The sequence below is a fragment of the Camelina sativa genome, chromosome 15 (genome assembly GCF_000633955.1).
Source record: "Camelina sativa cultivar DH55 chromosome 15, Cs, whole genome shotgun sequence".
Classification (NCBI taxonomy): Eukaryota; Viridiplantae; Streptophyta; class Magnoliopsida; order Brassicales; family Brassicaceae; genus Camelina; species Camelina sativa.
In genome coordinates this window covers 14,309,872-14,381,122 of record NC_025699.1, presented here as the reverse complement: position 1 = coordinate 14,381,122, position 71,251 = coordinate 14,309,872, and the positions used below count along the sequence as shown (strand labels likewise).

Genomic DNA, 71,251 nt, shown 5'->3' with positions numbered 1-71,251 from the left:
AATCTGCTTGTTGATATTATCTTGCAGGTAGCTGTGTGTTGTGTGTAAATCGAAGAGATGGATGAGTCTGATGGTAAAAAAGTTAGGAACATATGTATATTAGCACATGTAGACCACGGTAAGACGACCCTAGCTGACCACCTGATTGCTTCATCTGGTGGCGGTGTACTTCATCCGAGACTAGCCGGTAAGCTTAGGTTCATGGACTATCTTGATGAAGAACAGAGGCGTGCAATCACGATGAAGAGCTCTTCGATTTCTCTTCGTTATAAAGACTATTCGTTGAACCTGATTGATTCCCCTGGGCATATGGATTTTTGTAGTGAAGTCTCAACAGCTGCTAGGTTGAGTGACGGTGCTTTGGTTTTGGTTGATGCTGTTGAAGGTGTTCATATTCAGACTCATGCTGTGTTGCGTCAAGCTTGGATTGAGAAATTGACACCTTGTTTGGTGCTTAATAAGATTGATAGGTTGATTTGTGAGTTGAGGTTGAGTCCCATGGAAGCTTATACACGTTTGATTAGGATTGTTCATGAGGTTAATGGGATTGTGAGTGCTTATAAGTCAGAGAAGTATTTGTCTGATGTTGACTCTATACTTGCTAGTCCTTCTGGTGAGCTTTCTGCTGAGAGTCTTGAGTTGTTGGAGGATGATGAAGAAGTTACTTTTCAGCCTCAAAAGGGTAATGTGGTCTTTGTGTGTGCTTTGGACGGGTGGGGTTTTGGGATCGCTGAGTTTGCCAGTTTCTATGCCTCTAAGCTTGGAGCTAGTGCGACTGCGTTGCAGAAATCATTGTGGGGTCCTCGTTATTATGTACCTAAGACTAAGATGATTGTAGGGAAGAAGTCTTTAAGTGCAGGAAGCAAGGCAAAACCAATGTTTGTGCAGTTTGTGCTTGAGCCTTTGTGGCAGGTTTACGAGGCTGCACTAGATCCCGGTGGGGATAGAGCCGTTCTTGAGAAAGTTATTAAATCTTTCAATTTGTCTATTCCACCACGCGAACTTCAGAACAAGGATCCTAAAAACGTTCTTCAATCAGTTATGAGCCGTTGGCTTCCTTTGTCTGATGCAGTCTTGTCTATGGCTGTGAAACATTTGCCAGACCCCATCGCAGCACAGGGATATAGAATCCCGCGCTTGGTTCCAGAAAGGAAAATTATTGGTGGTGACGATGTTGATTCAAGTGTCCTTGCAGAAGCAGAGCTTGTTAGAAAATCAATTGAGGCTTGTGATTCTAGCCATGACAGCCCTTGTGTTGTGTTTGTGTCGAAAATGTTTGCTATCCCCATGAAAATGATTCCTCAAGATGGAAATCACAGGGAGAGGATGAATGGTTTAAATGATGAGGACAGTAAAAGCGAGTCGGATGAGTGCTTCCTTGCATTTGCTAGGATCTTTAGCGGGGTTCTTCGAGCCGGGCAAAGGGTCTTTGTAATTACCGCTCTATATGATCCCCTCAAAGGCGAATCGTCTCAAAAGTACATTCAGGAAGCAGAACTGCATTCCCTATATCTTATGATGGGGCAAGGGTTAACACCAGTAACCGAGGTGAAAGCCGGAAATGTAGTGGCAATAAGAGGTCTTGGACCATATATATCAAAAAGCGCAACACTTTCATCGACTAGAAACTGCTGGCCCTTAGCCAGCATGGAGTTTCAGGTTTCTCCTACTCTTAGAGTGGCGATTGAACCATCGGATCCTGCAGATATGACTGCTCTGATGAAAGGTCTAAGACTTCTGAACCGAGCAGATCCATTTGTGGAGATTACGGTGTCTGCTAGAGGAGAACACGTTCTTGCTGCTGCGGGAGAGGTTCATTTAGAAAGATGTGTCAAAGATTTGAAAGAGAGATTTGCCAAAGTGAATCTTGAAGTCTCCCCGCCTCTCGTTTCATACAGGGAGACCATTGAAGGTGATGGATCTAATCTTTTGGAAAGTTTGAGATCTCTAAGCTTGAATACTTCTGATTACATTGAGAAGAGAACTCCAAATGGCAGATGCATTATCAGAGTACACGTCATGAAACTACCACACGCTCTAACTAAGCTGCTGGATGAGAACACTGAATTGCTTGGTGACATAATTGGAGGTAAAGGCAGTCATAGCGTTAAGATACTAGAATCTCAAAATCCAAGTCTCGGAGAGAATGTGGATCACATCGAAGAATTGAAGAAACAGTTAACTGAAGCTGGCGTTTCATCAAGTTCTGAAACCGAAAAGGATCGCGAAAAATGTAAAACCGAATGGTCGAAACTGCTCAAGAGGATTTGGGCGCTTGGTCCACGAGAGAAAGGTCCAAACATATTGTTCGCTCCAGATGGTAAAAGAATCGCCGAGGATGGATCAATGCTCGTAAGAGGCTCTCCTCATGTCTCTCAAAGACTTGGCTTCACTAGAGAATCTACTGAGATACCATCAGAGGCATCTGAAACAGCACTGTACAGCGAAGCTCTGACTCTCGAGAGCAGCATTGTCTCAGGTTTTCAGCTAGCAACAGCATCAGGACCTCTATGCGATGAACCAATGTGGGGATTAGCTTTCACTGTTGAGTCTCATCTCGCCTCCGCGGAAGATTTTGAAACAGATAAACCCGAACACTTTGGCATTTTCACAGGACAAGTCATGACAGCTGTCAAAGACGCCTGTAGAGCCGCCGTGCTTCAGAAAAATCCAAGGATTGTTGAAGCAATGTACTTCTGCGAACTGAACACTGCACCTGAGTATCTTGGTCCAATGTATGCGGTTCTAAGCAGAAGACGAGCTAAAGTGCTCAAGGAAGAAATGCAAGAAGGTTCGTCTCTGTTCACAGTCCATGCGTACGTGCCTGTTTCCGAAAGCTTTGGTTTTGCGGACGAGCTGAGGAAAGGAACGTCTGGTGGTGCGAGTGCTCTGATGGTTCTTAGCCATTGGGAAATGCTCGAGGAAGACCCATTCTTTGTTCCCAAAACCGAAGAAGAGATCGAGGAGTTTGGTGACGGAGCAAGCGTGCTCCCGAACACTGCGAGGAAGCTCATCAACGCCGTACGACGCAGGAAAGGATTACACGTTGAGGAGAAAGTGGTTCAACACGCCACTAAACAAAGAACCTTGGCTCGTAAAGTTTGAGTTTATTATATTTGTTGTTTCTTCCTTTTTGATTGGGCTTCGAGTTGGGCTTGTGCTCACATTGGTACATGTTAGAGAAACTATAAAGTGAAGAAAGAACATAGTTGTTTTGAAAAATTGATATGAACTACAATTAAAGTACACCTACAACTACTTCATTTTTCTTTTTCTAGCTTTTATTGTCCTATATTTCTCAACAACTTAAATGTGTGTATTAATATAGAGTTTGACATTTCAATTTATGTATATGGTTTCTAATGGATAGCCTCTGATGACAACCATTTATGTATATTCAATTTCGTAAATGAACAATAGTAGGGTGGAGTTTAAATTGCTTCGAATTGGACTTTGGTTCTATGCCTCTCTTTGTACAAGTTGGGGAAATTATATATAAACCTATTTTTATAGGTCAGCATAAAAAAAGGAACTTATTTTTCATTTTCTTCATAAATGAATATGATGAACCAAATTAAAAGTGCACTACAACAAACAACTACGAGATATTTTTATTGATACCTAGTAGTAGTAGAGAATCCTGACTTCATTTTTTCTTGTAGCTTTTATTATCCTATATTTTCTAAACAAACAATCAATGTGTGTATTAAATAGTATCATACGATATTTTTTATATTCAGTTTTCTGTAAATAGGTTTCTAATGAATGTTTGACAAAAAAAAAAAAAAAAGTTTGACAAAAAAAAAAGGTTTCTAATGAATAACCTCTGAGTAACCATTAAGGAGTGTCATCACTCTTCTCCCTCTAGCTGTCAGTGCTTTTGCTTCTAGAATCAGATAACACAGTTCAACAGATTAGAGAAGTTAATGAAGCTTCTCTTTGGAAACAAAACCTACCTTCAATTTTACTTTTTCGTTTTAATTGTTATATTGTTCATACTATAGTTATAGTTTGCAAGCTGTCTGATATTTTTTGGATCTGATTAATTAGTTAAGTTTTAGTTTAAAGATCTACACAATAAGAGAGAATCAATTACAAGTCTGAGAATTCAGATTTGATCATATGATAATATTTTTAATCGTATTTGTTGCCTCCTAAAGCAATGATACATTGTTTATATATGTTTTTAATAGCTTTGGTTCTTGGATTTATGTAAATCATTATGATCTTAACAGATAATAGTTCAGAAAGGTGTAATAAATATATATTCATAAGTTGTCCATAGTTATCCATAAACCCGACAAGGGGGTGAAGTTCTTTTACTTAGTTTGTACCCAACCCACTTTATATTGTTTTCAAAATAGTGATCATATATTGTTTTATTTTGTAAGGACTTCAATGACTATTATGATTGTTGATCTAGAATTCAAGCTATTGAGTTTTGAAGATACAAATGCTAGTAGTTTGATGAATAGCTTGATTTCTTCACTTAAATATTGCCTAAGAGAAACTTGTTTATTGTGTGGGTTAGTATATATATGTTTAGAGTTATAAATTTTTACATACTTGTTGTGCCTGATATATAATTATTCGCATTTTGATGGATGTTGTGGTTTAAAATTTATTTTTTACACAAATATTTATAAATTTTGAGTTTTTAATTTTTTTTTGTCAACATGCATTAATTATAAATTATGCATACAAAACTTAACTATCTACAATTAAACAGAGATATTTATAATTTATATACAAATAATTATTATAATATATCAATCCAACTTAAATAAACAATATGAAAACAAGAAGCATCAATTTATTATTTAAAATCAATAGAATCCAAATTTTTAATTTCACAATCTAATATAAAATTATTTTCCCCTAATATAAAATAAAATTTCAGAGTGTTCAGTTCAGAAAACCCAGTCTTATATAAATAAAACCTAACTGGATAATATATCCAAAAATAAATTATATTATAATGGTCTAATTAGAGTCATTATTTTTACATCAAAAGAAAAAAGAATGCAAAGTTTTAACTTACTTCAAATGATCTAAGATCTAAACTTATTTAAAAGTTAAAGATATTTAATTGAAATTCAAATGCGAACAGAAAAATAAAAAACAAGTCGTATTAGATTGCGTTTCACTTTTAATACTGGTTACCTATAAACCAAAAATCTTAAGATCCAAAAAAACTCAAACCCAAATTAAATTGAAACAAACTCTGGATTATAACACCATTGGTAAAAAAAAAATTAGTTCTATTGGTATCTTTAGAAATCAGTATTTATTATGGGACATCATCTTGTAATAATAGACATCAGGGAAAGATAGAACCAAGAAATGTTACAATGCAAGTGAGACCAAATCAGGATGATGAATGAAATTGAGTAGTTCTTTTATCTTAATAAAAAAAAAATGGATGAGAGTGAGGAGAGGAATCACATGTTGTCACCTAATATTCCAAGTCTTATGTCAAAGTGGATAAGTCTCTCTTCACATCTCCTCCGTGTCTCTTTGCTTTTCTCTTCTTTTTTTTCTTTCTTATAAATCTCATATTCGTTGACAACAAACAAAATAAATATCTACTATTCAGTTACACGTATAGGGAAAAATGTCATAAAAATCTCCAATTTTCAAATTTAAGACGTTTTAATCACCAGCTTTCAAGATACCATTTTAATCACAAACTTTTCGTTGACTTAGTCATAAAATAGCAAAGTTTTGTTGACCAAGTCGTTTTAGGCATATCGTTTATTCTCTGTTAAAGATCTCAAAAACAGAGTAAAATTATATGTCCATGTTATCTGCTACCGTTTTGCATAAACGACCATGTTTTTGACGCTAAAAACAACATCTTTTACTAAATTAAAGAAACTAAATCCCCAAATCAATTCCAATTTCACAAATCCATAACCCTAGAAAGAAACCCTAAATGCTCTCTACACATCGATGTCACACCACACTCACCGACACAACCAGATGTGTCAAAACTTGAACTTGAACTCATCGGAACAGAGAGATTGCATAAGAAGTTTTGATATTATAGAGAGAATTTGGAGGTTTTTTCTAGGGTTAGGGATTTAATAAACGTCGTGCCTAAAACGGCGTAGTCAACAAAACTTTGTTATTTTATGATCAAGTCAACATAAAATTTGTGATTAAAATAGCATCCTGAAAATTGGTGATTAAAACATCCCAAATTTGAAAATTGGGAATTTTTATGACATTTTTCCCAATTTATATATCTAGTAAACCTAATATATTAAGGCATTATGATGGATCTTAACATATTCTCACAACAACTTAACTCTTCCTAGCCATCTATATCTACAAGTATCACGTTATATAAACATAAGAAGCTTGAAGAAAGAAAAAAGGTATAATTTGACAAAATGTGTTAAAAGAAGACATGTAAATTCCAAAAGTTAAAGAGAGAGATGGGAGAAGAAAAAAAACGGACAAGAGAGTATGTAGTAAGTTTTCAATTTTCAATATTGGAGAAAAGCACTTTAAAAATGTCTAAAGATCAATGTTGGCTTATAAAAAGATGCCTCTTTAGTCTTTATCCTGTTCTCCTCTCTCTCTCTCTATACATAGACAACCCCTTATAATATAAACAAATCATTGTAACGTTCATGTGGGGGTTTCAACAAAAATAATAATTTGCAACAATATAACAAGTTGGTTGTGCAAATAACCTTTAAAATTAATAAAAACCATTTTGTCTATCTCTTTCTTTAGTGCAGCAGAAACCTTGATTGTCTCATTAACCAAAGCTCATGTGAAAAAAAAGAATTAACAAAGTTAGATAATCTCTAAAAACTATATAAATGAGTGGGTGGAGAGTCGTTTTCTATAGACATTAAATCTAACCCCATGGTTTATTATTACTTTCTCTTTTTCCCATTGGTAACAAAGAGAAACGTACCAAAAAGATAATGAGATATTGATAATAAATAGTATAGGGATATTTAAATGTAAGATTTAATTTTTTCTACCCGTGCAAATAATGTCAAATCCAGAAAAAAAAAATTAAAAAAGGTGGATGGTAATAAGAAAAGGGAAATAAGACCCCACAGCTTGTGAAATTGTTGTAACCGACCCTACCCTATTGTCAAATAATTCGAAATATACAAATACGTTTGATATGTGACATATAAAATAATAACAACAATGATAATAAATACTATAGTTATGGATGAATTGACTTGTGCCCCCACATCAATGATTGTGATGCATTTCACATATAAAATTATATGTATGTGTTTTATAAAGGAAAAAACATACTTAACCTTACATTTATATTTGGAACACAGTTAGGTTAGGTCCATGTAAATAATACTTGGTTTAGGCTTTTGACAGAAATGGAGGAAAAGAAAGAAGACCTTCTTTAACTGTTTCCAAACATTCAATTTTTATTTTAAAAAAGTTCTGACAAGAAATGGCAATTAAGTGACCTGATGCAGAAAAAGTAGATTTAACAATAACACTAATATTATAGATTCTTTGCTATGTTCACTAATTTTCTATATATGTACAAATTTTAAGCGAAGATCATGTGTCCTTGGGATCCCATTAACAAGAAGAAAAAACTGAAACGTATGTAATAGGATATCAAATTTTCCAAACATCTGTTCATGACGACCGGCTAAAACCATTCTAGCTATCTATTGATTTGTTTTTAGATCCACAACAAATGTAGCGGGATCTTATATATATATATATATATATATATTGATTCCATCAAATTCGTGAAATGACCTAGGTTAATCTTTAGAAATTATGTAATATTTTTTGGAAGGAACAAAACAATGTTTACATTTGTATCTTTGTACTTGTAGTGACAATTCTAAATTGAAATATCAAAGAAAAATGGAAAATCATCACGTATTCGTATTCCACATCAAAACCTCATTTGACTAGGGAAGCGTATTTCCTTGATTTATGATGAAAAAGTACATCGGTATATACAAGTACATGAAGAGATAAGATTGAGATCTAAACGAACTATATATATTTGTGTCTATTTCTTTTATATGTTTTCAAGATGGTCCACGGTTTGCAAAACCAATCTTGATTAAAACTAAATTAAAATTACTATAAAGGTTTCGTGAGAACATCAACTAATAGATTCGTTGAAGACATTGAGAGACTCGAGGGATATTAGATTGAACTTAAATCACATATGATTTAGTAGTTAAGCATGATGTGTTTCATGGGCATGCAAAGATTAGTTGCGGCAATATATCGTAATATATATCGGTCTAAAGTCGTATTTGTGTACGTCATCTTAATATCATTTTCCTAAAACTTGAGAAATATCACATATTCCTCCACATAATTGTTATATATGATAGTGAATGATCTAGAAACTAGGAGTACTGACCACTGAGTCCATGATCCTATGTTACTTATAGGATCAAATCTATAAAAAAATATAGAAGCGATGATCCAATATAGTAAAACTTCTACGTATGATCAATCTTAGTTCTGTTGATCATTGCTTGTGTAGTTAACCAACCCCATGGGGCTTGAATTAACGTTAACCACATAATTTTATTGTTGTATCAACAAGTCTACTGTCTACGTATTAACCTTAGCCACACAAACAAATTAATAATGATCAAGTAAACCAAGTCGCCTTGGTCCAGTGATAAAAGGAGAAAAGTCCAGCCACCTGGGTTCGAATAGCATTGGCCACGGGGGTTCGAAATTTAACATGGTTTCTTCCAGCTCCAGAAAATTAATCTTTGGACTTAAAAAATCTTTAGGATCACTCCTGAATTATCAAAAAAAAATAATAATAATAATGATCAAGTAAACAGTGATTCATCAATATTGGCAAACAAAAATTGAAATTTATCAGTTTAAATATCAAAAAAATTATCGCGTAAAAACGAAATAAAAATAATTAGAAGTTTCTCACTGTATTTTATGTTGAATAATAAATTCTTTTGTATCATAAATAAAATTTAAACTTTTTATAATTATGTATGATTTATTTCTTTAATACTAAAACGTTGATTGATTTATAATTTAATATTATTATATTGATTATTGGTTATAGATTGATATACTATAATAATCATACACAAACAATGTAACATCAATTCAACCAAAAAATAAATACTTTTTAAATATTGAAAGGTGCCCTTTTATCGATTGAATATTTTATAGCTTGATAAGAAGGAAAAAAACTGATTTATTGTGTTCAAGAAGAGTCACAATTGCGATTTCTCTATTCCTGCAATATACATACCTACACCGATGGGTACTGCATGAACAAATATCTAACACGTTTTACAAGCACGAACCACTGAAATTCTTTTTTTTATTTTTTATCCTTTGAATTGAATGAAATGCAAAATGACAAATACATAAATCAAAAAAATCATTCATCCAAAATTTATTGATCTCTTAGAAACAAAACATCAATCCAGTTATAACATTGGAACCACATAAATACATAAAAACCTCTCTCATACGTTGTTGCGAGGTCCATCGTAATAGTTAAAACTTGAAAGTGAATTATAATTATTAATCTAAATTATAATCTACAATCTCCGTAATTTTGGACCTCGCATACTTTCAAGTTTTAACTATTAAATTATAAATTAATTTGTAATAAATTATAAATTAATTTGTAATAAATTAATTATAAATTAATTATAATTTAATAATTTTAACTATTAAACTTGAAAGTAAATTATAACCTCTCTCATACATATTACAAATTAATCTAAATTATAATTTACAATCTCCGTAATTTTAGTTGATTTTATTTTGTAATTTCAGTCGATTTTGATTTATAGTCCCTATCCATGATCTAAGTTGATTACTCAACATTTATATTATTTTCCTTCATTACATAAAGATAAATGTTTAGTATTTTATATATAATTATTTTATAAGATTCTCCTATCATATTAGAGTTATAAAAATAACTAAAATTACTAGTATTTATTATTTAGTTTTAAAATTCTATTTTATGAAATGTAGATATAAAGAGTCAATTTTCATTATCCATATTATTCTTTTATAAATCCACGTAAGTTATTTTTTTCAGACTAAAAACAAGAACAAAAAAATCCACCTAAGCTATATGGTTTTATTAGTTAGTTGGACAGCCAATTTGTTAAAAAAAAAATGGACCAAGTTTTAACGTGTCAAGATTTTGGGAAATGTCTAAAGTTGTTCAAATAAAGAAATAAAATGAGATTACCGAAACAAAAAAAATCATTAAACTAAAACAATTAAGGCAAAAAAAAACTTACTTATATATATAAAAAAAAAGTTAATTCCAAAGCAAAAGAGAATAAGAGACGTTGTTCAAGAACAGCTCTGGCACTCCATACAAGTATCGAGAGCCCACGAGCTTCTCTCTTCTCTCAATGCTGTCGTCATTTTTAACCAAAACTTAATAAAAAAGGATGAGTAGTAAACAAAATTAGTAGTAACGCTTAACGTTTAATTAATCAAAGGTTTCATGAAAAGATGAGAAACTTAAAAAAAAAAAATTAAAAAGATCGTGTCATACTCTTATGTTCCCTTATCTGCTTACATATATTAAACGGTATCGTCTTAAGATTACACAAAAAATAAATTTTTTAAACATATTTATATTCCACTGCACGATTTCTCAGGTGTTTCTTTTGAGTTTCGGAAGTACTAAATTTTAGGGATAACATTTTTATTTATTCTGGGAAATAAGTAAATTATTTATTTGTTTTCACCGTGGACGGTACTAAGTACAAAGTGGTAAAAAAACCCCTTGTAAAGAAAAAACAAGAGAGGTCAAAACAACTACAGAAAAAGGTAAAAGAAAGAAAAAGCGAATATATAATATGGTAATGTTATATATTTTTTTAATATATTTTTTTTTTTTTTTACCATCAAAATTAAGGAAAATTAGAAAAGAAAGAAAAAAAAAAACTTCCAAAATTTGTTTTTTTATTATTATTCAGGGCTTTTCCTTAAAGAGTGAAGCTAATCCGGTAACAGCCTTCACTTCTCTCTCCACCGCCACGTCATCATCGCCGCCGTCGTTTGGAGAGGAGGAAGAAGAAGAATTAATATTCTTCACTCTCGGAGTCGGAGATAAACATTTCTCCTCAAAAACCAGCTCATCAATCTCTACACTATCCGTCACCTCCTTCTCATCCACCGCCGCAACCCCCACCGTAACATCCGTCTCCGGCGGCTGCTCATCGGCGTTCCCTCCAGCTCGTCGGGTATAAGAAGAAAGCCATTTAGATCGCATGTACTCAGCTTTCCTCCAAGGAGGAAAATGCATCCCTCTCTTCTTCAAGCTCTGTTTCGCGGCTTCCGATATCAAAAACACGATCTGACTCAACCGATCAGATTTTCCGACGAAGATGAACGGTAGAGATTGGAGCAAAGACTTGTAACCACTCGTCTGTCTCGCAATATCGAACTCTGATCGGAAATCTACATCGATTATTAACCTTTCTTCTCCGATTATCACATCTATGTACTCATATTCACCTGTCAAAATTATATAATAAATTCAATTAGTCAGTCACACAAACTTGATGTTCATAAAAAGTTGGTTGTTAAAAGAAGATGAAGAAGAAGATCTTTATTTATACCAGCTGGGAAGGAAGGAGATTTATCCCATTTAGATTTGCAGATTGAAGAATCGTAGTTTAGAGATAAGAGTCCTTCGTTGACGATCTTCTTCATATCGTCTTTTCGTTTCACCGATTTGTTCTTATCTACAATCTTCCCTGCGTCGGCTAACAGATTCCTCTCCGCGACGGTTGTGCACGGGATCAAACTCTGAATTCATAATCCATAAATTCCTAATTCAGCTTTCGGTTAATCAAAAAAAAAAAAAAAAAATCGAAGAACAAGGGATAGATTTGTTTGTTTGTTTGTTTACCTTGAGATGATCAGAAGCGTCGCAACCGTCGATTGAACCACCGAACAGATCTAATTCATCATCGGAGGAGCTATCGTTGTTGCCGTTGAAGCAATTGCAGCGATTACGTCCACATTTAGCTTGTTTCTCGTTGTTGTTTTCTTCTATGAAGTTCTGAACCATCTTCGCTAAGCAAACAGAACTTGGCTCGAACTCCGCCGTCACTCCTCCTCCTCCTCCTCCGTTCTGTTGAACTTCAACACCGGTGATTACGAATGGTTTCTCGGTGACTAGAAATGGTTTCTCGGTGGTTGTTGTTGTTGCGGTGTTTCTCAATACGTTTGTGAAGGGCCGATCGAACAAACGTTTGAGACGAGATTTGAGCACCGGTTTGTTGTTGCCAGGTACTACTACGGCTGGAGGAGAAGAATCGATATCAATCGGTTGGATCTTCATCGTAAATGGCATAGCTCTCACAAAGACGAAGATCTATAACTTTCTTCTTTCACAAGAGTCCCCAACAAGTCAAATTCAAAATTCAAAAGAAGTTTTTCACAGATTTGAATTTCATATACACTATCTCAGATCTCTCTTCAACAGAAACTTAAAAACAAAACTTCCAAAATTGGATTCAAAAACCAGAGAATAAGAAGAAGAAGAAGAATCTAACAAAACCTCTCAGCTAAAAACCAGAAGGAAACTTCTGAAATCAGCGGATCATCTTCTTAACAAAAAAACGAAGCAAAGAATAATAATAACAAAAACGAAAAAAACAAAAAGTCTCTTAAAGAGAAGGATCAGTTCAGCTCCGAGGATTTTTCACGGAAGACATGACGGCGATGGTAAGAGACGACGGCGTTACTAGTTACAGATACAGATATCATAACCGGAATATTCATTTTCCCGGCGAGATTCATCGCCGGATGAATTTCAAAAGGTAAGCGACAAATCTTAGAGAGAGAAATTATTATATAAGAAGAAAACGTATTTTTGTGATGAATTTGTTAATTTTTTTTTTCTTATTTGTGTGTGTGTGTGTGTGTGGATGGTGTGGGTAAAGAGAGGTTGGCTTAATCTTATAAAGGAGTAGTAAGAGAGAGATCCCGAAGTTGAAGAGGCTCTCTCAAATGGTGACTAGGCACTGTAATGCCACGTCGGATAATATTTTATTTTTACCGTTTCACCTTTTACTTTTTTGTCGTTTTCATTTTAGCGTAGTGGTGAATCCTTTTTACAGGAGACGTGTCAGTAATTGTGGTAACTGTACAATTACTTTTTTGTCCTCCACTACCGTGGAATATCGGGCATATCCGAAAACGGGTTATTCCTTTTTTGTTTATTTTTATTTAAAGGTATAGTGGAAACTGACTTTAATCCAATATTGACTCAACACGTGTCTTAAGTAAATCTGTTACTCTGGGTTAAAAACAAAACTAGATTTTTTTTTTTTTTTTAGTAATACAGTATTGGTATGATCAGCTTATTTGAGTAATAATAATATAATGTCAGTAAAATAAGGGGAAAATAATATACAGTATTAGGCTGACCACTAAAGGACAAAAGAGGAAAAAAAGGCTGACGACAATTTTTTTAAAATAAAAGAAAAAGTAAAAGTTAATAGTAATAATCTGAATGTTGAAATGATAACACTACTCCTATTAAAAGAGTATTTAAAAAAGATATACCCATGCTGTAATTATGAGACTTTAAGCTTTGCTTTATTAAAACCCACATTAAAATCACAAAACCATTAACTCAAAATTACTAAAAATCATGCAAAAAGACAGGGGCCCCAAATATTTGACCGTTTGGTCTATTCATATAAAGAAGAAAAGTAAAAGTAAACAAAAGGAAAAAAAAAAATGAATGGAGTAAAAAAAAAAAGTGGAATCGAGAATTTAAAGAAATGTACGGGTTAAAAACAAAAAAACGAATACTACAGTAGTACTATAAAAAGAAGAAGATGACTCTTCCTTTGTACGCATGTATGCAATTATCCTAGCTGCTGGTAAATTAGAGGACAATGGAAACAAATATACATTATGAGTTTCCAATAGTGACTACTCAGGTTCGTATTTTTATACCTACCTATATCATCTACTGTTTGTATTGGATTTGGTTTGGTCACCCCCATGCTACATCAGTATGAGATATATATCGTTTTGATTTTTCTATTCTTAAATTTTGTTTCTTACTGTTATCTTGTATATTTACTTTGTATCGTTTTTAATCATTTTGTTTTTGTTCATAATTTTTTCTGTTGGTTAAAAAATTTGTACCTCTTTGTATAATTAATCAGACCTATTATAATACATCTGTACAATTTTTCTAAATTGTATCATGCATCTAAATTAATATCTTTTCTAAAATAATACTATATTATGATGTTTGTACTAGAACATATTTTTTCTTTTGTCAAGATATTAAACTTATTGGTATTGTACATATTTCGCTCATTTTAACATTTGCAAAATGTTCAACTACAAACATTTGAAATCATGCGTATTCAAACTTTAAAAGAAAAATAAAATCATAAACTTTATTCTATATTGGGTGATTTGTTGCATAACACTATTTAATACTAGTAGTTATTCTGTTGAATAAAGCAAATACTCGATTATTTTTGTGTTAAAAATCTTTGAATTTATATGACCAAGATTTTTTAAGCGTTTATCATTTATGTGGAGTGAAGTCGGATCAACTATGAACGAGCTGTTTTTGTAACTATGTAAAATTAGACGTGAATTCGAGATTTTTGTCATTTCTTTTCAATTTGCTGATGCCACAACTTAACATTTTGATTATATCAAAAATATGTTTTCAGTGGTACATGCATTGCCTTTAGACATGTACTCATATGTATGTGGTCTATCATAATTAGTCTCATTTCTAGTAGAAACACTTCACTACTAGAACTAGAACCACACTTAATATGAGAGAAAGTCTTAAAACTTATGTGTTTACTTGGTTGTATTCTAAATTACTTATCGGTTGTTTTGTAAATAATTTTCTAAGTGTTTTATGATATTTATGTTGACTATTTTTTATTTGTATTTTTTCTTGATAATTTAAATATGAAAACTGATAAAATTTAAGTTGGTCTAAGAAAAAAAGAGAAAAATATTATAAACAAATTATTCTTGTGCGTGTGTGTGATATATACATTAATGCTATATAGCTATATCAATGTACAAATGTAATTTAAAACAAAGAAAAAGAAAAGTGTGGGATTCTTCTCCCCAAAACGAAAAGCTGATGATACTTTCCCTCTACAGCAATCAAGTTATCAAAACCCTTTTCTATCACTTTATTTCCCCTTTTTCCCCTGTGCGTGGCAATATATATAGACATGTAGTATATAACTTAAGTGGACTATGTCGGTTTTTAAAAATAAATACAAATTTTGTTTAGTTTCACAATACTATATGAAAATACCTAAAATAAAATCATAAGATGTATATTAAATTTAAAACAGTATAAATTATATTGTTTAACTAAATTGAATGTATTTGCTAATCACTAGTATATGATATGTATATCTAAATAGGATTTTTTGAAAACAATAGTATGCATCAAAGTAGCGGACAAATACCTATAAGCGTGAAATATCCAAGCAAAAATAACTCGTACTTTTTGCCATTCCTAAAACCAACTTATGATTGATATCACATCTTAAGGCAATAGAAACGACACCATTACAATTTACAATAACCTATCGAGCATGTTTGTTCGGATGATATGTGATAATTAGGAGTAATAATCTCTTATGGTTCTTTTAACTTCAGTGTTGAAGTATTTCGTAAGGAACTCATCGATATCCCAAATAATTTTTATTGTATCATTTGTAGTACGTACATTACTTACAATAATCATCATCCCGGTTAGAATAATCAAGAAATGCAAAAAAAAAAAAAAAAAAAANTAATCAAATTTCACCACGAATAAGTATTTGAAACTATTATGTTTTTTATAAATTAAGTTTTTGTGAAATTATTTGACCAAAAAAAAAAAAATTTAAAGGAGAAGTAAATGACTAAAAAAAACATGGCATGAATTATATGAATTGATCTTTACGACACATCTTTAGTAGATATTAAGATGCCATACTTTACCATCATATTGATTCAACAGTACTCCATAAGTACTCTTACCTAGCTAAAACAAACACTAAAATAAGCAAATACTACTGCTTAAGCATATCCTTTTATACACTTCAACTCCAACTCTAAAAGATAGTACTAGTTTATAAATTAAACCCTTATTCTAGAGGTACATTTAAAGTACCACTGCACGGTTCATTCGCTATAATATAGTAGTAATTACATATTCTAATAAGGTTTCAGCTACGTGTAATGTATTTGACTGTACTGCATACTATTATTCTCAAATCTGAAGAAGCTCTTAGGCATATTAATTTACAAGTCATGAGTTGTTTATTCACATGAATTTTTTTTTCACTTTTGACACAATAATAATGGGTTTCAAATCCCAGCATTTATGTACAAATATGTTTTGTTTAAAAATTAAAACTTAATAAAATCACCTAGTTTTTTGTTTCTTACCTTTATTGTTTCTTAGATTCCCAAATAAATTAAAGTTTAATTAAGGGGGAAACAGTAATACATCTCTGGGACCTGACAACACTAATTATTTCCACTCCCATTTTACCTTTTTTATCCTCTTCCTTTTGGCTTTTTCTTTATAATTTATTTAATTCCTTAATCATGGTTTTTAGGCAATTAAATTAGTATACTCAACCTTTGGTTTCAAAATCAACCACTTTGTCTTGCCTTAACCCAACCACCATATCGAAATTTCCCAGATGACGTATCTCTTTTACCAATAAAATACAACCACTGGTAATTCATACTGTATTTTCTTTTCTTTTTTTGTTAATGGATTTGGTACTTTTATAATCCTAATACTATTACTCCCTCTGTATCATAATAGATGATGTTTTAGGATTTTTACATAAATCAAGAAAAACATTTATTATTTAATAATAAGTGTATTATTATTTTCTAATAATATATTTTTATAATTATTAACCAATAATATTTCATCAAACTCTTAAATTTTCATTTAATGATTCTTGAACTTTGCAATTTCTTAGCATTAATTGATAAAAGTATATAGAAAATCATCTATTCTGATACAAAATAAAATCCTACAACATCATCTATTCTGATACAGAGGGAGTANACATTTAAAGTACCACTGCACGGTTCATTCGCTATAATATAGTAGTAATTACATATTCTAATAAGGTTTCAGCTACGTGTAATGTATTTGACTGTACTGCATACTATTATTCTCAAATCTGAAGAAGCTCTTAGGCATATTAATTTACAAGTCATGAGTTGTTTATTCACATGAATTTTTTTTTCACTTTTGACACAATAATAATGGGTTTCAAATCCCAGCATTTATGTACAAATATGTTTTGTTTAAAAATTAAAACTTAATAAAATCACCTAGTTTTTTGTTTCTTACCTTTATTGTTTCTTAGATTCCCAAATAAATTAAAGTTTAATTAAGGGGGAAACAGTAATACATCTCTGGGACCTGACAACACTAATTATTTCCACTCCCATTTTACCTTTTTTATCCTCTTCCTTTTGGCTTTTTCTTTATAATTTATTTAATTCCTTAATCATGGTTTTTAGGCAATTAAATTAGTATACTCAACCTTTGGTTTCAAAATCAACCACTTTGTCTTGCCTTAACCCAACCACCATATCGAAATTTCCCAGATGACGTATCTCTTTTACCAATAAAATACAACCACTGGTAATTCATACTGTATTTTCTTTTCTTTTTTTGTTAATGGATTTGGTACTTTTATAATCCTAATACTATTACTCCCTCTGTATCATAATAGATGATGTTTTAGGATTTTTACATAAATCAAGAAAAACATTTATTATTTAATAATAAGTGTATTATTATTTTCTAATAATATATTTTTATAATTATTAACCAATAATATTTCATCAAACTCTTAAATTTTCATTTAATGATTCTTGAACTTTGCAATTTCTTAGCATTAATTGATAAAAGTATATAGAAAATCATCTATTCTGATACAAAATAAAATCCTACAACATCATATATTCTGATACAGAGGGAGTATTATTTTGTGAAAAGCATAGTGAATGCTTCCGCTTTAGAGAACTTCTTTTATAAACCGCAATTATTCTATACTGAAATCCATCATTAAGTTTCCCTCTCTCTAAATTTTCATAAGTTGATTAAATTAAAAAAAAAAGTGTTTTACTTTAACAAAGTCATGATTATAATCCGTATAATACATTCTCTATTCAGATGTCTAATTGTTATTATTTTTGGTAGATAATTTGATGGTATGATTAAAATTTATGATTTTATAAACTCATCTAACTATGTGATTACATGATTCAGAAGTGGATTTACTAGAAAATGGCAAATGCTAATTTATGAACCGTATATCTTGCTAAGAACATTGGGAGAAAAACATAGCCACATTTGAACTGATTTGGAGATTAGCTGTTTTAAAGACTCATATCATCATCATAATTAGCACTTTTAATTTTTCAATGAATTTAGGAAAGTTACAGCCTTTGATATATAAGTACTTTTTTTTTTCTTTTGCTTGATAGGCTCTGGGGAATAACCAAGTTAAGGCCCTACCTTTTGATGAATTTCATGAGCTTGTCCATATTTTTTCCCATACTATTCATTTGCTAACCACATTAATAAAGCAGTCTATTTTAACTACTCCTTGTAGTTTGTTTTCACTAACTAGGCAATTCATAATACTATAAAATTTTCAAATATTATTGATGTATAAAATGGACTTTCTATTATCATGTCTTGAAATATAGTTCTAAATTGTACTCCCTTTGTTTCACAAAGAGTGTCATTCTGACACATTGCACACAAATTAAGAAAAGTTTGAATTATACAATTTTGCCCCTATTTAATTAGTAATTAATGTTTAAATTCAGTGAAAATAGCTTTGGGTTTAGGGGTAAAAAAGAAAATATAGCATTAAAAAGCACATTAGAAATGTAGAATGACACTCTTTGTGTAACAAATTTTTTTCTCCAAAATGACACTTTTTGTGAAACAGAGGGAATATATAAGAGTGAATGTATTTATCATCAATTCTTATGATTTAATTAATTTTAAGACCTGATAATTAGAAAGTGTACCCTATTTTTCTAAGTGAAATAATGTTGACAGTAACGACACTTTTCCTTTCCACAAAAATTAAAGAGATTTTTTTTTTTTCTGTTAAGAAGTTGTGGATTTGTGGTCCATGATTTTTATTGAATAATAATATGTTATATATAAATTAGTGGATATATACTATTTGATTACATATATTTGAGATATGGTTTTAGTCTGAAATGGATTTGGTTTTTCTTTTCTTTAATCAGTATCAGTATCCCTACTGTTTGACTCCAAATGTCACGACATCTCCATACCATTTTTCTTCAAAATGAATGATACATATTTGTTGAGAACAACCATATCTATATTACTATATATAGAAATATATATAGTTATATTCGATAATTTAATTAGAAATTGCACAAAGGTATTTTAAATATTAACTAAACCATGTAGTTTTGTAATTTTGATTAAGACAAAACTAAGTTGGATATTTTTAATTAATGAAAACACTACGAAATAAAACTTCTGAGTTATTGCTAAATTCATTTTTAAATGCATAATTTCATTGTCAAATAAATAAAATTCCATAGACCACAAACCGTGTTTATTGTAATAAAATGATTTGTTATAGATTTCAATATATAATAATATAGAGAACTTTTCTTTAATTTTGATTAGATTGTTAAAAGCCTCAAGTATTTGTTTTTCGAAACTTAAACCCTCAGTTATGTTTCACTTACAAAATCACAATTATGTTTACAATGCATGTTAGAAAAATTGATTCGCTTGACATATTGTATACGGTTTTTTTTTTTTTTTTTTTTTTTTTTTTTTTTTTTTTTTTTTTTNAAGTTTTGCAAAGAAAAAGCCAAATGAATTTATCTTCAGTTGTGACTATAAATCAGATCAATCAAATGGGCAGCTAAAATGATATTATATGCTCCTAGTTAAACTGCCAATATATATTCAAATTTCTGATGAGGAATTTTTACAGATTAACAATTTAATTGGCATGAATGTATTACATCTTAATGGATACTTTTGTAATCCATCTATCTAAAGATTTCAAAGAAATTTTGAATGTAAAAAAATTTTATTTTAACATATTGTAAATGCATGGATGATTTTGCATAGTTTTTTTTTGGTCAACCATTAGGTCACAACTGGCCGACCAATTAGCCAAATTCCTACATTCGTAGGAAGCGAGACTCGATGTTTGATATGATGGTGCCTTCTACAATTAAATTTACTTCCTGTCACTATACTAAGGTCACTTCACGATTTTGCATAGTTATCAACTTATCATGTAGAAATATATAATTTGTTTTTTTTTTTCATAAATGCTTTAAACTGAATTTGTTTAATTTATTGGGCAACGACAGTAACACGAGAAAGCGAAGGTTTAGACAATATCTAGAATATCTCTCTGATACGATTTGCTTATATAAAATAGACTTGATAGATTATAGAACTGGAATTACAAAAGGGACTGAGGATTTTATTAATGGAGCTCCTCCCACTCCCCCTAAAAGACCTCACCAAATACTCGATAATCCTCTCTTACTCTCTCAGACCCTATATATAGCCATAGACTCAAGAAATAACCTAAACTAACCATGGTTAAGTCTCACAACTAACCATGGTTAAGTTACTTATTATTATGCATTTTCACTGCTTCTATCAATACCCCTGCCTTTGAAAACAACCTTGTCCTCAAGGTTGAAATGAGCAAGCTGTTTAGCCAACTCCTCTTTTGAGCTCCCAAGGATATCCATATTCTGGCCGCACGTCCCACTTCACCAACAACTCTTCATGCCCTGTTTTCAGATTGTACCTGGCCTCCAAATCCAAATTCAGTTCTGATCCGACTTTGAGATTTTCCTTTAGCTGCGCCAACATTACGTCTCTTGCTTGGATCAGAGTGTCACACGTCAACATGTCTTCAATATCATCATGTCTAATATTCTCTGCAAACGAGGACACTGAACTAGGCAATAGGATTATCTGTTTGGCCGTGACAACATCCGGTGGAAACATTATTTCTATCTCCCAAGGTTTTTGCTCCATATAACAAATTTCCCACGCCATGCCATTCTTTTCTTTTTCCCGTTCAACCACCATGTTTAGATAGACAACCAGAAAACCCATCTCCATCAGCTTTACTTCCCTTTCTCGTCTAACAGCAGCCACTCTGATTTTCAGCATTGTTTGAAATTTATCAGCAGTAGTGAAGGCTAATGAGACTGTATGCTTCTGTTTTGTTGAGACCTCCATTGCAGCAATAATATTAAGAGAAGAATGATCGCCCATTATTTTTAACTTGCGCATGAAATCTGCAGTAAGAACCAGTGCAACTATCCCCAAGCTAACACCATCCAACTAAGGTTTTCACGGCCACCTCAATTAGTTTCTCAATACCTAGCATTGACCATTGTATCTTTTTCTTAACACCCTTCCAACATTTAACCCGTCTGATCTTGGTACCATTAAATGCAATTCTATCCCATGGACTCTTCTTAAGACAAAGAAAGAAATTAACCCTCGGTGTAACTTTTAGCAGCCACATCTTACGGATCACATGACAGTTAGGGTGCATACCATCCTCCGTCTTATAAAGCCCCTCACCTTGCATTTCTTTATATATCACACAGGTCTCTCTTTCATGGTGCTTCTTTCTAAACTTAGCTCTCATTCCGCTNCGCACGTCCCACTTCACCAACAACTCTTCATGCCCTGTTTTCAGATTGTACCTGGCCTCCAAATCCAAATTCAGTTCTGATCCGACTTTGAGATTTTCCTTTAGCTGCGCCAACATTACGTCTCTTGCTTGGATCAGAGTGTCACACGTCAACATGTCTTCAATATCATCATGTCTAATATTCTCTGCAAACGAGGACACTGAACTAGGCAATAGGATTATCTGTTTGGCCGTGACAACATCCGGTGGAAACATTATTTCTATCTCCCAAGGTTTTTGCTCCATATAACAAATTTCCCACGCCATGCCATTCTTTTCTTTTTCCCGTTCAACCACCATGTTTAGATAGACAACCAGAAAACCCATCTCCATCAGCTTTACTTCCCTTTCTCGTCTAACAGCAGCCACTCTGATTTTCAGCATTGTTTGAAATTTATCAGCAGTAGTGAAGGCTAATGAGACTGTATGCTTCTGTTTTGTTGAGACCTCCATTGCAGCAATAATATTAAGAGAAGAATGATCGCCCATTATTTTTAACTTGCGCATGAAATCTGCAGTAAGAACCAGTGCAACTATCCCCAAGCTAACACCATCCAACTAAGGTTTTCACGGCCACCTCAATTAGTTTCTCAATACCTAGCATTGACCATTGTATCTTTTTCTTAACACCCTTCCAACATTTAACCCGTCTGATCTTGGTACCATTAAATGCAATTCTATCCCATGGACTCTTCTTAAGACAAAGAAAGAAATTAACCCTCGGTGTAACTTTTAGCAGCCACATCTTACGGATCACATGACAGTTAGGGTGCATACCATCCTCCGTCTTATAAAGCCCCTCACCTTGCATTTCTTTATATATCACACAGGTCTCTCTTTCATGGTGCTTCTTTCTAAACTTAGCTCTCATTCCGCTTGTCAATGACTGCTTCCTTTTAGCTGTGATGAATCGCCATAGTAGCTTTACATAGATCAATACTTGGAAGCTATTGTTAAGCTTCATAAATTTTCTGCCAAGCTTCTTCCTTGCCCTCTTCTTCATTATGAAAACCTGCTCAACAAGAGCTCTCTTTGTGTGAAAGGTTAAGAACTGCATTACCTTCTTCTTGTGCTTATGTCGAAATTTGCGTCTCTTTCTAGCAGTCCAGAACCTCTTCTCCTTAGCTATTTTAACTCCCATTATCAGCATAGTACTGCACACTTGTTGACTCTGGTTGTTCCAATCTCTACTCAGCAGCTTATCATTACGCACTAGATAACAATTTACTTTGTTCCCAAATTGTGACCTCTTTTTCTTCACTTTAAATTCCCATAGTAGCAGCTTATCAAGCACAACACAACTACACTTCACTCTTTCACATCCTTTCAATCTCCTTGTTATTTGAATTTTGAAATCGTTCTTCATGGGAGACTGAAATCTGGGTTGGTCTGCGCTCCCTGGTTTGAACTTGCATCTCTTTAACTTCCCATTCACCATATTTTTCCTTCTTAGCACTCTTTGACCTTTCCATGGCCTCTCAAGAATCATTAGATGGGCGTTTTTACTCACTTTGGTTCCTGGGCTCGCTGCTTCTGTCTTCGTTTTACCTTTGGTGTTATTCTTTCGCATTTGAACTGGCTTCTTCGTCTTTTTCTGTCTCTTTTTCTTCTTGATCATTTCCTCGAACACTTGGTGGGCGTCTAGAGACATTGTGATATCTGTCTTCTTTGGCTCAGCAGATTGTACCTTAAGGCCCAGCTTTCCCTCAAACACTTGTGGCGAATAGAAGTTCATGTGTTCATCTTTCCTCTTTGTCAACAGCTTCGCAAAATCTGTATCCCCTTTGAGTTTGAAACTACGTTCAAACCCATCAATCTTTGAAAGTGCTTTCCATCTCTTCTTTTTTTTCTTCTTCGAGTTCACTTTTCTTCCCAGAGGCATTTGATCGAACACTTGGCAGACAGGTTCACTATTCTCAATATCTGACATTTTTTGCACACCCGTTTGTTCTTTTTGGAAGAGATTATCCAATGATACAGACACATCTTCTTCTTCTGCTACTCTTTGACATACCACCACTTCTGTTGCTGCAGTCTTCTTCTTCTCTTCAGCACTTGGTTTTTCATAACACTCCTCAATCTCTAGGAGATATTTCTCTAGCTTGTCCAAATAGCTCGTCCATCTGCTCATCTTAGAGTCAAATCCATCACTCTGCGTTAGATCAGCCACAACTCTCTCTTTTCCTTTGCTGAATCGTTGAAGCAGACCGATCTTGATCTCATTCCAGCTGGTGAACGCAGCATGTGACTCTTGAAACCACAACAGAGCAACACCTTCCATAAATCCATATGCAAAAGAAATCTTCGTCTCTTCCGTGAATCCATGGTCAATGAAGTAATCTTCAACCCATGAAATCCACATCGCTGGATCTTCATCGCCATAGTAAACAGGAACCTCCACAGAACCATCACCATATCCCATTGGAACGAACCTGGCTCTGATACCAATTTGATACGATTTGCTTATATAAAATAGACTTGATAGATTATAGAACTGGAATTACAAAAGGGACTGAGGATTTTATTAATGGAGCTCCTCCCACTCCCCCTAAAAGACCTCACCAAATACTCGATAATCCTCTCTTACTCTCTCAGACCCTATATATAGCCATAAACTCAAGAAATAACCTAAACTAACCATGGTTAAGTCTCACAACTAACCATGGTTAAGTTACTTATTATTATGCATTTTCACTGCTTCTATCACTCTCCTTGCACAAGTATGAGCTGCTACTTTGATGAGCATCAGCTCTCGCTCCGCAAATGGCATGTTGGTAATATTTAGGACCTAGAAAGCTCATTCAAAGAGAAACGTTACTAGACCTAGACCTAGCTAAAATATGAATAGCCAACTACTACTGAACCATTTGCTCACCCGTGAAGATCAATCAACATCTGAAGCTGCCTAACCAATTTGTCTATATGATCATCAGTTCCGGGGATAACTGTCGTAATCCGACATAAGCCTTCTTTCTCAGCAGGACCAACAGCTAGACTCTAGAGCAATAAAATTGACAATTTTCAAATACTCTTGGCAGAAAAGAGAAGAGCATGTATGTATTCACATAACTAACTATAAGCAAGCATAATAACCTGGATGTTATAACCCCTCCTAGAGATAGCTCCGGTTATTAGGTTAAGAACTCTGGGTACGTTCGTTACAAGTATCGATAACGTGTGAGACCGGTTTCCTCTCGACTGCATGCAATAAGTTAAAAACAGTTTTATCCTTCATTTTTTGTCATCCCAATTTTCTGAATCAACAAGAAAATTATATAAAACGTACGAACGCAGTAACCAAGAAATGTATCTTACATCTTCGTCGTATACCATTCCCCAATGAGCGTCAAGGACCGGTTTGAAATCATCATAGGGTTCCACTGGATAAACGTCACCCTAAAAATAAATTAGTTAGCTCATCTTGATCAGTCGACTGGTGCTTAGATATGTACAGCATGGAGAAATAAATTAGCTAATTTAATTTATCCTATACCCCCGATGATGCATGGCCATTTCCAGTCAATGCTAGCTTTGTTTTCTCTGCAACAGTCTCATGAGACGGTTCCTTTAAATGAACTAGTGAGCATGACGCCGCTGCAAATCTCCAAAACGGAGCGGTTTCTCCCATCTTTTCCCGTCTCAGAGCAATCTAGAGGTAAACAGTAGTATACAACAACAGTTATATATAGGAATGAAAAAAAGAAATATTCCTGAATTAGCAGTTATAGGAATGTAGCAAATAGTGACTCTATACCTTCCCTGTTCTCGCGATTTCTTTTATTCCAAACTTCTCTAAGTTTCTCTCAAGTGCAACTAATTTTCCTGAGTCTCCAGTTCCCTAATAAGGAATGAAAAACTTGACCTTATTAGAATCATATTGAGCATATGATCTGAGTACCTATAAAATGAAGAAAAAGGTTTTACCTCAATCATTAGAGAGTGCTCAGAGGTATCCACTATTTTTGCTCTAAAGATATCCACCAACCACATGATCTGTAGTACATGGAAATTTTATTAGAGACCTTTTTTTAATATCCAATAATCATAAAGACTGAAAGCTTCCTTTCATCCATATCCTTAGCGTTTTTCAGTGTGACTGCATTTATATAGTATACCCAAGAAAACCAACTTTGACCATCCACCCAATTTTTAATACTAAGTTGGAGTGTAGTTCCTTCTTGCAAAACTATTCTTTACCTCTGAACGGGTGCTTGGATCAGCATTAAGTTTAATGAGCATTAGTTCACGTTCTACATGCGGCTCCTTAGATAGATCTTCCACCTGAAGCAAACCATAATGAGTGCAAGATTAGAGTCACAACTTGAGAACAACATGAAAACGCTAATGAGCCGAGTTAACAGAGAAAACCTTGATGACATTGTCGAGTTTGTTAAGCTGTTCTACAACTTGTTGGAGGACTTTGTCTGTCCCAAGAACAACTATAGTAAACAGAGCCTTGTCTTCATTCAACCCCATGGCAAGAGACTCAGTATTATATCCCCTACTAGCAAACACACCAGCTATCCGGTTTATCATACCCCTCTCATCACCCACAAACACCGAGATTGTATGCCTCCTTACTCTGAAAATAAAAAGTTCAAGCCATGATATTGAGAAAAAACTATCTGATCGACTGATCCACAACTAATTTACTACAATCTTTTGAGGATTTTAGTGGTCAAGTAAGTATCAAATGAAAGAAAAAAAAATATATTTTAATTTCACTATTCATGGAGAAGTAGAAAGACGAAAGAATATGCTTTGATGTTGACCGAACATTTTCAAACTACACTAATACTGAAAAATCATAGCTTGAAATTTTTTATCATCCAACATTACTACTATTCATGCCATGCCAACATTACTACTATTCGCGGAGAGAGCAGTGGCATTCCTCGTTCTCCTCCCATCGATGATCTGAGTTACTTGGACTGAGTTGGGGGTTTTTTCCGAAAAGCCACAACCCTTGTTCTGGTTCTGGAAGTGGACACGTGATGGGTACAATGAAGCAGCTGTCACAGTCGCCGCCATTGCTGGGGAGAGTAAGAGTGCTGAGAGGCGGAAAACAGAGAGAAGAAGAGAGAAAATGTAAATTTGGGTGTAAAAAGAAAAAACCTTTGTGAAGTGACCTTAGTACAGATCTAAGTCTATTTGTAGAAGACACCATTATATTCTAGTCCCGTTCCTACGAATATAAGAATTTGGCGGTGTTAGGACATAATATTTAAACGTTTTTTGGTAATCTTAATATTTACTTTTTTTTTTTGGTTTAAATATATTTACTAGGTTTGGTTTTTTTTGTCGTGTGGTAGTTTTTGTTTATTAAGCACGTTTTGTTTGTGCTAGTCTCTGTTTTACTGTCGGATACAATTCTATATTTGGAAATTTGGTCTTTTGTCGTCTAGTAGTCTTTGGTTATTATGCACGTTTTGTTTGTGCTAGTCTTTGTTTTACTGATTAAATAATCGGATACAATTCCAATATTGGAAATTTGGTCTTTTGAATAATATTTACTGGTATAAGGGTTAAGAGCAAATGAATGAATATAATTACTGTTTTTCTTTAAATTTTGGCAGCAACAAGTTGTGTCTTTTATACCTAGTTACCTACTTACTTATGCCATATCATCGATCACATAGTTTACGGGTGTGATTGGTAACAAAAACAAAGCGGTACAAGTGGTACCGTTTTGACTTTTACCAATCATAAAAACTTTACTAAAAACTTTATTAAAAGTTTTACTCTTAGCTTTTTTGTATATTTTTCATGTACAGCTCTTTCTTACAGCTTTACACTATTCCGTAAAAGCTTACAACTCCAGTTTATAGCTCCAGCTTACAACTCCAGTTTATAGCTCCAGCTTACAACTCCAGCTTACAACTTTTCTGTACATCTTTGGATACGTTACCAATCAGACCCTACATGAATCATAATAGTCTCAGGTATCCATCAATAATGTCAACACAACAGAAACAATTGTTTGCCACATAAAAACCGTATAAGAAAATTCAAAACTTATTAGTAAATTTTTATCGAGTTTGGTATACTAGTATTTTTCATTTCTAATGTACCTCGAGCTATTACACAAGTTTTTACATTGTGTTTATACTGGTTACTCAAAATTTCAAAACTTACTTTTTTTTTGCATTGAATTCAATACACATAGGAGTAAGAAATGTTTCTCCTATTATTTCAATACACTTAGTGTTTTCTCATTGAATTCAAGACACATAATTATGTTAAATTGTAGGATGTTTATGTGTTTTCAAAACTCTCTTAAAAATTAATTAAATTTTTGAAGACATTAAATTCAATTTATGGGTTCCAGTTCTTGAGTTTGAATCTTATATAGGCTTTGAGTGGAGAGTGGAATAAACCCGGTTCAGCCGTCAGATGAAACGTTCCGTAATTAACAAGCCATTCACGTGTGTAAGTAAAAAAAGTGGTTCTTCCATTTTTAAAATATTTTGAACCACTACAATATATGCAGGAGAATTTTATGAAGAAACATGCATGATCTGCCTACACAGTAAAACCACTATTTTATTGCTGTCTTCTGCTATGTTTCGCTCACTATTTCATTTTTTTCAATTTTATTAATTATTTTTTAACAATTTTAGTGGGATGTACGCAATTCAACACATACACTGTTGTGTATTATCAACACACATCTCAATACATACACTGTTATTATCAACACACATTTCAAAACACATACACTTTATCAAACACACTTCCTTGTGTCTATATAATAGGAAAACTAAAATCTAAACAAACTTCATACCCACACCTAAAAGTATATCCTCTACATTTTCTTTGGTTGAAAACTTTGCTTTCTCTATATTTTTTTGGTTGAAAACTTTGCTCTTTTTATATTTTCTGTTAATTGAAAATTCTGATCTTCTCATCTAATTTGCTCTTTCAATTAAAGGTACAATATATTTTTTTTATAGCATATATATACGTATCATGAATATTTTATTATAATCTCATAGATATAAATTAACTTTAAAAAGAGAAACTATAGTCATATAGATATTTATAGTTATAATTCAAAGTATTTGTATAAAATAATTAGAAATATTCATAAAAAAACTTTTATATTTGAAAGTTTAATATAAGAATTTTCATTAGTTATAATTCAAAGTATATGTAAAATATATTTTAGTAATATTCATTAAAAGTGTTTATATTCATGATTTTAATTTATGAATTTATTATGATTTTTTTACGATATAGATGTAATGTAGACGTTCAATGAAATGCGTAAAATTTTTTTATGTATAGTTGTTATCATTTATAAAGTACAAAATTTAATAAATTTCATATTCTCTATTTTTTACCAATTATAAGAAATTATGATAATTGTTTTTAGTAATATCAATAACTATAATAATATTAAAAATGTTCATAGATGATAGTTGTTATAATCATACATGTTACATAATACGTTGATGCATATTATTACTTATATTTAGGTGCAAATAATAATTACATTTTTAAAAAAAATTAAAAACTATAATATATTTATATATATGTTTAAAATAAAAATATCATTGTACTGAAACATATAATATTAACATAACCAGTGATTGCTTTTGTAGTAAACATAATAAAAATAGGTATTAACAAATTTTTAATATTGTAGATATGACGTCTAATCGCCGGCAAAGCACAAATAATTCGGTGGAACCTGATACAAATTTTCCTACGGAAACATTAGCACAGGTAAATATTTACTATTTAAATTTTTTTTTTTAGTTTTGATAGAGTTTAATTGAAAATTATATTTAAGAATTTTTGAAATTTGTAGACCGGAGAAAATTTCAAACCGGAGAAAATTTCAAATGGACTCCTAGTCGAGAAAGAATATTTCTTGAGTTGTATGATAAAGCTGTTGTAATGACTAATTACCGTTTAAAAGACCCTACACCCCTTGGTAAAGAATTTGTGGTTGAAAAGTTTAATGAGAAGTTCAATCTCAATATCAACTATCGGTTCTTCCAAGAAAAACTTGATCAGTTGAAAAAAAAATACAAGAAGTATGTACTTCTTAAAGTATGTACTTCTTAAGGATAATACTAGTATCTCCGTTGATCCGGTTACACACCAGATAACTGTATCCGAGACTTGGTGGAAAAATCAAGAAGTAATTACTCGTAATATTTTCACTAACTAAATCTATTTACTAAAAATACGTAAAATATAAATTTTCTAAATTTTTCTAAATTTAATTACAGGTATGTAAAATTGTACATGCATTTAAACGATAACCTTTACAACTTTGGGATGTGATGCAACGTTGTTTTAGATTATATGATGTCAAATCTTAATCTCAATATTCTGTCAACCAGCGAAGAGAAGAGATGATGAACGAAGGCACAAATAGTAACGATTCTCCTATGTACTCAGAAACATATGACGGTGAAATGTCAGATACTCAAGTTCCAGAGACACAAGAAAACGAAGAGGTGTACTCAGAAACATATGGTGGTGAATTGAGTTATGGAATTTGGAAAATGAGCAATTTGAAGAGTTAATAATTCAACCAGCACTGAGTTACTACAATCGATATTTTCAAAGAGGACCAGTCCAAACAGACGGTGGTTTGGGGTGGATAAATATTTGGCATCGTCTACAAGAAGATGATGCTGCTTGTCTACAATTACTACGAATGTCACTTAGTACTTTCAAAACATTGTGTGATAAGTTACAAACAAGTTATGGTTTAAGATCAACAATGAATGTAAGCATTGAAGAGAGTGTGGCAATGTTTTTACAGATATGTGGTATAATGATGTTCAAAGAGATGTTGGATTGCGAGTTGGGCGAAATTAAGAGACAGTGAAGAGAAAGTTTTTTGAGGTTCTTACAATGACTGAGTTACGTGATTGTGATTATATCAAGACTCCAACAAGACAAGAACTATTCCGAATTCCCAAACGACTGCAGATAGATCGAAGATATTGGCCATATTTTAGTGGATTTGTTGGAGCAATGGATGGGGTTCATGTATGTGTTCAGGTGAAGCTTGAATTACAAAGAATGTATTGGAATCGACATGATACAACATCATTTAACATCAAGGCAATATGTGATTTGAATATGTTGTTTACATATGTCTGGAATGGAGCACCAGGATCTTGTCACGATACAGCAGTTCTCGCAATGGCACAAGACAGTGATTCTGAATTTCCTTTGCATCCACTAGAAAAATATTATGTTGTTGATTCTGGCTATTTAAATAAACAAGGGTTTTTTGCTCCATATAGGTCTTCACGAAACAGGATTGTTCGGTATCATATGTCACAGTTCGAAAATGGTCCTCCTCCTAGAAATAAACAAGAACTATTTAATCGATGTCACACATCTTTACTCTCTGTTATTGAGAGGACATTTGGAGTTTGGAAGAAGAAATGGAGGATTCTTTGTGAATTTTCTAGATATAATATTCATGTGCAAAAAAGAGTGGTAACGGCTACGATGAGATTACATAATTTTATCAGAATTTCAAATTTTTCAGATGACGATTTTGCAGAAGTAATGAGAGAGACATAGATTACTAACACAAATTGTGAGTTTGATGTAGAGGATATGGAATCTGCAGAGATAGCTGATGGTAATCTTATGGCAAATATCAGAGAAAATATTACAGATATGTTATGAAAAAATCAAAGTACTCGATATTAGTTTTTTTTATTGTGTTGTATTTTAAGTATTTTTCTGCTTAATGTTTCAGTATTTATGACAATAAATATATTTGTAGCATTTTTAATTGAATATGTATACATTAAATATTTTTTTAATAATTTTAATTTGCATAAATATAAATAACATGTTATATAAATACAAGTTTTCATTTTAATATATATTATATTATGTAAAATATTTTATTTACAATTTTTATTTTTTACAATATAAATATTTGATCTGCATTATTTGATCCGCTTTCACCATTCAAACATACATTTGAACCGCTAGATCCGTTTGATCTGCACTTGTTCCGCTAGATCCGCTTTTATTCCGCCTGATCCGCTTTCTCTATTCGGAGCCTATGCATATTGGAGAAAAGCAGATTCAAATTTGAATATACATATATATAGTAAATCGTAACGTATTGCATGCTTTAAAAGTCTGGTGATGCCTCTCTCACTTTTATAACAAGACGAATGAAAATAATTCAAATAAACATTACTCAGAGAGAAAATTAAATTACTCACATGAAGGAATGACATTTGCTAAATAAAATAACAATTTAAAGTCCAAAAGATAGATCACTAGACAATATTGTTTAGTCCTATTTCATGTCTCTCCATTTTAACTTGTCTTCTTTTCCTTTCAACTTTAACCTGGTGGGATCAACTCTTCATGCATAGTCTGCCTTATCCCATGTGATGTTGGAGTAAGCTTGAAATAGCTTGAGAATCAAGCTAAGTATATTTAAGAGATATCTAAATATACATATCTAAAGATTTAGGAGAAATCTAAGTTATGTAATATTTCCTAAAAGTTGTTAGGTTGAATATTTACCTCTTCTCTAGATAAACGTCAATGCTGAGTTGTGGCAAGAGACGTGAGATTACAAGTTTGAGAGCTTAAGGTTTTTGAGTTAGTTTTTCTTAAGTTAATAAGAGAGTTATTCATAACAAAATTTGTGTTCTTGTTCTTCTTGATTCTATATTTGGTATTAAAGCTAAATTTTTTAAGATATCATGAGCGACATGAAGGAGGAAGATACCGAGTCTAAATTAAGTTAAGGAGATCGAACCATCCTCTATTAAATGTCTGATGCTAAACTCCTCTAATATTACTGTCTAGTCCATGTGAAGATTACACTCAAGGTGAACAAAGTATGTGAAACTATCTAAGATGGAGTCAAGAACGAAGATAAGAACAATATGAAAATTGCCTTATTGTTCCAATCCATCCCAGAAGCTTTGATTCTCCAAGTTGGAGATCTTGAGACGTCAAAAGCGGTTTGGGATGCAATCAAGGCTATGCATGTTGGAGCGGAGCGAGTAAAGGAAGCTAGACTACAAACCTTGATGGTGGAATTTGATCGACTTAAGATGAAAGACACATATACAATTGATATGTTTGTAGGACATCTCTCAGAAATACCATCCAAATCAGCGTCTCTTGGAGAAGCCATTGACGAATCAAAACTTGTCAAGAAATTCTTGAAAAGCTTGCCACAAAGGAAATACATCCATATGGTTTGAAAAAGTTCTTGATCTTAACACAACTAGTTTTGAGGATATTGTGGGAAGACTGAAAGCATATGAAGAAAGAATTCGTGAAGAAGAGGAGGAGCAACATGAGGATCCAAAAAAACTGATGTACGCTAACACTGATGCTACGCTTATCATCAAGGAAACTACGGTGGTGGCAGAGGTTCTTATCATCAAGAAAACTACGGTGGTGGCAGAATTCCTAATCACGGTGGTAGATGAGGCCGAGGTGGTCATTTTAACTGGAGAGGAAGAGGACGAGGATGTTCTGGGAGTTATCCAAACGTCTCATACCAACAAGATCATGATAAAGAGAGTCAATCGAAGATTAGTTGTTATCGATGTGATAAGGTAGGATATTATGCATCAGATTGTCCCGATAGACTGCTTAAGCTTCAATAAACTATTGAGAAGAAGGAGGAAGAGACACATGAAGCTGATGAATTGATGATGCATGAGGTGGTTGATATATCATGTTTTTTTGTGGTTTTTAACCATGATATAAGGAGTCTTTTATAGTCTTTTGATGTGTTTTTAGGTTCTTTGAGAGTCTTTTCAGGTTTTCTAGGATTTTGGCACGGATGGAGCAAAGTGGATCATTTTTGGAACATTGAATCGAAGAAATCAACTTGGAACCAATCAAGAGTGATGGTGTCGATCGACACCACCCTTGGTGTCGATCGACACCATCAGCCTGTTTGTCAACGATAACAGCTTCAGCAATAACATTGCCGTCAGCATCAATCTTTTGGCCTTGCTCATTGCGCAAGTGGCCCTCCTGATCTCTCAAATCACCATCCTCATCAGGTCTCAGAATGATTGTGTTAACCATCTTCAAAAATTTGGCTGCTTTTCGGTTTTCACGCTCTAACTTTCCCAACTCTTGGTTTGAAAGCTTCACAATCGGACCAGTTTTGTTGTTCCTTGTGTTAGGCCTAGAAGACATACACCTAAAACACACAAGAGAAGAGAAACAAAAGCGTGTTAGTTAAAAATAAAAAGAACAATTTAGACGAAATCAAAAACTCAAATCTAATGGTAGATCAAAGAGTTTGATTGTGCAAGAAGAAGGTGAAACCAAAAACATTTGAAACGACCCTAGACACAATAATCGTATGGTATCTTGATAATGGTGCAAGTAATCATATGAACGACAATCGTTTGTTTTTCTATGATCGTGATGAAACAATTACGACAAAGGTGAGATTTGGAGATGATTCTCGCATTGATATCAAAGGTAAAGGCTCCATTCGTTTTGTGGTCTTAAACGGTGAAAGAAAGGTTTTAAAGGCTTTACATAATGTATATTACATTCCGGAGTTGAAGAGCAACATTATAAGCATTGGTCAGGCCACAAAAGCAGGGTATGAAATAAGAATGAAGGATGATCTACTTATGCTCTATGATCGAATATGAAAACTACTGGTGAAGACAAGCAGATCAAAAAATCGAGAGTACAAGGTTTCTTTGGAAGTGGAAAACATACGGTGCTTGCAGTTAACGACATCAACCGAGTCAATCAAGTGGCATGCACGCTTGGGTCATGTTAATGTGGATACAATGAAGATGATGATCACTCACGAGTTAGTGACTGGTATACCAAGTATCACAGTTGAGAGAGAAAAGTGTGTGTCATGTCTATTGGGAAAACAAACAAGACAGCCCTTCCCACAAGCAACCATCTACCGAGACACAAAACCTCTTGAGCTAATTCACGGAGACTTGTGTGGACCGATCACACCCTCCACACCAGCTCATAAACAGTATGTATTTGTGATTATTGATGACCATTCATGTTATATGTGGATGATTCTGTTAAAAGAAAAGAGTGAAGCACTTGAAAGGTTCAAGATTTTCAAGACCCTTGTGGAACAAGAAACAAAGGCTATAATCAAGACATTTCGAACCGATAGAGGTGGAGAATTTGTCTCTCATGAATTTCAAGCTTACTGTAATAAGTTTCACATCCGGTGACACTTGACGGCACCGTATTCACCCCAACAAAACAGAGTCGTCGAAAGACGTAATCGAATGCTTATGGAAATGACTAGGAGCATTCTAAAGCACATGGATATACCAAACTATTTATGGGGAGAGGCAGTGAGACATGCTACTTACCTAATCAATAGGATTGCAACCAGATCGTTGATTGAAACGACTCCGTATGAGGTGTTTAAATGGAAGAAACCAAACCTTGGTCATCTTAGAGTGTTCGGATGTGTTTGCTATGCAAGAACCAAACCTGCTGGAAGAAAAAAACTTGATGATAGATCGAGATTGTTGGTACACCTTGGAGCCGGGCCTGGTTCGAAATCCTATTGCCTTCTTGACCCTACAACCAAGAAGATAGTTGTGAGTAGAGATGTGATATTTGATGAGAGTAAGAGTTGGAGCTGGAATAATGCAGGAAAGGAATCTCATATAAACTCAGGAACATTTGTTATTGATCTCGCGGAGTTTGGTAATAATGGTATAAGAGACATTGAAACACGGGCTGGAACAGAGGAACAGTTTCCGGACGTCACTCGAGCTATGAGCAGAGACGTTGTAGCGGATGGAGAAACTGACACTTTGGTAAAAGAGGAAAGCGATATTGAAGTTATGAGAAATGAAGATGACATCAATGAACTGGAACAACCTCAGTTAAGAAGATCAACGAGACCAAGACAAGCACCAGCATATCTGAATGATTATGTTCTTATCGTAGAAATAGAGTGTGAACAGGTGTTAATGGTGATGAATGAAAAGCCTTGGGATTTTCAAGAAGCACAAGAACTAAAGGTATGGATAGAGGCATGCGAGGAAGAACTTGCATCGATAGAGAAGAATAAAACCTGGAATCTTGTTGATCTACCTGTCGGTGTTAAGCCAATTGGTTTGAAGTGGGTGTTCAAAATTAAACGAAACTCGGATGGTAGTGTTAGCAAGTACAAATCACGGTTAGTGGCGAAAGGGTATGTACAAAGATACGACATTGATTTTGATGAAGTGTTTGCTCCAGTGGCACGCATTGAAACGATACGTTTTATCATTGCTCTAGCGGCTTCAAACGGTTGGAAGATACATCATCTTGATGTCAAAACTGCGTTCCTCCACGACGAATTGAAAGAAGAAGTTTATGTCACCCAACCAGAAGGATTTGTAAGCTTAGGAAGTGAAGATAAGATGTATAAGCTGAATAAAGCTCTCTATTGTTTAAAACAAGCTCCTAGAGCATGTAATGACAAGCTCAATAAGATTCTCAAGGAATTGAAGTTTCTTAGATGCTCAAAGGAACCGTCATTATATCACAAGGAAGAGAAAGGGTTCATACTTATTGTTGCTGTGTATGTGGATGATTTACTTGTTACAGGTTCATCCTTGGAGTCCATATTCGAGTTTAAAAGGGAGATGGCAACCAAATTCGAGATGAGTGATCTTGGTTTATTGACATATTACCTTGGAATCGAAGTGTATCAACATGAAGGAGGCATTGGTCTAAAACAAGAGAGATATGCAAAGAAAATACTAGCAGAAACAGGAATGGATGGCTGCAATTCGGTTCATGCTCCCATGGAAATGAACCTACAATTGTCCAAATCTCAGAAGGAGAAAGGAATCGATGAAAAAAAGTTTAGAAGAAGCACATGTTGTCTTTGATATCTGCTCCACACACGTCTGGATCTGTCTAAATTAATACTCCCTCCGTTTCAATATATAGGATGTTTTAGTGGAAACACGCATATTAAGAAATAGTTACTTTTAAAAAGTTAAACCAATCATAAACAAGTCTGCATAATAGAAAATATAAATTTAATCTAAAAGTTGCATAGAAAGTTGAAAACATCTTATATTATGAAACTAAAATATTCCTCTAAACATCCTATATTATGAAACGGAGGGAGTACGCTTTAATTTTCCTCCGAATGTTCGATACAATTAGGATAATTTGGAAAAGATTACTGATATTATTGAAACTTGAAAGCCAGCAAAGAAAAAGAGAAAATAGTACACTGTACGAAGAGTAGTCTAAAAACATTAACAAAGTTGGGAACTAGACACTCTTTGCGGAATTGTTAAAAAGTTGATATAATGTAACACAAATAGTGAATTCTTGAAAAAAGTTGCATATTTTTACATACTATTAGCTATATAAACACAAATTAGTGGGTTTCCTTTTGAAACTCCTACCATCATTTTGTTTTGGTCCACTCGACTACTTGAGGAAGAACTATGAGTGAAATTTTGATTGAGGGAAACAAATAATCCCTCATAACACCTCAGAAAGCTACATTGATGAATAATGATGATGATGATTCGAATATGCTAAAAAGTAAGAGACTCATACTAGGGACGTTGTGGTGGAACTAAAGCCCAAACAAGCCCAACTTAAGAAATCAATACCATATTCCGAAGAAACACCTTTCACTAAGCAAAGAGAGATGCACAACGTAGCAACAAATTTGGTAAATCCAAAAGAAAAAAAAAAGTAGAAAAAAAAAGACTAGAGAGACAAAAGAAATAACGAGATTCACAACGTAGCAATCATGGTTTTTTATATAAACGGGAATCGATTAAAAACGCTTTGAACTCTTCTTTCAGAAACTCGTGATCGTGTAAAATCACGTCAAGTTGTTCAACCAAAGCTACGATATCACCGCCAAACACCAACGCATTTAGAAACGCACCGTGTAAACCCTTCCCCAAACCTTCGAGTTTGTTCAAAAACTCAACCGTGCGTTCCACGTCTGATTTCGCCGCATTACAATTTTTCTCATTGGTAGCTAAATCCGATATAAGCTGATGAAACTCTTGGACCAAAACGTCGTGGTTACGGAGAATGGAAGCGACTTTGGCTTTGACCTCGATGTAGCTTAAAGACTTAGATTGATAAGACTTCATTGCATTGGCAAATTTAACAAAGATTGTCTCATCATCTAACTCTTTCACTTTTTTCAAAAACTCACAACTCCGCTTAATCTCTTCATCCGACCAGTCCGATGGAGTTTGATATAAATCACTCTCCTGATTCTTCATCCGAGGTCTCTTTCGATTATTCGAACTTGAAATTTAAGAACACCTATCTTATTGATTTAAAAATTTCTTAAAACTAGATGGAACACCTCTCCATAGACTTATTTATAGGTTTATGCTTCTCCTAAACCTATTAGAATTAACATTATACAACTTACTGATTTTAGGAACTTTTCCTCTTTTCTACTCTATTTCTTTTGGCAACTTTATAAGAGATAGCTTCTTCTTCAAGTTGGAAGAGTATCTAAATCCTTCTTCTAATTGTATTAGAATTACGTTTATTATATAACTCCTAATCCTATTTGGGTTTACATTTATTTCTAAATAAACAAGCTTTAATTTTCGTCCGAATGTTCCATACAAATTAAGATAATTTAGAAAAGATTACTGATAGATATTATTGAAACTTGAAAGCCGACACAAGAAGAAGAAGAAAACAGTACACTACAAACAGAGCTTACATTCGTGGCACACGTCCACTGCTAACAAACCGAAGATGACGATGCCTCTGGAATCTCTAATGTAAGAAAGAGTAGTCTAAAAACAGTAACAAAGTAGGAAACAAACAAGACACTCTTTTGCGGAATTGTAAAAAAGAGAGGAATTACGGGACGTTCATAACCTGGATCGATTGCAACATGTCCGAGACTGCGATCACGAGGTCACCAGATTTGATCATACCTCTTGATTTCAGTAACGAGAACGTTTTGTTCAAGTTGCTTTCCATGTCGTCTGAGAAGCTTAGACGGAATGGGATAAGTCCCCATTGCAGGTTTAAGCGTCTTCTCACTGAGGTTGTTGTTGTGAAAGCAAAGATAGGGCAGTCTGGGCGACACCGGGAGACCAAAGATGCCATGTGTCCGCTCGTTGTGTAGACGAAAACCGCGTCCACGCCAAGATTGTTAGCTGCAAGAATTGGATAAGTAAAATGAGAGAGAGACTATAGACAGATTGCTTTCGACAAATACAGAACCTGAATTATTATTACCCATTTTAGCAGCAGAGTTGCAGATCTCTTCTGAGATTTTGTCTGAAAAAGTTGAGCCTATGGCTTGAAGCGGCACAGACTCGTGACGTTTCTCTTCCCTCCACCATCTCTCGATTCTTAGACTTACAGTCCTTAGAACCGTGAGCGCCTTGTCTGGGAATTGACCCATAGCTGATTCCCCAGAGAGCATTAATGCGTCTGATCTTTGTCTTACTGCTTCAGACACGTCGGCTACTTCTGCTCTGGTTGGAGTTGGGTACTCAATCATGGACTCGAGCAGCTGTGAAGCGACAATGACGGGTTTGTTAAGCCCTCTGCAGACTTGGACGATTCTCTGTTGAGCTGCTGGAACTTGTTCAAGAGGTATCTGAGCACCCAGATCTCCTCTTGCAACCATGGCTCCATCAGACGCTAGAATAATTTCTTCCAAATTGGTCAATGAATCAATACTCTCGATCTTTGCAATCACCCCAATTTCCCTGCATCGTAAATGAACACACCGTCAAAACAAAATTATAACTAAAGATGAAGAACACATGGCGCAAAACCCAATCCTGTAATAGCCTGACCCCCAAAGTAGACCATATATTTCCTATACAGCAGTATGATGCGTTGATATTGAGAATGTTTACTTACCCTTTACGGGAATGAGCAGCAAGATAACTTTTAAGGTGATTAATTACTTCAGCCGACTTGACAAACGATACAGCAATGAAATCCACACCTTCAGCAATTCCAAAATCAATATCCAACCAATCCTGAAACAGAACAATTGAGTTCTCATTAGTGAAAATGAGTCTGCTTTCCCACAGGAAGAAATTTTATATGTTTTATGTACACGATGAAGTGCATGTAAAATCAACTACAGTTTTAGATTCACATGGACTCTAGTTTGACAGAGAAAGAACTGCTATTGTGACAGAGTCTCTTTTGTGGTTTCTTTACTTTATTTTACCCTCTGTTTTCTAACATGGACTCATCTAGGTTCCAAAAGTATACATCTTCACATTGCTTTCATCCATCCCAAATCCACCAGATAAAATTAATCGTAACCCAAAGCTTAAAGGGAAGATAAAAATTACAAACCTTGGAAGAAATAGTTGGAAGCATGGCATTACGCTCTCGTACAAGACTTCCATCTCTCCAAAAAGTCAAGTTAGCTCGAGGAAGCAACAAACCGGGATCGGTACATAGACACTTGACATCAGGACCAATCTTCTCAATCACTTCAAATCTCACCATACCACCATCAACCAGAAGTTCATCACCAACTCTTACATCTACATCACAAACAAAAAAGCCCAATTAATTCTCATTTCATACTCAAATCACCATGATTTTTCATCTAATGCTAATCATTCCAGTTCATGCTACTATGAAATAAACCATAATCACATATACCTTCGGCAAAACCATCGTAGCTAACACTGATGGTACGTTCAGGGCGAGAAGAATCAAAAGCTCTAACAGTGAAAGTCCAAACCTCACCATCCTGTAAAAATGTCATCACCAAAGTTTCAACATCTCAAATTATACACAGCAATGTCTACATCGAACAACATCTCAAATAATCAAAAGGAGAAGAGAAGAGATTCAAACAACCTCAGCTTTAGCAGAAGCTTCACCACCAAGATCTCCCATATGAATCTCACTACCTTCAGTATCCATCATAATAGCAACAGCAAAGCCTTTCTCCTCATTAAGCTTACGAACACTACGGATAACACCACGGTGCCAATCGCGCGTACCGTGACACATATTGAGCCTCGCCACGTTCATACCTCCAACAGCAAGCGCCTCAAGCTGCTCAAATCCACAAGTCGCCGGTCCGATCGTACAGATCAGCTTCGTCCTCCTCGTGCTCCTAAATCCATTCTCCTTAAGCTCAGCTTCCGTCACGGTATCAACCTCAATCCCAGCCGCATCCGTCGTAACCGCCGTAGCCACAACGGATCTCTCATTAGCGCCAGTACCGTTAGGTGAGAGAAGCACCTGCGACGACGAAGATGAGGAGGAGGATGAAGAGGATGAAGAATCAAGATCCGGTGAAGGAGACGGTGACGAAGAGGAAGCTCTGATGGAGGTGTATTTGATGGTAGTAAGAGGGAAGCGACGGAAGGAGATGGATGAGAGAGGACGGTTGAATTGAGAGTGAGGGAGATGGAGAAGGTGAGGAGTCCGTGAAGGAGTGGAGAATTGGATGGACTGAGACATAGTTTCCGCCGGTAGCCGGAGGAAGTGAGATCGGAGAAATCGAAATCGAAATCTCAGTACAGTTGGCTCTGAGGAGACGAAGGCGGAGATATCGAAGTGTGAGAGAGTGTTTTTTTTGTTAATTTGGATTTTGATTGTTTTCTTTTCTGATATGATAGGACGGACATTCGGAAAGGGTTAAATTGGGAATAATAACATTTGTTCGTATGTTTTGGTGCCGTCGTCGAGGCTATATATGTTCACCTACCTGAGAGTCTAATCAAAACCTATGATTTATGTTCATACAAGATTTTTTTTTTTTTGAACAAAAACGACTTTTCAATTAAATAAACTTAGGGATTATAGAACGACAGACCGAAGGACATCCATTGCCAGACGATCGTCGTGGTGATTTAGAATTCGGGAAACGAAGTTGAAAGAACAACCATTGAAAATAGAGGATAGAGAAAGGACATCGTGGAGAGTCCCGTGAAGTTCCTTCTGGTGGACCTTCTGATTAAGAGCTTGGACCAGCATAAGCGAGTCGGAAGCGAAAAAGATGTCCCTGATGTTCGATTCGAGTGTAACTTCCACTGCTGTGAGAGTTGCCAGCGCTTCGGCCATCAACGAGGAGTTAACATGGGTCATCAAGGTAGATCCTTCGGCTTGGATCTGACCGGATTGGTCTGTAATCACCCATCCAAGACCAGCTGATCCGTCGCACCAAGCGGCATCTGTGAAGCAGATGAGGTCAGATCGAGGTCGAGGGGGTTGTGGGTTTTGTTTGTGTCGTTGATCTGGTTTCGGAGGGGGGACTTGGGCATTCTGCCATTCTCTGGCTCTTTGCATACCGATAGACAGAGTTTCCTCAGCCGACAGAACCTTTTTGTTGAAGATTAGTTGATTTCGGGTGGTCCATAACGCCCAGATCAGCCATGGAGCAATGGGGCCAAAACCTATGCCGGTAGGAGGTAGGCAGATGAGTTTATTAGTGAGAGCAATACTTTCCATAGTTGAATTTATGGATTCCGATCTAATGGGGTGTTTAACAGGGAGCATGGACCAGAATCTTATCGCAAAAGGGCACTGGAAAAAAAGGTGCAGTGTCGTTTCTTCACCACCACAATGGAGGCATTTAGCAGAGTCACTGATAGCTCGATGAAGGAGATTTGCGCCCACTGGTAAGGCATTATGAGCAGCTTTGCATAGGAGAAGTTTGGTTTTTGGGGATGTTCTAAGGGACCAAATGCATTTATGCCAGTTGAAGTTTTCTGTGATGCTCGCACTAACCTGGCTCAGTGAATTGTTTTCATCCGCAGGTTTGGTGGACTCAAAATAACCCGATTTCGCCATATATACACCATCTTTTGTAGGTAGCCATGCCCAGGTGTCCTTTGCTCCTCTAAAGCTTGGTTTTAACATTCTGATATCTGTTTCATAAGCTGGTAGGATTTGTCTAATGAGGTCCACATTCCATTCTCCAGTTTCTGGCAGGATAAGATCTGCTACTGTGAGGTTTTGTGAATCTTTTGTGGGGGGACCCATGGGGGCAGAAGGGGTGGAGACAGACAACCACGGTGTTCTCCAGATAGGAATGGAACTGCCAGAGCCTATTAACATGCCCATATTGGCTTGGAGTAGATCTCTACCCATACAAATACTCCTCCAGCCATGCGAAGCTGATGATGAAACTCTACAATCCAAGAAGGACGAGTTTTTACAATATTTCCCCAGGAGAACCTTTGCAAAGAGGCTATGTGGCTTTGTCAATAATCTCCAGGCAAGTTTAGCCAGCAATGCTTTCTTAAAATGTTTTATGTCTCTGATGCCTAGACCACCAAATTTGGTTGGTTTTGTTATCTTTTTCCAAACTAACCACGACATCTTATTCTTTTCTGTATTTGCATCCCACCAAAACCTTGTAAGGGCTGATTGGAGGCGTTTGCAGAGTGATCCCGGTAGGTGGAAGCATGACATGGTGTAGGTTGGCATCGCAGAAAGGATCACTTTAAGCATGGTGAGCTTGCCTGCAGTAGAGAGGAACCTCGAGGACCAACTGAGGGCTTTCTGTTTTATTCGATCCACTATAGAGGTAAACAAGTCCTTTTTCTTTCTTCCAAAGAGTTCAGGGAGTCCAAGATACTTGCCTTGTCCTCCTTCCTTTTGTATATTGAGAGTAGATTTTGTTTGTGCTCTTCTGTTTGGAGGTGTTTTGACAGAAAAAGTGATTGATGATTTATCCTGGTTTATTTTCTGACCTGAAGCTGACTCATATTTCTGTAGGATGCTTTTCAATTTGTGGCAACTCTGTTGATCCGACCGAATGAAGAACATTGTGTCGTCAGCAAAGAGTAAATGGTTTACTCTGGGGCTTCCCTTCGCAACTCTGATGCCAATCAGATTTCCTTCTCTCTGAGCTTTTAGACAAAGACCTGATAGAACCTCACTACAGATGATAAAGAGGTAGGGGGAGAGAGGATCGCCCTGTCTGATGCCTCGTTGAGGAACTACCAGTCCTTTTGCTTGGTCATTTACTAGGAATGAATATGTGACCGTGGTAACACATTGCATAAGCCATCCTATGCAGGTATTGTGGAAACCTAACCTTTCTAAAGCTGCTTTGATAAAATCTCATTCAAGTCTGTCGTAGGCCTTACTCATGTCTGTTTTAACAGCCATGAAACATCTCTTCTCAGCTCCGGAGGTCTTAAGGTAATGAAGGGTTTCGTGGGTAATTAAGATATTATCCGAGATGGCTCTTTGCGGGACGAAAGCAGACTGGTTTTCAGATATACATTCATTTAGAACAGGTTGTAGTCTTTTGGCAAGGAGTTTTGCAATAATCTTGTAGTAGACTGAACAGAGGGCAATTGGTCTGTAGTCAGACACTTTCTGAGCTGTTGGTGTTTTTGGTATAAGCCTGACATGCGTGTGGTTTATTTTCTATGGTAGGTTGCCAGAGATGAAAAAAGCTTAGACTTCTGCTATAATGGCGTTTCCCACCGTATCCCAATTGGTTTGGAAGAAACTAGCTGAAAATCCGTCAGGGCCTGGGTCTTTGTCCGCGTGTATGTCGAAACAGGCGGTTTTGATCTCTATGGGAGATGGCATGGCAATAAGCTTTTTGTTCATTTCCGGTGTAACACACGGTTGGAGAGCTTCTTGGACTACCCTTTCTCTATCTCTCTCCTGAGAGGTAAATATATCTTGGAAATACTCAGAGATAGTTTTAACAATTTCGTTCTCCTCATACACTTTGTTGCCCAGGGGAGAGTCTAACACTGAGATATTGTTGATGGCTCTTCTGGTTTTCGTTGCAGCGTGGAAATAACCCGAGTTCTTATCACCAAGAGTAAGCCAGAATTGTCTACTTCGTTGCTTCCAATATTCCTCCTCTTGTTTGTAGGCTGCTGAAAGCTTTTGGTTTAAAAGGTCTATGCACTCTTGGCTTGCATCATTGTCGCACATGGCCTCTTCTAGTTGATCACTAAGAGATAAGATCTCTCGTTTACTATTTAGCAGGTTCGCTTTACTACATTTAATGATAGCAACTCTTCATAGGTGTAAACGATGGTCAATGGGGGAGTTTGGATTAAGATTCCATGCTTTAAGAACAAGGTGGCTGACTTCAGGGTTATCTTTGAATCTTCTGTCATAACAAAACAGGCTTTTGCGATGTTGTTTAACAGGGTCGAAAGATGTTACCAAGGGACGATGATCCGAGCCCTCAAATCTTAGATATTCACTTCTGCCCGAAGGGTAAACCATAATCCAATCACTGTTCGCCATTGATCTATCTAGTTTGCATCTAACCACGTAAGAGTGCCTTTTACCTGTCCATGACAGGAAATTTCCCGAATGCTTCAGGTCATACATGTCACAAGACGACATGAAGGATCTTAGGTCAGTATAAGAGCCCTCTGAGCGTTCCGGGCCCCCACCTTCTCATCACTACAAGTGATGTCGTTAAAATCTCCCGTAATAAACCAAGGACCCGATCTGGATTTTGCAAGCTCGTGGAGTTGATTCCATACTAGAATACGGTTTGCTCTCTCTGGCTCGCCATACAAGAAGGTTGCATAAAAGGTTCTTCCCTTTGCTTCTACTTTCGTATCAATAAAGTGTTGGTTTGAGTTTAAAATCTCCACGGTTACGTTTGTTTTCCAGAACAGAGCAAGACCACCCGCAGCATGTGAGTGAGGGGGAACTAGGTGATGATTTTGGTAATCAAGCCACTGGAGTTTACTAAGAACAGCATCACTCGGGTTCTTAGTTTCCATCAAGAACAAGATATCAGGGTAAATCTTTTTGCGGATTTCCCTTAATCTTTGAATTGTTGTGGGGTTCCCCAACCCACAACAGTTCCAGCTCACCACCCTTAAGGAAGAGGGGTTGGCGGTTTCTGAAAATCCGCCTTTCTCTTCTTGCTTGCAGGAATGATTGAGATTGTAGGTGGGTTTGAGGTCGCGGGAGTTTGAGAGGGGGAGCCTGTAAGAGTAGGGTCCTGGCTCTGATTTGGATTTTGCATTGGTTGGGAGCTGTTTTATCCTGCACTGGAGGTTTCAGGGGGAACTTTTGAGCTTTTTCGTGGAGCAGGGCGTGAAGGACCGGACCTCGTGGGGGCATTTGAGGTACTTGACTTTCTCGGGGAACCCTGAGTGAAGTTTCTTTTCTGGGTTTTTGCACCTAGGAGTTTTTGACATGTCTTAGATGCTTGTTTTTGCAGAGGGGGGCGTCCTTGCCCTCGTTTAGAGACTCCAGCACCCGCCTTATGAGATAATAATGGTTCATTTGGGGATGGCATTAGAGGGATTTGAGGGTCTAGGGATATCTGACCAGATGAAGCCTGGAGCTGTGAGGAGGCAAGGTTTGCTGCTATGATGGAATTAGCAGTGGCTTCCACCATATTTTCTGCTTCACTCTAGAGAACTCTCGCTTGCTGGGCTGTTCTTTCAATAAGGTCGGGACAAGATAAGTACTGAATGGTGACTTCCTGGAGGTCAGTCATGACCTGATCGCGGGAAGGAAGAAGTTGCGTGTTATCGTGGGGGGAAAGACGTTGTGGTGAAAAAGATGTTGTTGTTCACAGTAGGAGGAGGAGGTAGTGGAGGTTCAGGGGTTCCAGGGTTTAGTTCGAGAGGGGGTATTCTTGCTCTTGAAGAGACAGAAAGTTCTGCTGGGCTCTCAGCTGAGGAAACTATTTTTTCCCTCCACACTGTGGTACGTGGTGGGGGCTGTGAGTAGTTTAGATACCTCCTGCGAGAGGGGTGAGGTTCCTCCCTACTGTAAGAGGCAAATTATCTTTCTCGCTCAGGTCTAGTTCCAAGGTGACTCCTATTGTTGTTGTGTGAGTTTCTTCTTCCAGGTAATCTTGTGGAATTACGATTCATATCCTCAAACTGTCTTTTCCTTGGGAGGGAATTATGTTGACTTTGGTATGACCTACCAGCCTGTTGGGAAGTATCTCTTGGTGGCAGAAAGTTATCTTGGGGGATATAGTAGTTCCGAGTTAGAGATTTTTGGCCTGAGTTAAGGTTTCTTTGATCTTGCTTTAAAAATATCTCTTTTTTCTCTACTTGCAGGCACGGGCAGGACGTCTTGTGGTGGGTGAGGCAGAAGCAGTGCTTACAGTGATTCTTGAGATTCCTATATTCCAAGCATAGCAGGGCTTCGTTACCGTCAGAGAACTCCACAATGGTTTCCTTTGTTATTGGCTCTAGTCCATTCAGCAGGATTTTGATTTGAATCGATGAGGAGGATATTTCCCAGTCCATAATCTTGCCTAGAGCCTCACCTATGGAATGGATCATTTCATTTTTCCAGTAATGTTTAGGTAGGCCCTGGATATCAACCCAGAAGGGAAGCATCGAGGGGAAAGAGGGAGAAATAACTGGTTCCCACCGTTGGATAATGATCATCCATTGGTCGAAATGGTATGGTCTATTTGCCAACACCCTGTTTATATCTTCCTCATTGTCGAACTTGAATTGGAATATACCTTGACCAAGATCTGCTTCGTCTGCTTTTCCTTGAAGGTTCCAGCGGTTTAGGAGAAAAGGGAATAAAGCATGCATTCTTTGTACCGCAGGGTTTGTGAGCCGGCCAATGAGTGTGAGTGAGTTCTCCTCTATCAGATCCGATGTGTCAAGATCGGGGGCTCTGATTCGTTTATGAGGTGGTGGTGAGAAATCCCGGATGGGTTCTTTCCCTTTGAGGTGGTGAGGGATGCGGTTGGACATAGTGGTTTGCTCACCAGGGGAAGAAGATTGAGACAAAAGAGAACTTGGAGCGGGAAAGACAAAAGATATCTACTGTGGCTTCAAAAACGCACTTAAGAAGGTTTGGTTTTTCGGTTGGGAGGTAGTAAATGCAGTGAGGAAGCAGTAAGATCCGATTAACACAGGCGATTAGCAAAACCAAATGTCATGCTTTGGAGAAGCTTTTCAGATCTAGGATTAAACAGAGGAGAAATTTGAAAAGATGCTCGAGTGTTACCGTTTGGACCGGCGGTAAGAGGGATGGACCAGTTGCTATTGGCTGAAAGGGGTGGGTGAGATCCGGTTAAAAGACATTCTCATGGCTCCTCGGAGAGTGTGCTTGGGAGAGAAATCTTTGCTCCTCTACAAGATTTTTATTTATGGTTTTAACTATCCATTGATTCAAATATTTTTAAATAAGAACCAATGAAGATGAGAGGTGAATGTTTGATAAATTAGTTGAAATATTCAAAATTTAATTAAAGAAATTAATTTTGTTGATAGATTAGTGGAGAGAGAAAATTTTAATATTTTATTTTTAAAATTTGAGTAATTGAAACCTAACTGAAAATTGATTTTCATTTCAAAATTATCGTTTATAATTGTAATTAAACACTTTCTATACATAATTGCAATGACAATTAAAATAGATAAATTATTGATTTTAACATTCTACAAAATGTACTTCTTTTATTATAGAAAAATAGAACTTAACACTGTAATTTTTTTTTTAATTATTTTGGAGCGAACTTCTGATAAACCAAAAAGACGTAAACTCGCTCGGACCCAGTTATCGAGGCATTCCCCATATCTATGAAGCTTGCCGGCGTCGGGATCTACCAACCCTTATTCATTTTATTAAGCTTTTGTAACTTTTTATTTGTTCTCTTGTTGTGCAACTACTCCCAAAATCAAAATTTCTCCTCTTCCCTGATCTTTCCCTCAACCGATTTTAAATTCTGTAGAGGAAATCCACTTTGGACTCATCCTCCTTTGTCAGTAACGATTCTAAAGAAGGGAGAAGAGTACTCTTATAAATCTAGCAGCGCTTCCAATATTAAATCTGAGATTTCTCTCAGATCCCTCATATCTGGCTATTGTGTGACCCTCGTCGACCACCGTTCTTACCGAGTTTCAGCGGATATCAAACCGGTGTTTAAAATGGCATAAGGTCCAACCCTAACCCACCAACCATCCTCCACTTCGGTCCCCTCAGTCACAATTCCTTTGTGGTATCTTAGCTTGGTTTTACTCCTTGCTCTGAAGCCACAAACTCCGGCGAAGCTCTTCTCAGATCTTATCATTTACTCATCACCGCCGCCGCTCAGTCTTCTCAGGCTAATCACCATCGATCCAACCAAAGGGGAGTTAGGGTTTATCTTAATGGACATGTTCCTTAAAGGCCCGTTAAGCTCACCCCTTTGGCCCATATACAGAAGTCTCTCCCCATATCCTATAAAGCCCAGGTTTGGTCTGAACTCATCTCTGCCCCATCCTAGTCAAGTGTTGTGTAGCTTATTGGTATCATTTGTTCGAAGACTACATTTGGATCTTAAGTCACCAATGTTGCTAGGTTGGTTTAAGAATTATTTGAAAACTCTGTTATTAGAATCATCTAGGGATGTTACTCTCAAAGACGATAGCTTGAAGGAAATCGGCATTATGATCCCATCACTATGGAGCGGTAGTTACCGATGTTCCAACAACCTCTTCTCGTCACCTCCCATGTGTACCAAGCCTTATACTTTGCAAATCATCAACTTTATGAAGTTCCCTCCTAAAACCTTGAAGAATAGTGACATTATGACCTCAACTCCATGGAGTGGTGGTTACCGCAACCTCTTCAAGCAAATCCCATCCAACCTTAGCACCGAAACCACTCAGCTATTTACTGGAAAACAGAGCACTCTCAACCATGCTCGAACCCTTGGCAAAGCTCTACCTCGAGTAGACACTCTCATTCCGGTGAGATCCTCAGCTTTGGCCTTTTCAACGCTGCTTCGTCTTCGCTTCAAGATAGTGGCAATCTTCTCATCCATGGCATCTCAGAGGTTCCAAAATGCTAGCTAGAATTTGGTTCATAGCTCTCAAGCCCCTAGTATCGATTATCCATATCTATCATTGTATCTTTATTGCTTTTAAATATGGGGAATGCCTTTGTATGGTGTTCTTAAACAATCATATCCCCATGTATGTTTCTTTCTACTATAATGAATGAAATCATCCGTTTGTTCAAAAAATAAAAAGGAACACTGAAATTTTATAAAAATATTACAAATTATTTTGTTCATTAAAATCTTATTATATAAAGCTTGGTTCTCAAAGTTAATAACTCACCAGATCGTGACACGTGTCAAGTATACTGATGAGATGTTAACACGTGTCAAAAATTATTATTTTACAAAACAGCTAACATTAAATCTACATAAAATTTACATGTTTATATCTTAAAATAATTCCTAAATCAAAAAGAAAAATTAACAAAATTAATCTATTTTTTATTGTACGCTAATTATATTATACATTTTTTCTCAACTAGATTTTGACATGTATAAACAAAAAAAGTAATTCATTAAGCATGTATATTATTATTAATCAATAAATAGTGAATAACAAATTTAAAAAGAATAACGTAAGTTATGTCAAAAGAATTATTATTTTTGAACGTAATAGGACAGCTAATTAAGAAAATAACATTCTATCTACGTAATAAGTATGTTCGTGAAGTGACCTTAGTGCAGTGGCCATTGGTAAATCCATTGTAAGAGGCACCAGCACACCAGGGATCGAGTCTCACTCTCAAAACGAATGTAGGGTTCATTCGTGCGGGTTCTTCAATGAAAGTCAGATGCAATGAAATGGAATCGAAGTAAATAAAGCCCGCTAATTTAATCAAGGATGGAGACAATGATGGAGTTTCAAAAAGTGATTCTATAGTTAATAGGATTATAAGTTTGGAAGATTAGTCGGTTATTGATGTTTCTGCTTAAAACTAGAGTTTTCTCTTTTGAATAATGTTGATGATTCCGGTACTAAAACAAGAGCTGCTTGATTGAATAATTGAGAAGTGATTTTAAAATTTGGGAAGTTGGAATGGTAAACCATTTTAAAATTTGTTTCAAACCGAATTTATGTGGTTTTCTAGCCGATTTGGTTCGTAAATTGTTTAAACCCAGGTAATATGGAGAAATATATGAGAACTTTTGATTATGGTAGAAATAAGTTGAAAATTTACGATTCGAGAATATCTGAGATGAGGTCATAGTTTTAAGTAGTTTTGGTACAATGTGATACTTATGAGGAGTAAATAGGTCGTCGATCCTTAACGTGATTATGACATATGTCATGTTTTGGATTGTTTATAAATTTTTTATTTTGTATATTTGAATTATCGAAGACATATATACCATCGTGATTATACTTTTCAAATTATTAATTTTTGTTATTTTATAATAAATTTTCTCATTTTCTCAACTTTTATTAGGTTGGTCATAAAATCATTGGGATATAGTAGATAATTTTTGTTCATCCAAAATATCTTTGGAGTAAAAAAAATCATGGTTAAAGAAATTATGTTACAAAACAATTTTAGAAATTATAAGAACTATAATTATGCTAAAATGAAAGTAAAGCAACATAAAATTTGTTTAATTTGTTCAGAAAATATTTTATAGGTGGTGATAAAGAGCATACTTTAACAATAAAATAACTTTGAATGTAAGATGGTAAAACATAGAGAAAAATTGTACATGCTTACTAATTAGATGTTGCTTTGATAAATTATTTGCATATAAAATATTTTGTGAATAAGTTGTGAAAAGTTTTTAAAATTTGACAATAATAATATTCGTAATGATGAGTTATTGGTAAAAATTTTGGTGGGATATAATTTAGCTTAAATTATTGTAATAATTATTATAATATATTAAAAATATATAAGTATAAATAAGTGTATGAAGGTAAATACAAATATGATTTTTTCTCTAACTAATATTATTTATATGTTTAATTCAAGAAATAAAAATTCTTTTTATACTTTTAAAAATTTGTTTAAGATTTAGGATTTCTTTTCTTCAACAATTTTTAAACTCGCACATCGTGTGGGCCCTTATCTAGTTAACAATAAATATAAGTTAATATGATTTATTTGAACATTATAAATAATTTGTATGTATATATATATTTTTCAAAAATGTTGCTTTAACCGATTTAGGAGAAGAAGGCGGAGATATCAAAGAAATTGACTTTTTGCTTTTTGCTTTAACACTTTGATATCTCTGATTTCTCTCATATTTGTATGTATATAAAAGTCAGTTGATATCTTTATTGCTTTAACCAAAAATGTTGCATCCTATTTATTTGCATTTATTTTTTCTTGATCTTGTTTTAAAAACTAAATTAAAGTTTAGGATTTTCTCTTTTCTGGCTAGCCAATGACTTTTAACAGAACTTACTTTTTGAACTTTCTTTATGAAGAAAATTTAGAAAATGTAAATGAAGTAGATGACTAGATAACAAAAGGTAAATGAGGTCACGTTCACATGTGAATAAATGGGAGGGAATATAATCTCAAATTATTTAATTGAGAGAATACTTTCAAATAAACAATAAGATTAAAAAAAACTTTGAAAACCAAAAAACAAAATTTGAAATCCTATGATATCACTGCTATAAATACCTGAGTTCTTCCCTCTTATTCATGCAACATTCATCCATAAAACAAATATAACCAAAATAGTTGACAAAAAAGAAAGAAATTAATATGGAGGCCATTTATAAGCTATGGATTGTGATCGTTTCACTCATAGTGGTGAAGCTATGCCATTTGATCTATCAATGGAGCAATCCAAAGTGTAATGAAAAACTTCCTCCAAGGTCGATGGGTTTTCCAATCATTGGAGAAACTATTGAGTTCATGAAACCTCTTGATGCTCTTCAGTATTCAACTTTCCTCAAAAAGAGACTCTTGAGGTTCGCTTATTTTTGTTTTGTTTAGAAACTGTTTTTTAACTTACTTAAGTTACTTTGTCATTTTTGTCTGAAAAATAAATATAGATATGGACCGCTTTTTCGGACAAGCTTATTTGGAGGCAAAGTTATAATCTCAATGGATAATGAACTGAATTTGGAGATGGCAAAGACAAATCGTATACCTGGTATCACGAAGAGCTTAGCACGTCTATTTCCAGAAGATAACAATTTATTTTTGCAGAGCACAGAGTCTCATAAACATGCGAGGAACTTGACACTCCAACTATTGGGTTCACAAGGTTTAAAATTGAGGATATTGGCAGATATCGATATCTTGATTCGTACATACATGGGTGAAGAAGCTAGGAATGGAACTCTTGACGTTAAGGAAACAGCAAGCAAGGTAAAAATAATTGATCAACTTTATGATGCCTTTCTCTTGACAATATTAAATAAAGTAGATAAGGTATATAGGATACATGGTCAACTCACAAGTATTTGTATTATTAACCGCTACAGATCATAATTGAGTGCCTTGCAAAGAAAGTTATGGGTGAGATGGAACCAGAGGCGGCAAAACAACTTGCACTTTGTTGGAGATATTTTCCGAGTGGTTGGTTTCGGTTCCCTTTCAATATTCCTGGGATTGGTGTCTATAATATGATGAAGGCAAGTAATGAGTGCTCTTATCAATACTATATATATATATATATATATATATATATATATATATATACATATAGGTATATGCTTATAATGAAAGCTGTGATAATTATGTTTTGTGGCAGGCAAGAAAAACGATGAAGAAGTTACTAAAAGAGGAAGTGTTGAAGAAGAGAGCATCAGGAGAGGAGTTCGGAGAATTCTTTAAGATCATATTTGGAGAAAACGATAGAGGAAAGGAAATAATGAATATGGATAATGTGATCGAGTACATATATACTTTCTTTCTGATTGCTAATGAAACAACACCACGGATTCTCGCGGTTACAATTAAACTTATAAGCGAAAATCTTGAAGTCATGCAAGAGCTTCAAAGAGAGCATGCAAGAATTGTTGGAGATAAGAGTGCCAAGCAGTCCGGCCTAACATGGGAAGACTATAAATCCATGACTTTCACCAATATGGTAAGTGTGTTCCAAAATCATGGATAAAGTGATAAGATAATTTAAAATCATGTACATTTTAATAGCTCACACACACACACACATGTACGGTACTTTGTTTCAGGTGATTAATGAGTCTCTTAGGATCTCAACCACAGTACCTGTAATACTTAGGAAACCTGATCATGACATCAAAGTAGGTGATTATACAATTCCAGCGGGTTGGAACTTCATGGGCTACCCAAGTGTCCATTTTAATCCAGAAAAGTACGAGGATCCTTTAGTATTTAATCCATGGCGTTGGAAGGTGATTCAAATATGATCTTTATTATTAACTATTTGCTTCCTAATCCACTAATCAAATTCAAAATTTTCACATGTACCTAACTTTATTAACAGGGAAAAGATGTGGATGCGATACTCTCGAAGAATTACGTTCCGTTTGGTGCTGGTCCTAGACTCTGTGTAGGAGCTTACTTTGCTAAGATGCTGATGGCTATATTTATCCACCATTTGTGTAGTTATAGGTCTGCTTTTATCACCTTATGACTCTGAATTTATATAGTTTTAAATTATGTCAAACTCATTACTTAGATTTATTTGGTTTGCAGGTGGTCAATGAAGGCAGAGATCACAGTAACTCGAAGTTATATGCTTATGTTTCCTCATGGATGTGATGTTCAAATCTCCAGAGAGACTTAAGTATAAAATGTATTAGAGTTGTTATATTTCGTTGGTGATCATTGGGCTATAATATAATAATAAAATAATGGCATATATATATTTATATATGGATATGTAATTTGCTTAAAAAAATATTACAATAGTAAAATAATGGCTTATATATATAGTAGATAAAGTTCGCGTAATTTACGCGGGTATAAAAAATATATGAAATTTTAAATAATTTTTCAGATGTTGATTTTATATTTTATTTGATATTTTTACATAACTTAAACTGTTGTTATAAAATTCATGGTTGTGAAATGATCACATGGTTCTATGCTGCCTCTGCCACTAATACCATCGCCATTAGAATCCTTATGACATACTAGACTGAGACATAGTTTGCATCGGGTAGCCGGAGGGAGAGAGATCAGATAAATTAAAATCGAAATTTCAGTACAATTGACTTTTAGGAGAAGAAGGCGGAGATATCAAAGTGTGAGAGTACTTTTTTTTTCTTAAGTTTGGATTTTGATTTTTTTTTTAGATTATAATAATGAGAATTTTTTTATTTATATATTTCTTCTTATGTTTTGGTGTTGTCGATGTTGTATATAAAATAAATTCACCTACCTACATGAGAGTATGATCAAATTAGATTTTGAGATTTTTTCCTTTTTAAGTAAAGAATGAAAAAACTAACATATGCTATTGTTTTTAAACTTATATCCGTTTTTTATGTGCCAATTCTAGGTTATATGGGATCCGAGAACATCCCTTTTTCCACTAGTGTTAAAATATTCCAGATAAGAGAGAATATAAAGAGGGGTTTTAGAAGCCTTGGCTATCTAGATATCGAAGATGACATTTTAGGATGTGTACGGAGGGGCACCTTTACAAAAAAAACTAAGAGAAAAATGAAGGAAAGGGAAATTAATATCTCTGTTGTTGTTCCTCTTACGCGTAAGAAAAGACCCAATAAAGGCTATGTAGATGTCTGGATCAATGAAAATAATGATAGAATGGTGTATCGAGCAAAAAAATAGTCAATTTACTACTTATTTCTAATGACATATGGATAGCTTTGATAGTCAAGAGATTGGTCACCGATGGGTACAATGTGCTTCTGGCTCATAGCCCAAATGCTCGTGGTGAACTGACTGAAGCTTCTACAGGAAGAATCAATTGGGGTGCTCTAATTCTCCATGGTGAAGATAATTCATTAAAAGAACTAGTTAGCAAGAATAATAACCCATGAAATAATATAATTATAATCAACAACCCATGAATTAATGCTATATTATCTAAAAAATCCATTACAAGTTTGTTATTTATTGTGAGAAAAAAATAACTTTGTGTAAAAATAATTCAATACCTTAAAAGAGTTACAAATTGTATATTAAAAAAAGTACTCAATTTTTCAAGTGTTTTATTTTATACCATAACTAGATTAGGACCCGCGATACACCGCGGGGAAAAATTATTTATAATAAAAATATTTCAATTATAAGTTGTATTTGTTGGTTATATATGTTATAGTTATATAATAATTGTTAAATAAACTATATAATACCGCAATATAATTTATTTTACATAATATTTATTTAATCAATTTAATTAGATATGTCTATTCTCTGATACCGACAGTGTTAACAATATAATGAAATGATGTTTTACCACTGTTACACCGAATTAATGATATTTTTTAATTTATATAAATATCGATAAAACTTGTCCCACTATATAACCATGTCTCGAGATATTTTAACTCACACTATATAATCTTAATTTTTAATATTTATTGTGTATCTACAATATAATATTTATCATATTTAACCTTTTAAAAATCTTTAAAATAAAGAACCTGAATAAACCAAATAAAAGTTTTTAAAGTTTGAATACCTCATAAATCAATCTTTCTACTCATTTGTATTCAGAATCATTTTGGTCTCTTTTATAGTATGATTCTGAACCATTGCCCAATTCTTTTAGACAATGTGGGATATTGTACCCGTATTTTTTTATTTATCTATTGAGTAATATTTGTCCGTTTTAAAATTTTTGTATTACATCATATGCAGGAAAAAATCACAAATTTTTATTAACTAAATGTATTATAGAATAATTCAAAATAATTTAAATAAAAATTCAAATAAAAATGAAAAGGAATCATATATTTATGTTTGAATGAGGTAGAAAGATTTATTTATTTTTTAAAATCTTACCTATAATTAATTTTGAAGTTTTGGTAAATAATATTAAAATCAATGCATTAAATGTAAAAACTTTCCAAAAAGTATTTTTGAGCAAAAACTGCTGCAAAAATACTACGATAGATAGAAAATTCTTGACCCAATTCAACTAAATCAATCAAACCAAAAAAATAAAAGGAACCAAATTCAATACTTAAAACTATGTACATTGGTTTTTTTTTCAACACCCTACTTTTTACTTTTTAACACTCCACATCATCATCTCTTTCCTCCACCTAATAATTCAACACTCATTCAATTTTTATCATCTACAATGGTTTTGTTTAATAAACTTCAACCACCTTACTTTCTTTATTTTATTATTTTATTTTATATGTTCAAATAAAATAAAACAAGTCTCTATTTATAGAGTATGAAAAATAATAAATTCTGATGTAAAGCAAAATAAAATATAAAATTCTGATTACTATAAATTAAATGATGTCAAATAGTTAGGATGAAATTAAAAGTATAAAAAAAAAATTTTGGTCAAAAGTATAAAGAATTTTAACAACCAATAATAATGCATCATATGTCCTAGTGGTCTCCATTTTTGTTTATCAACATGTTGATTTCAATATGGTTTAATCCACATAGATTTTTAGAATATTTGCACTCTAACACGCTTTTTTCAAAAGTATTTGTCATGTCACACACTTTCTACTATTTGGACATTTTCTCTATGTCTATTAACTATCATATCCTTTCACTATAACTCGATTTACAACAATGCCATCAAACTATAAATCTCTCTCTAGTTACCCAATTCACATGTTTCTTTTTCATTCTTTTATCTCTCTTTCATTATTTAAATAAATATATAATTTTTGTTAGTTGGAAAGTGTAGGCACAAAAATATATAATTTTTGTTAGAGAAAAGCAGAAATATTTTCAAAATGAAATAAGCAAAATAGTGTATTATGTCATACAAATCATGAACATGTGGACATGTTTAGATGGATAATTCTAGTTAACACTTGGTTATAGAGTTTTTTCAATGAAATCTTTCTCTTAAGCTCAAAGGATTGAGCGCCGGATTCCAAGTGTTTCTAGCACAAAAACCAGTAATATAATTTCCAAATCTTTTTTTACCGGTTAAGAACAACATCAATAAATTTGAAAATTTATAAAAAATCTAATACAAGAAGTCAAAATTTTGGCATAATTTAAGGTTCAGGGTTTACAGGTTGGGGTAGGTCAATTTCATGTTTTCTAGTAAAAAAACTTCAAATTTGGCTACATTTGTTAAAATTGCTATAAAATTAAATTTCTGATTATAGTTTAAGATCTAAAGTTTAGGATTTAGGGTATGATGAGGTTAAAATTGTTTGATAGTTAACAATGACTACTTCACCAAAACAAAAGTAGTTTTTAGTGGACATGTATAACTTATCGTCCATGTGGACTTGATTTTATGGACATGAAAGATTAAAATTGTTTGATAGTTAACCATGACTACTTTATCAAACCACAATTTTCTTAATTAATTAGGTATTCATATGTTTTTTCTCTGATCATCCAAAAATAAGTATCTATCCATGCATGTTAACCATCCACATAATAGTGAACAACATCAATGAATTTGAAATTTATAAAGAATGTAAGACAAGGAGTAAAAAATTTGGCCTAATTTAAGGTTTAGGATTTACTGGTTGGGGTAGGTCAATTTCATGTTTTCTAGTAAAAAATCTTCAGTTTGACTACATTTGTTAAAATTGCTATGAAATTAAATTTATGATCATGGTTTATGATCTAAGGTTAAGGTATAAAGTTTAGGATTTAGGCTTTAGGGTTTAGACTCTAGGGTTTAGGATTTAAGATTTAGGGTTTATGGTTTAAGGTTTAGGGTTTAGGGTTTAAGGTTTAGGGTTTAGGGTTTAGGGTTTAAAGGTTTAGGGTTTAGGGTTTGAGGTTTAGTATAGGATATAATGAACGGCTTCATGCTTAGATTTTTAGGGGATATGATGAGGTTAAAATTGTTTGATAGTTAACAATGACTACTTCACCAAAACACAAATAGTTTTTTGTGGACGTGTATAACTCATCCATGTGGACTTGATTTTATGGACATGAAATATTAAAATCGATTGATAGTTAACCATGACTACTTTACCAAACCACAAGTTGTTTGATTAATTGGTCATCCAAAATAAGTATCCATCTATGCATGTTAACCATCCACATAATCACGAACAATATCAATAAATTTGGAAATTTATAAAGAATGTAATGCAAGTAGTCAAAAATTTGGCCTAGTTTAAGGTTCATGGTTTATAGGTCGGGCTGGGTCAATTTCATGTTTTGTAGTAAAAGATCTTCATATTTGGTTATATTTGTTAAAATTGCTATGAAATTAAATTTATGATTACTATTATGATCTAAGGTTAAGGTTTATAGTTTAGGATTTAGGCTTTAGGGTTTAGGGCTTAGAGGTTTAGGGTATAGGGTTTAGGGATTAGGGCTTAGGGCTTAGAGGTTTCTGATTTTGAGTTTAGGATATGATATGATGAACGGTTCCATGCTTAGGTTTTTTGGGGATATGATGAGGTTAACATTGTTTGATAGTTAACAATGACTACTTCACCTAAACATAAGTAGTTTTTAGTGGACGTGTATAACTCATCGTCCATGTGGACTTGATTTTAGAATAAGTATAGTATTCACAAATAAGTATCCACATAATAAGATATTTTTAGCATCCACACATAACAATCAACAAATATTCCATTATAATTGGATAATATATATTATAATTATTCATTTTAAATATAGTATAATGGATCTTAAAATGTAGAAAAAATAAAATTATAATCAATCATAAAAACAAAATCAAAAATATATGTCATAATAATTAAATAAAGTGATTACAAAGAAAGTAGGAGAAAAAAAAGTGAATAATAGAAAAAAATATGACAGAAAATCTTATTCATTGAATTTTAACTAATAGTTTCAATCCAATGGTTCTTATTATTTGTAATACAAACAGTTTTTCTCTCTCTAGTTATACCTCAACTTACATGATGAAAGTTAAAATAGTTTATAAATTATGTGAACAGCAGAAAACTTGGTAAAGGAGTGCTCCATGGACAGAAAGTGTGTTAAATGAACATACTTTTACAGAAAGTGTGTCTGAGTGCAAATCTCCCTAGATTTTTTTCTTTTTTCAACACCCTCATTATATGAAGTTAATAGTTGAATTTATAATTCAACACCTCCACTGTACATAATCTTAGTAATTTTCTTTTTGTCGAAAGAAATCATATATGTTTGGTTTTTCTTTTCATAAATAAGACCACAACAACACTATTCGACCCAAATCAATGTCACAAATCTTTCTAAAACTTATTAATCATCTAAATCTTGGTACTAATCATTTTAGTCGAATATATTATCAATATTGAGAGCTAGGTTTTTTTCATCATGTAAGCGACAGAAAACACTATTGTTAGCTAATTTGATTTGATTTTTTTCTTCGATTGAATATGTAATGGAATACCATGTCACTACTCATTAGTGGAAAAAACATTTGCACTAAAAATTAACAAAAATGACGATGGAAGTTAAAAGCGACACATTACTAAAACAATAAAATAAAATAAAAAATACCATTGGAGGATTAAATGATACTTATTGTAAACTACTAAATGCATTTCTTTATTGTGGCCGCCAATTGTTCTACCATCAGAATTAACTGAAATACGAAAATAAAAATTTAGGAGACTAACCTAGTTTATACTTATGTCACACAACAATCTATGTGCCTTATTTTATTGTTAAGGTCTGTTGATTAAGAACAGTTTAGAAAAACAAAACAATGGTCACAAGTTAATCCTAAGAGTGAAACACATCTTTTAGATACAGAAATCAAACATACTCATAAGGCATAAAGCAACTTACAACAGCAATATAAGGCATAACAAAAGACTACTTCATAAACTACAAAGAGAGAAGTGGAACTTGAACTTACAACATCTAGAGCCAGGGCCGACCTAATGTTAATTGCTGCTACCACATACGAGAGAGGGAATGTCTAAACCGCTACACCATGATTACTGTTCTGAAAATGATGTCTTTAAACTGTTTCATATAAAGTTGATGTCTAAAGCCTTTGGTTCATGGCCGGATCTGTCTAAAGCTTTGAGATTATTTGTCCATGGCAAATTGGCAATGTTGGTCAAATTTGTCCGGAGGTTGTTCTTCTTACAGAGAAACTGAAGGTGTTTTCTCTTAAGACTTTGGAAATCCAAAGAGTGGACAGAAGGAGACTTGTAGATTGATTCACCAACTCTATTACGGTATTACCGGGACAATGGCCAAAATCAACCCCAACTATTTGCCAAACACTTATAATTAAACTTCAAGACTCTGTAAATAACAACCTGAACTGTATTAAAATTCAAATTTAATACCTAAACTATATAAAATGTTGTCAATTTCAACCTCTGTTCGAATAGTGTTAAATCAGAGTTTAATGATGTTGAGTCAGATGATCTGTGACATCCACATGGCACTGGGAATGACCAAAACTAAGTTGTTTTAGTCATTTTTAGGTGTTTTGTGGCAAGAAACAAAGCGTTTGGCAAAAGATGGAGTATTGGAGTCCATTTTCGGGTGTGTTGTGAGACTTCATTTTTGATTATTTCTTGCTACAAAATACCCAAAATGACCAAAACGATATAGTTTTGGTAAGTCACAGTGCTACGTTGAAGTCACGGACCGTCTAACTCAACATCATCAAACTCTGATTTAACACTGTTCGAACAGAGATTGGAATTGACAACATTTTATATAGTTTAGGTAGCAAATTTAAATTTTAATACCGTTCAAGTTGTTATTTGTTGGATGTTAAAGTTTAGGTATAAAAAAGTGTTTGACAAATAGTTGAGGTTGATTTTAGCTGTTTTCCCACAGTATTATATGGTACCTTCACTCTTGCCACCACCAACTCAACTTATTGTGATTATGTTAAATAGCCAAACAAATGCTAATAGTATACAAGGCCCTAGGCGTACGGTTGGGCCTTGAGTTTTCTTTGTTCTTATCCAACGATGTTCACCTTTGGCGTCGTGGCTATGGCGGTGACGTGTTCGGTGCCATCACCGGTAACGGCTGCAGCCGTTTGGTCAAAAAAAAAAAGAAATTGTATTAATTTAAAATTATTTTTATTTTTTTAATTCTAAATGTTTGATAATATTTACAGTTTTGACATTGTTTCCCGCATACTTTTCTTCTCTCCACCCAAATCTGCTTTCAAGGAAGGAACCTCAAAAGCTTAACAAAAAAAAAAAAGTAGAAGAAGAAGAAGAAGAAGAAGAAGAAGAAGAACCACCCGATTGAAATTTTTGAACTTTTTGATCTCCGATTCTTGCCTCCGCCATCGCGAGACTATAGCTGAATCTAAGGTTTGATCACAAAATTTTCCCGATTTGTATATTTTGGATTGGGTAAAAAACTTGATCGAATCTGGGATCGTTTGTTGTATCCAAATCTTGATCTGGGCTTCTCTGATTTCGAATTCTAATTCCACTTGCTTGTAAAAATTCTGATTTGGGTTTGTTTGAAAGATTCGATTTTTATGATCTATATCATCTATAGGGTTTCACTTACTCGTAAATTGATGAAATTTTCTTGATTTTAGGGTTCTTTTTTTATATACATCGGAGAGAGAGACATGGGAGCATTCATGTCGAGGTTTTGGTTCATGATGTTTCCTGCAAAAGAGTATAAGATTGTGGTTGTTGGTTTGGATAATGCTGGTAAAACGACGACCCTTTATAAACTTCACTTGGGTGAAGTTGTCACTACTCATCCTACTGTTGGTAGCAATGTTGAAGAGCTTGTCTACAAGAATATCCGCTTCGAGGTACTACTGCATTCTTATATTCGAATCCATGTTTCTTAGGTTCTGTTTCAGGTTTGAATCTTGGGATGTAGGTATAGAAGTTTGAATCTTTATGGCTTTTCCTTGAATTTGCAATCTTTTTGTTGTGTTATTGTCATGACATGATTGGTCTAGAAGCTCATAGTGTTGAACGTCGTTTTCATATGTTTGATACTTGTGATTTATGGTTTCATATAGCAAATCTGTGTAGATGGCTGTATTAGTCTGGTTTGTTTGTTATATCACAAGAACTGTTTGTTATTTCTTCGTGGTTTAGTTTTTATGCAATTGTCAAAGCCATGGACACAGCTGAAACCATCTCTGTTTTATGGCCTTTTGCATGTGTTCTTGTATGCCAAAACTGAATGATGCATATAAACGTTACTAGACTTATAAATCAGACGTCTTTGGTACATAGAGCTTTGAATCGTTTCCTGTAAAAAACCAACTGTTTGACGCTGGCATATGTACTTATGATATGTTGTCTTTAGGTTTGGGATCTTGGTGGGCAAGATAGACTAAGGACTTCATGGGCAACGTACTATCGTGGAACACATGCTGTGATTGTGGTTATCGATAGCACAGATAGAGCTCGAATCTCTTTCATGAAAGATGAGCTCGCCAGGATACTTGGTCACGAGGATCTTCAAAACTCTGTCATCCTTGTTTTTGCAAACAAACAGGATCTGAAAGATGCGATGACTCCTGCTGAGATCACGGATGCACTTAACCTTCACAGTAGCAAGAACCATGATTGGCATATTCAAGCAAGTTGTGCAGTTACTGGAGAAGGGTTGTATGATGGGCTCGGCTGGATTGCCCAGAAAGTTACCGGTAAAGCCACGAGTTAAGGGAAATGAGAACTGAATCAGAGAGAGAATTCATTCTTCTTTGTTTCTTTTGTCTGCTTCAGCTGTTCTTTAACACTGTATCCTCTTCACTTTTATGTAACAAGCTTAAGCTATTTTGATTGCTCTCATTGAAACTGTGTCCAGAATTATTAAAATCTGAAAGAAAAGAATCTTGTTTTGTGTCGGATTTTGGCACTGTATTCTCTGTAAATTAAGAGACATGTTGATATCAATAGTCAACAGATTTTATCTGCACAAATGAATCATTTTTACAGAATTACAGCAATCAAAAACTGTCAGTTGAATGTGCATTAGAGAATGCTAAAGGTCATTCTTCCGAGCTCATAAACCCTATACATAAGCAGCGCTTTGAAGGTATTACACAAACCAAAGTCACCTTTCTCCACAATCACATGAAAACTATTTTGCGTGAACCTTACAGTCTAAGTGATCAATTAAGACTTTTGTAATCTGTGATACACTTTTGTTAAGCTTATCAAAAGGAATTACATCAATATTGGCATTACTAGTAAACTAACCAAAGCTGTTTCCTATATCCAAAACTCAACAACGATGAAACCGCTAACAAAGTAATGGGAATTATAATAAGAACATGGTACAATAACTCTTGATAATTTGTAATAATGTTTACTGTAGTAGCAATTAGCAAATAATAGGTAAGATTATGCTTATCATTATTCAATGGTGACAAATAAAAACTGTAAAGGTAACCCCACAAAAAACACACAAAATCCATATGCCTACTACAATATAATGGTAGTTTTTTGTAGTCATATGGATATAAACTTGTAGAGATTTTATCCTATATATGACTACAATTCTGGTTTTAGAAGACCATTGAAATGATCAGGGCTGCGAGGACCCTGATGTTGGACTCCAAGAAGGGCTGCGAGGAACTTGAGGTAGATTAGGGGTGCTAGGACCTTGAGGTTCAACTCCAAGAGGGATTTGAGCTTGCCCTTGTGTAATATAGGTAATGGGTCCACTGATGTGAATACATACTCCTCGGCAATTGATTCTAACACCGTCGCTGCTCCCAATCGTGATCGTCGCAGGACCCCCCACCGTAATTTTTGTCGTCTCCTCCATTTCTTTTGTGTTTTTTTTTTTTTTGGTTTATGTATTTTGTCAATAGGAAACCGTCGGTGAATAAATCTTTTTTATACAGTACATTCACTAGTTAGGTCAAAATAGTTAGGGTAGGGAGAGGCAAACAATGTCGGTTCGGTTAGTTTGCATACGTGTACACAGAACTTTTGTAATAATCAAATGTATTGAAAGAAAGAGAGATCATTAAAACATGTAACCAAAAGGTCCAAAAATATGTAGTGAAAGCTAGAGCGTAATGACTGTTGATTTGAGTCTAAATAAAAAAAAGAGTTGATCATTTTTCTTGCATTTGAAGATCCAATGAAGTTTTCAGAAGTAAGAAAAATCCTTAAGAAGAAAAGTTTATAAGAGGTTATGTGATCTGATTGTATCACTAACTTAATTTTATCTCAGTTCATTGACTTGATTTGTCAGTAAAGTTAGAAAGACGCTCTTTCTTGAAGAGCAAGGAAAGTGTTCTAGACTTAGAAGACCATCAGAACTACCAAGATCCAAGAAGCATAAGAATCACTCGAGATAAAAAGCTGTTCAAACACCTCGAGATAGGGAAAACGTAACCAGATAAGATCATAGAGATAATGTCTCCTCTTATCTTATCAGTTGCATTTAGATTATGTCTTGTCCTCTTATCAGTTGCTGAGTTGCATTTAGATTATGTCAAGTCGGGGAAGTCATACAAGGGGAATCTGACGTAGCCACTAACCGGAGAGACTAGACCGGATTTTGACTAATTAAGCCTTGAACCGTAAAACCTAGCGGCGACAACACAATCGTCGTAGACAGAGACATTGCGGAGGTGTTCGGTTTGGTCTTTGATTAAGGGAGGTAGGGTGATTGTCTATGAAGGGTTGTTGTTGAAGATGTTGGTGAGACGCACGCACTGTGTATAATCTTGTTCGTTCATCATAGCTAGCCATCCTCTCGATGATCCTATTATACTCGAGGATTTATGGAAGAGATCCTTGGACAGAATCTGATTCTCCATCTTCACATGCTCTTCTTTACTCGGGTCGTACAAGTTAAAGTTGACAACTTCGGTTCACGGGAGATGGTGAAAGCTTGGAGATTCCGCTGAAAAGATGAGACATTTTTAGAACAGACAAAGCCATGAAAGATGAGCCCTACTCGGTCACAAGGATCATCAAAGCTCAGTCATACTGTGTTTACAAAACAAACATGACCTGAATGATGATGAGATTGACTCCAGCTGAAAATCACAAATGCACTTAACCTTCACAATATCAAGAAGACAAGAACCATGTTCAAGCAAAGTTGTCCAGCTTATTGGAGAAAGGATTGTGTGATCTGATGTGCTCAGTTGGATTGCTCATTAATTATACTTATCTTTTTTTTGTCTTTAGTAGAGTATATATGGTATATATAACTCCGACCTTCATGTAACAAGCTTCGACTATTTTGGTTGCTCTCACTGAAACTGTGTCCCAGATGTTTTTTCTTTAAATTAAGAGACGTCAATATCAATAGATTTTTATCTGCACAAATGAATCATATTTTTTTTTGCCAATTACATCAATTTCACTGCCGCGGAATGTAAAAACACAAACTCACTCTTCTAGAAGAAGTAGAGATAAAAAAAAATTAAGAGAGGAAAAGGAAGATCAAAGAATGGAGCAGCCACATCGTTTTGTTTCTTTAGGGCCTTCGAACCATTGATCCCATGTCTCATTCACCGGACCTGTTGTTCTGCAAGTAGTCACAAAAGCAAAGATATATAAGAACCAAATCATCTCACAGTTATTGGCATGTTAACTCTCAGAAAACAGAAGTAGAATTACTCAGGAAGAAGAGGATCAGGTTTGCTGTCAACACTGTCTAAGAACCTACATACATTCGAGAAACGAGTCAAGATTGTGGAATGATTATCCGTGAACCGGATATAAGTTATGCAACAAGTTCTTACTCTTTGCAGGACGCTGATGCATTGTCCATCCTCTCAAGCAGCTCCAGCTCTTCCTGAATATATAATTGAACGAAGAAAGTTATACCTTGTAACTTTTTAAAACAAGTATTTCATTTCAAATGTCTTAACAGCTACGTGGACAAGAGATTAAACCCTCAGGGCTCAAGATATTACATAACCTGATTGAACCTGTTGTTTTGCTCTATCAACAAAAGCATGTTGATATACTCTCTCATTTGAATAACATTTAGCATCACAAAAACTCTTTAAAAGGAGACAGTTCTACACAACATATCTCAATTCTAAAGGTCCTTCTTCCGCTATCTTTTGAACTGCATATGACACTGTGGCTGAGCTCTATCATAAACCCTATAAGATTTAAAGGTATTGTACAAAACAAAGTCACTTTTCACCACAACACATGAACAAAATAGCATACAATTTTGCTTAACCCCGTAAATAACAATCAAAGCCTTTGTAATCTGAGATCCAATTTTGTAAAGTACTTCTGAAGTCTTCTACAAAAGTAACTAAATCAAAGATCCACTACTAACTAACTAACTCAGGGAAAGCAACAAACCTGAAAAGTGCTATACAACATCGTTGACACTACCAACTTCTACAAAATCAAACTAACCAAAAGTTGTTTTCTTTACCCACTCATTTAATCACAACGACCTAAATCAGATCAGTTCCCTTAATCTGAGATCCAATATTGTTAAGCATATATAAAACTGAACTACATCAAGACACAAGTACAACTAACTTACTAAAACGCAACCCCACAATACCAACTGTTACAAAATCAAAAATAACAAACCTTTTTTTCTTTATTCACTCATTGAATCCCAAAAACAAGAACAAAAACCCCTAAACCAGATTGATTCCATTAACAGCTCCCCAATTCCCAAAACTTAAAAAAATTTCAAACTTCCAAATTCTTCACCGTACTCCACTAAGATTTATACAATTCCCTCCAAAAAAGAGCCAAGCACAAACAAAAACAAAGGATTGATCCATTATGATAATAATCAGCCAAAAAAGGCACAAGCCAAGCCAGTCGAAACAAACAAAAAGGGTTTAATAAGAGGAGAGTAAAGAAATTATATACCTCTAAGAATCTAGATTCTTGTTCAAGCCTTTTGAGTTCAGCTTGAATCCTGTGTTTGCCTCTTGTATCAACGACCCGCCCTGAAAGCTGCTGACCCGATGAATTGGAGCTACCCACTTCCATCAAAATATCTCTCGATTTTCAAAACCCCCAAAATAAAAAAATAAAAAAAAATAAAAAAGATCAAAACTTTAAGAACAACAGAGAAGAAACACCAATTTTACTCAAGAGTCGAGACCCAAAGACCGCCGCCATTAAGATATGGGAAACTCATAATAAACCTTCACAAAACCTCATTTTTATAAAAAAACTGGTTGGACACAGATTACTAGGGAGACTCAGAATCAAACAGATCTCGATAATTCAACAAAAAGAAGAAAAAAAAAAAGAGAGAACTGTTGTAATTTTCTGAGAAAGAGAATATAGAAAATTCAAGTTATGAGTTGGGGAAGACTTGAGAAAAAAAAAAAAGAGCTTTTCCGATGATCGAAAGGGTCGAAAAAGAAATAAAAAGTTGCGATTTTTGAAAAAGAAGAAAAGAAGAAAAATTTGTTTAATTTTTTTTTGTCTCTTCCTAAAAGTTTGATTTCGGTTAACTGCACGCGCCGATTCGATGTTTTAAGAATGGGCCTTTTAGTGGCCCAATTAAGTGTAATTTATCATTTTTTATGATGATGATATCATCATCAAATTATCGACAAAATGATATCTTATCTTCTATCTGTATTTTTTTTTGTTAAAAAAAAAAAAATCTTCTATCTGAATAATTTGAAAATGTTAATTTTTACCTATACTCAAATAAAATTTAAAATTTCCAATTATAGAAAAAGCATTCAATGGAAGCTGATCTATTTGGATGGAGAGGAACCACGACAAAGCATGACCCAGAGCAGCCATCAATGATGCAAAGATGGTAGAAATTCCCTAATATTATGAGTAAGGTTGTGGGATCAAATGGTAAAAACTTTGTTCAAACGCCTTGATGGACCAGGGTTTGAGTCTAAGGTCTTACCTTTTTCTTTAAAAAACGAAATTACAGTATTTACGATACCACTTCATCAAACATGCACTTTTTTTTGATTGGATATGATTTTGAATTTTATTTGAATATATGTAAAAATTGGCTCCAAAAATTTGTATAAGTAAATAAAAATTGGTACTTTTGAAATTATGCAGGTAGGAAATGGTCATTTTCCCTCAAATTATCCTCTAGTTTTACGCTTCACTTTTTTTCTTTGAATCGAAAGTAAAATCTGTTCAAACAAAAAATTAACTGTTTTACAATGAATGTGACGCTTAGTTAAAATTAATTTAGAGATTGGACTGAGAAATAAGCCATTAATTGCAGAGAAAAAAAAAACAGAAATAGAAGTAGAGTATTGTCCGTAGGAGAGTTAATTAAGGTGCTCAAGTGGCAAACCAGTTAACCCTTCATCATAAGAGTAATCGCAGATGATTCCAGTCGAGTGTGAAATCATTTCCAAGCAACCTACCTACTCATAAGCTGAAGACTAGATTGCTGCAGCATATTGACAAGTAAATGGTGAGAAATTGTGAGATTAGTTTTTTTTTTTCCCCAAAAACTTCGTAAATCGTTGACAACAAAAGGAATCGCTTAAGTCATCTAATCAAGATAAGCTTCACGCCATGCATAAATTGTAAGATACATCACGTTAATTTTGTTATTTAAATTCAGTTAACTTTTTTTTTTTTTTCCATAATCCAGTTAACTTTTTATCAATGTTGATGTAGTAACTAGGAAGATCATGGCCAAAGAAGAAGAGGACGTGGTGGAAAACTTCCAAGATGTCAAAGAGTAAGAAGTTGAAAATCCCAAAATGGTAGATATGGTAAATCTTTCGGTTTGAGCATGAACAACTTGCTCTCATCTCTTTGTTGTTTGCAAGTACGTGTGGATTGATGAAGTGAAAACGTACTTGGTGTGTCAGCTAGAGTTCTACGTACTGACAATGTCAGTTTCTGTAATAACTTTTTTTAAGAAAGATTAAACTACGTAGATTTATCTATATTGTTAGTTTCTTATTTCAATTTAAAAGCAATAATGTCCGTACGTATTAGATTTGAATCTGTAGTGTCATCTCTGAGTCTCGACCACTTATTGAGATCTTGGACGGTTGAGAAAGGACAGAAACCGCGTACCAAGCTGTGTGAGCTGTTTTCTTAATATCTCCCCCTTTTTTTTTTTTTTATCTAAATAACAAATTATCTTATTTCAGTCACTGAAAGAGATGGACAAAATATACATTAAAAGGTGCCTACCAAAAAAAAATATACATTAAAAGGTTAATGTGCGGACGTCAACATAATATGTAAAATGTACAAGGACCACGAATTGTAATACAGTATTCGGCGACTATTTCTTTTTTTTTTTGTTATAAAGAGTTTTATCGATCACAATTTTTCTTATTTTCCATTTCGATTTATGTAAATTAAGATTTTCTTATACTAATATACTATTAATAATATTATAAAATTAATAACTAATCAGTATAACATAAACTATATATATATAATATGTTGCTCTTTTTATATATTTGGTAATAAATTTAAGATTTATACAATTTTTGAATTGTGACAGCAATTACATAGTAAGAAAAAAGAGACATAAATTTTGAAAATTATAACTAAAAATCCCAAAAATACGATAAAAGAAAAGCCAAAACGATTAACACAGGCCAACATATGTCCAAAGAGGAAACACCAATTTTAAATCGCAAAATTCAAACAGTTGCGCGGTTGCCTTAGCTTTAAATTAAAGAAACTGGAGCCTTCATCGTTAAACGCTATCCAAGACCAGCTTTCAAAATCTCAAAACAAAAAAATGTCTATACTTCTCCGAATACTAGTGCAAAAAAGGGAACTACGAAAGAAGACCTTATCAACTCTATATAAGTATATATATGATCGGACTCGGTCTAAATATTGCAAAATTTCGCCCATTTTTCAGTCTCTTTGGTTAGATATATAGAGAGTACGTAAGGTGGACCTAAAATTTCAATCCTAATTCAGATCACAACTACTCTAAAATCTAACTATCATTTCGCATCACATCTTGTAATTGTGCAGTCAAAAACACACTAGCTAGTATAAAACCTATATTGTACGTTTCATATTTACGGCTTTAATTTGTTTTTCAACCCCGTTTAAGACGACGCCAATTCAACAACGACGTATATATCTTTTGCTGGACAAAAACGTCAAATATATAACTTTATCAGAAAACAAAAAGGTCAAATATAAAAGACAAAACAAACCTAAAAGCACAAAACATTAAGTGGGTCACCGCAACTTTTAAATAGTTTAGCATTTAGTAGTACTGACTTTACGAAATCAAAACGCATCCAAACACTATACGTACGTAAGCTTGTGAGATTTATTGCCTAATGGTACCGCAGGCACTCTATACAAGTTAGCATTACTAAATCCCATTCAAGACCATGTAAATACGACTACGATTGATTGCTTAAACTATTGTGTATATAAATTAGTAGTAAATTACTAACTTATATCAAGACCATATCAACACAAGACTAGAACTTGCTCATATAAAGGATTTGTATATTTGTAACAAATGCATCATTTCGTCCATTTAATATTTTCAAATATCAACATTCAAGTCAAGTCAACATGTTGCAATGAAGTAGAAGTTCGATGATGTTGAAATTTAGGTCTTGGGAATCAACCATCCCTATATAGTTGGAATTTTAGTCATATATTTTGAATAGAAATCAAATTCTCATATTTAATTTTGGATTCAGTCTGATTACGTGTAAAACTTACAAATCCCTATCGAGAGTAAATAATAGTATTTATTTTCCTCTTTTGTATGGGGTTAAAGAAAGTTTTCACTTTTGCTTATTTCATATGTAGAAATATTAA

The 71,251-nt window shown here is 34.3% G+C and overlaps 8 protein-coding genes and 1 long non-coding RNA gene across 10 annotated transcripts in view; 4 read left to right on the top strand and 5 right to left on the bottom strand.

The window, feature by feature from the left end:
• LOC104746772 (elongation factor-like GTPase 1) overlaps nt 1-3,269 on the top strand; it is a 3,591-nt gene extending 322 nt beyond the window's left edge. Inside the window, exon 2 of the mRNA XM_010468293.2 lies at nt 28-3,269. Within this exon, the coding sequence (XP_010466595.1) occupies nt 58-3,105 (3,048 nt within the window). The 5' untranslated portion in view covers nt 28-57 and the 3' untranslated portion in view covers nt 3,106-3,269. The remainder of the gene's footprint in view (nt 1-27) is intronic.
• Nucleotides 10,934-12,947, bottom strand: LOC104746771. The gene is made up of 3 exons (XM_010468292.1): nt 11,906-12,947; nt 11,613-11,802; nt 10,934-11,508 (listed from the first exon to the last, which is right to left on the bottom strand). Exons 1-3 carry the CDS (start codon nt 12,350-12,352, stop codon nt 10,964-10,966), a joined length of 1,182 nt encoding a protein of 393 aa, XP_010466594.1. The 5' UTR covers nt 12,353-12,947; the 3' UTR covers nt 10,934-10,963.
• LOC104746770 (acetolactate synthase small subunit 1, chloroplastic-like) lies at nt 24,264-26,810 on the bottom strand. Its single transcript, XM_010468291.2, has 10 exons — nt 26,640-26,810; nt 26,148-26,423; nt 25,977-26,060; nt 25,704-25,772; nt 25,534-25,617; nt 25,273-25,428; nt 25,095-25,175; nt 24,873-24,977; nt 24,656-24,776; nt 24,264-24,569 (listed from the first exon to the last, which is right to left on the bottom strand). The coding sequence occupies exons 1-10, from the start codon at nt 26,808-26,810 to the stop codon at nt 24,451-24,453; spliced, it is 1,266 nt and encodes a 421-aa protein (XP_010466593.1). The 3' UTR covers nt 24,264-24,450.
• LOC104746769 lies at nt 28,569-30,587 on the top strand. Its single transcript, XR_760962.1, has 3 exons — nt 28,569-28,710; nt 29,428-29,507; nt 30,134-30,587. It is a non-coding gene; the product is annotated as an uncharacterized LOC104746769 (long non-coding RNA).
• Nucleotides 37,533-38,056, bottom strand: LOC104748455 (the record flags this gene model as incomplete). The annotated part of the gene is made up of 1 exon (XM_010470094.2): nt 37,533-38,056. A coding segment is annotated over one exon (522 nt), but the record flags the coding sequence as incomplete, so codon positions are not given.
• LOC104746768 (plastidial pyruvate kinase 1, chloroplastic) lies at nt 38,394-41,389 on the bottom strand. The gene is made up of 6 exons (XM_010468290.2): nt 40,614-41,389; nt 40,413-40,503; nt 40,098-40,291; nt 39,648-39,769; nt 39,012-39,490; nt 38,394-38,929 (listed from the first exon to the last, which is right to left on the bottom strand). Exons 1-6 carry the CDS (start codon nt 41,223-41,225, stop codon nt 38,628-38,630), a joined length of 1,800 nt encoding a protein of 599 aa, XP_010466592.1. The 5' UTR covers nt 41,226-41,389; the 3' UTR covers nt 38,394-38,627.
• Nucleotides 52,145-54,335, top strand: LOC104746767 (cytochrome P450 708A2-like). The gene is made up of 7 exons (XM_010468289.2): nt 52,145-52,432; nt 52,517-52,835; nt 52,952-53,101; nt 53,221-53,559; nt 53,663-53,845; nt 53,938-54,065; nt 54,150-54,335. The coding sequence occupies exons 1-7, from the start codon at nt 52,224-52,226 to the stop codon at nt 54,238-54,240; spliced, it is 1,419 nt and encodes a 472-aa protein (XP_010466591.1). The 5' UTR covers nt 52,145-52,223; the 3' UTR covers nt 54,241-54,335.
• Nucleotides 61,671-63,421, top strand: LOC104746766 (ADP-ribosylation factor-like protein 5). The gene is made up of 3 exons (XM_010468287.2): nt 61,671-61,858; nt 62,095-62,319; nt 62,829-63,421. Exons 2-3 carry the CDS (start codon nt 62,128-62,130, stop codon nt 63,186-63,188), a joined length of 552 nt encoding a protein of 183 aa, XP_010466589.1. The 5' UTR covers nt 61,671-61,858; nt 62,095-62,127; the 3' UTR covers nt 63,189-63,421.
• LOC104746765 (guanine nucleotide-binding protein subunit gamma 2) lies at nt 65,756-67,877 on the bottom strand. 2 transcript variants are annotated; one of them, XM_019236574.1, is made up of 5 exons: nt 67,352-67,440; nt 66,420-66,609; nt 66,241-66,293; nt 66,116-66,160; nt 65,756-66,023 (listed from the first exon to the last, which is right to left on the bottom strand). In XM_019236574.1, the coding sequence occupies exons 2-5, from the start codon at nt 66,492-66,494 to the stop codon at nt 65,939-65,941; spliced, it is 258 nt and encodes an 85-aa protein (XP_019092119.1). In that variant the 5' UTR covers nt 66,495-66,609; nt 67,352-67,440; the 3' UTR covers nt 65,756-65,938. The 2 variants fall into 2 exon arrangements, with proteins under 2 accessions (XP_019092119.1, XP_010466588.1); XM_010468286.1 differs by lacking the exon at nt 66,420-66,609 and having other exon boundaries at nt 67,352-67,877.

Excerpts from the sequence above, each read along its gene's own strand:
- LOC104746771 (XM_010468292.1), bottom strand. The coding sequence starts at position 12,352 with ATGCCATTTACGATGAAGATCCAACCGATTGATATCGATTCTTCTCCT. Across the intron at positions 11,803-11,905 it reads ACGCTTCTGATCATCTCAAG|AGTTTGATCCCGTGCACAAC; the intron begins GTAAACAAACAA and ends TTATGAATTCAG. Across the intron at positions 11,509-11,612 it reads ATCTCCTTCCTTCCCAGCTG|GTGAATATGAGTACATAGAT; the intron begins GTATAAATAAAG and ends TAATTTTGACAG.
- LOC104746770 (XM_010468291.2), bottom strand. The coding sequence starts at position 26,810 with ATGGCGGCGACTGTGACAGCTGCTTCATTGTACCCATCACGTGTCCAC. Across the intron at positions 26,061-26,147 it reads AACTCGACAATGTCATCAAG|GTGGAAGATCTATCTAAGGA; the intron begins GTTTTCTCTGTT and ends GGTTTGCTTCAG. Across the intron at positions 25,618-25,703 it reads AGCACTCTCTAATGATTGAG|GGAACTGGAGACTCAGGAAA; the intron begins GTAAAACCTTTT and ends ATTCCTTATTAG.
- LOC104746768 (XM_010468290.2), bottom strand. The coding sequence starts at position 41,225 with ATGTCTCAGTCCATCCAATTCTCCACTCCTTCACGGACTCCTCACCTT. Across the intron at positions 40,504-40,613 it reads AAGCTTCTGCTAAAGCTGAG|GATGGTGAGGTTTGGACTTT; the intron begins GTTGTTTGAATC and ends ACATTTTTACAG. Across the intron at positions 39,770-40,097 it reads TTCCAACTATTTCTTCCAAG|GATTGGTTGGATATTGATTT; the intron begins GTTTGTAATTTT and ends GTTCTGTTTCAG.
- LOC104746767 (XM_010468289.2), top strand. The coding sequence starts at position 52,224 with ATGGAGGCCATTTATAAGCTATGGATTGTGATCGTTTCACTCATAGTG. Across the intron at positions 53,102-53,220 it reads GTGTCTATAATATGATGAAG|GCAAGAAAAACGATGAAGAA; the intron begins GCAAGTAATGAG and ends GTTTTGTGGCAG. Across the intron at positions 53,560-53,662 it reads CCATGACTTTCACCAATATG|GTGATTAATGAGTCTCTTAG; the intron begins GTAAGTGTGTTC and ends ACTTTGTTTCAG.
- LOC104746766 (XM_010468287.2), top strand. The coding sequence starts at position 62,128 with ATGGGAGCATTCATGTCGAGGTTTTGGTTCATGATGTTTCCTGCAAAA. Across the intron at positions 62,320-62,828 it reads ACAAGAATATCCGCTTCGAG|GTTTGGGATCTTGGTGGGCA; the intron begins GTACTACTGCAT and ends TGTTGTCTTTAG.
- LOC104746765 (XM_010468286.1), bottom strand. The coding sequence starts at position 67,474 with ATGGAAGTGGGTAGCTCCAATTCATCGGGTCAGCAGCTTTCAGGGCGG. Across the intron at positions 66,294-67,351 it reads AAGAATCTAGATTCTTAGAG|GAAGAGCTGGAGCTGCTTGA; the intron begins GTATATAATTTC and ends TTATATATTCAG. Across the intron at positions 66,024-66,115 it reads CCTGATCCTCTTCTTCCTGA|AACAACAGGTCCGGTGAATG; the intron begins GTAATTCTACTT and ends GACTACTTGCAG.